Source organism: Electrophorus electricus, chromosome 7 (assembly GCF_013358815.1).
Source record: "Electrophorus electricus isolate fEleEle1 chromosome 7, fEleEle1.pri, whole genome shotgun sequence".
NCBI classification, from domain to species: domain Eukaryota; kingdom Metazoa; phylum Chordata; class Actinopteri; order Gymnotiformes; family Gymnotidae; genus Electrophorus; species Electrophorus electricus.
In genome coordinates, this window is record NC_049541.1 from 16381017 (window position 1) to 16452928 (window position 71912).

The following is a 71912-nucleotide window of genomic DNA, read 5'->3' on the forward strand; positions in this document are numbered from 1 at the left end:
CCTGTACAGCTTTGTCTATGGGGGTGAAATGTCCAAGAGGTTGTCTGAATGTTGCTATAACAAGTACCATTCTATGTAATGATAGTATGCTGATGTATATACAATAAACAGTCCAACTATTCAAAAGATCTGTATATAAAAAAGACTGAAGTTACACCCACATCATTGAATACATTACAAAAAAATAGCCATATAATAAAAGTGTAAGCCTAATAAACTTCTAGCTTGAAATTCTAGCAGATTTAGTGTGTAGAAATAGATGAAGATGCTATTTTATTGTGTTTTGAAAGTAAAAGAAAACACAGCTTTCACTGTAAATTTTAAGTGTCCTATATAACATTGTAAAATGCATGGTATATTTGCAACTTCAGTAAGATTTCAATAAAATCTGCATCTTTATACAACAATTATACAGATGTAATCAACTGTATATATTTGAGATGTTTTATGTCATATATATTCATTTTACCGGTATTAAAAAGTACTATACTTTGTGCTAAAGCCTACAAGTTATTACTATAAGTTTTACTGAAATGTATATTGCAATGTAATTTTTAATCTGTCTATTTAACCTTCATATACATTACAATGACATGAGAGGTGGAATAAATTTATTTTTTAAATTATTACAAAATCTAACATTAGGTAGAAAAGGCCGGTACTTGTATTTAGTGACACTATTTTGAGTGTACCTTTTTAGATTTAATACAGTCAACAGACTTTCAGTAGCACAGTAATGTAGTAGTATGTAGCAGTATTAAGAGGATCTACATTCAGTAGATTAATTGAGACTTTTATATAACTGTATAAATAATATTTATTTATATTCTGATGAATTAATTGTTTTTCACTTTATTTGGAGTGTCCAAGTTCATGTTGTAGATGCTAACCTCAGAATTCAATGAACATGCTACAAGTATAATACATAGCATTGTAGCATATACAACACACTGTTATAGATATTCTTTTGAGCACATTCTGTAAATGGATTTTAATTTGTGTTTGGTTATGGTTAGGGTCGGGGTTGGTTAGGATAAGGGTTGGTTAGGATAAGCGTTGGGGTTAGGATTAGGTTTTGGGTTAAGGTTAAGGTGAGTTGGGTTGGTTTGAGGTCTGATTGCTGGTGTCTGACCCTTGAAATGTTCCACTTGTGAGTAAACTTGACTGACTGTATTCAAACTTTCCACTAATTCATTTATGAAAATGTTACTGATACTCTGTTAAGAGTTTACTAATCATCTATAAAGGACCACTCAAAATAGTGTTACCCAACAGGTTTACTACACTGTCCTGTGTAATGTTAGGTATTTTTGGTGATGTTCAGGATGATGTATTGTGAAGTGTAGGTACAGGAACTGGGGAATGGTTAAGTTTGACTCCTATCTGTGGTTAGAAGCCCTGTGTTCCTATTGATAGATGCAGCTGTCCCTTGCTGATTGTCTCCAATCAGAGCCATGATTTACATAGAAGTACCACCTGTCACTCTCAAATTACAAGCTGACGTGCCGAGTCTGAACTACCTGAACCACACACACACACACACACACACACACACACACACACACACACACACACACATACATACATACATACATACATACATATATATATATATATATATATATATACACACACACACACACACACACACACACACACACACACACACACACACACACACACACACACATATATATATATATATATATATATATATATTTCGAGGTAATATATATAATATATATATTTCGAGTAACTGCAGTGTACCGTAGTAAGAGCTGTTTTGGAGGTCCTTCACCAACTGTGCAAACAAAGTTAAGAGAGCAAGCTATCTTAATGTAGACCCCAGAGTCTCTTCAACTTCACAATTAAATGCATTCATACCATGTATCTCAGGGACTTCCTAACTGTTCCCACAACAGCCACATCTTTTCCACAACTCATTAAAATTGATATTGTATGCAAAGGTCAGTGCTACATAGTGAGAAATCTTTTGTTTCTGTTATGTGGACAGGCCTTAAAATTTGCATAGGCTCATAATTTTTTCTATAAACCCGTGCTTATCTATTTGATATAGACACTAACAATATCATATAGTCTATTGTTTTAGGACCCTTGTTTCACTTCAAAGTCGATCTTGCTTGTGGAAAGCTTCATGTGAATATTTAGTACACAACCATGACCTGGTCAGATACCATGTGGCACACCTGCCTGTCTTTGTCACCAACTGTCTGAATCCCTCTCTGCCATAATAGTATCAAGAATCATCTGCATAACATCTCAATGGCTAGATATTTATGGTCTTTCTGATTTGTGTTGTATTCCCAGTATCACTCTGTAAAATTCAGTTAATCCTTAAGGGATTTTGTTTTGGGACTGTAGGATTATTAAATAAGAAGCAACATTGCATAATGTAAATTAGATAATATATTATTTGAGTTTCTTTTATATTGTAACCTGTCAAACATTTATTGAACATTATTAAACATTTAGTGTGCATCTATAATTTATCGTTGTTGTGATCCTAGGTGGATGTTCAAATTAGTTGCACAAAATGCCATCTGAAGTGAAGGCAATACAGTCAGTAAGAAGCTCAATGTCTCACAATATCATCTTTTCCGAAAATTAAAACAGACTTAACAGAAGACCACTTATTCAAGAGGTTGTGCATCTATTTTGTGTCAGAAAAAACAAACACTCTTGGAATCCTTACAAAGACTTAAGAGGAGGAGATGTCAGAGGTCAGGGTTTTGGTCTGGGTCCTTTAGGGACTGAAAAAGATCAGGGGAAGAAAATAGCACCCAGTGCATCTGTCCAAAAACATCCCTCCACAGTCCAGGGACTGAGAAGTTTCATTCAACAGAGGTCGCATGGGTGGGCCCTTTAAAAACCACATGGCTTCAGCTCACTGTTCAGTCTCCTGCTCTCCAGCTGGAGTGATCAAGTGTTCTTCAGCTCCCATTCATTCTCTCAAAGGCAGGGCACAGCACTAGCACCATGTCTGACACTGAGGAGATTGTGGAGTATGAGGAAGAAGAGGAGGAAGAAGTGGTTGAGGAAGAGGAGAACATAGAGGAGGACCCTCAAGTGGAAGCAGAAGACGAGGAACAAACACAAGAGGCAGGAGAGCGAGACCAAGAGGACTACAAACCCAAGCTAAAGATGTACATGCCAAACTTGGTTCCACCCAAGATGCCTGATGGTGAGAAGGTGGATTTTGATGACCTCCATCGCAAGCGTGTAGAGAAGGATTACAATGAGCTGCAGAGCCTCATCGAGATGCATTTCAGCACCAGGCAGAAGGAGGAGGAGGATTTGGTTGCCCTGAAGCAGCGTATCGAGCGGCGGCGTGCGGACAGGGCCGAGCAGCAGCGCGTCCGGACAGAGCAGGAGAGAGAGCGGCAGGTCCGACAGGCTGAGGAGAGGGCACGGCGTGAGGAGGAGGCAGCCAAGTTACGCGCTGAGGAGGATGCCAAGAAGAAGAAGCTCCTCAACAACAAGTCTTACGGTGGCTACCTCCAGAAGGTGGACCAGAAGAAGGGTAAAAAGCTGACGGAGCGGGAAAAGAAGACGAAGGCCCTCATGGAGCGGCGCAAGCCGCTCAACATCGACCACCTCAACCAGGAGAAGCTGGCAGAAAAAGCCCGGGACCTCTGGCAGTGGCTATGGCAGCTTCACAGTGAGAAGTTCGACCTGACTGAGAAACTCAAGATGCAGAAGTACGAGGTGAACGTGTTGCGCAACCGCGTCAGTGATCACCAGAGGTTCTCCAAGACAACCAAGACCTCCAGGAAGTCCCGGAAGTAAATGTTAGGATAACAAGTGGGAGGATATTCCATATGTGGAATGTGGTGGCATTTGAAGAAGCTCAGCCTGTCTTCAATTTTCACTGAATTAGTTAGGGAAGAACAGTACTGTCCAATTCAGTGTTCTTGTTATAGCTGATAGTTTGCCTCAATTTCCACAGTCTTCCTGTTTTAATTTGTATCATATGTAAAATGGATTTTATTGGCTGTTGTGTTTTGATCCATATGTCTAGATTATTTTTGTGGTTATTAAGTGGCAGTAGATAATTGATTTATGGTGACCGCAAAGTTATCCACTAAACATTTAATTTACATCTATAGGGTGGAATGTGAGGCAAGCCTACATGGACAGTTATAACTCATCACATCGAACAGCTCAATTCAAAACAAATGTTGTTACGTACAAGCTAGGAACACTTTTTAAATGTCTTTACCAATAAATAAATTCTAATAAAAAGATGTACATACATGTTTGATTGTGTGTCTTGTGTATTTGTGCAACCTGTTAAGTCAATACAAGTTGTATAGGACAGTGTAGTTGTGCAAGTTATTTTAGTTCATGTACTTAAGTACCTTTCTATTTGATCTACTTTATTACTGTCCCCTCTCGTGTATAGATCTTTTTTTCTAAACTTTTGTTTTTCCTTTTATTATACTAACATGGCAGCTGGCTAGGTTATTTACATTCTCGCCCTTAATTTCCATGTCTGCAAGTAGTTGATGGTGATGACTGCCCACATGCCACATGTACAGTTACTGACTGACATGTCTATGACTGGCCATATAAGGCATCTTAGGTGACAATATGTATAGCACACGTGCAAAATATTTTACATACTCAGGAGAACAAGTATTTCCTACTGGAATTTACACATAGGAACTGTGCAGATTAATGCAATACAAATGATTACAAACACTGAAAACTTCAGAATCTCTGAAGAGCTAGTTAAAAGCTCATATTACATAGAGAGGGAAAACCTCAGTAGTGCTATAATTTTGGTAAACACTTGTATTCAAATTGCATTTATACTTAATGCTATTAACAGATCCATGTATGTTTATTTTTACTAGTTTCTAAAGCGTTTGAGAAGATTTAGCCATGTAATGAGAGAATAAAATCCTGATTTGATGTAAAAGTGAGTCTCCATAGTTGAGATCTTTTCACAAATTTGTTATACCAACAAAACAGTATTTAGGAAGTAATCCACAGGTGTAAAAGCAGTACAGATTAAATTTATTTTGTCTCAAATAAAGTGTATAATAGCAAAAGTATCATTTTTTCCACTAAATTAATAAAGATGGCTCAACAAGACCAAAACAGCAATTCTTTTGAGCTTGATTTACTAGGTATTACTTATAATACACTGTATGTTCAAATTAACATCACAGTGAACAGAAAAAATATATATTTGGTATCACTTTTACAGTAGGTTTACCCTTACAACAGGTTTTAAAATTATGTGCGGTTATTAATTAGGGTATAAATACCTTTGAAACATTTACCTGTTGACGCATGAATTGAATTGGTTATTTCATATGTTAATTTAGGTAAAATTATAATTTCTGACTAATAACACAACCATATTAACAAATGTCTGATGAAGCTGACAGTTATAATGCTGGATGATAGAGAAAAGTAAGATACCGAACCGGCAAGATCAGAGGTATAACCAGGAAGATCTGAGCTTTAATCAAGAAGATCTGAGCTTTAAAAGTACAAATAAATGTGGACTATTTGGCCAACAAAAAGACTGCCATTTCCCTCTTAAAATGTTATAAATGCTTTTTAAATTATTTCTAACATGTTTAAGAGCTAACCCTTAATTTAGCATTAGATCAGAGATTGCAGACCACCCCTTCCATTAATAATCTACGTTTTGATAAGTGCAAACAGAGCTGTAGAAAGGGTAAAGAACTATTAGAATCAAAGTTGTTGAAATTAGAGCTGCGGGTATTGCAGTAGAATGCCAAACATCCCCACCCCCTCGCTAAAAATCCAACAGTGGCATAGGCAGCTAGCAGCTGCCAGACACTGTTAAAGAAAGCTAGTAGCCAGGAGGATGGTCTTTCTCCTTAATTTCAGTTTCATATATCAACTTTAGTCCACTGGTCTGCAACAGAAAAGTTTATATTTTAATCATTTTGAATTTAAATCAATAATCAGTTTGTATCAGAAAAGATGAACAGTGAGGCACTTTTGAAAACGTGTCTTAAAAACAGGAAATGCTACTATGATAAATGGCCATCAGTGACCAGCATGTAAACAACTTTAAAGTTATATGTAATGACTTATTTATCAACTATCCTTTTGGAACCATCAGTTTTTATGGCTTCTGAGAGGAACCTCATTTCCTCTAGACATCCCTGGGATGTCCACGTCCTTTCTTGGGGATCTACATGTCCCTGTTGCTGCTGCTGAGCATTTTGGGATAGGACGTTCCAATGGAGTGTCCGTGTCTGCACACCACAATCTCCAGCAGGTACTCATCTACCTTCACCACGGTTTTGGTCATGTGCTCATTACTCTTGAGGAAGATGATGGTAAAGAGCGCCACTTCAAACTCGGGGCTGACACCAATGAAGGAGCTGCCCAGGGGCTTCACCAGGCCCTTCCAGCTAAACTGCAGGTTCAGAACATGGTCATCCTCATCCGGCTGAGAGGTTCCAGCACAGTGATATGTAAAAAACCAATAAATGCCATTTTAGGTATAAGACACCTTGGGTATGAAAATGGCACTACGCAAATTGAACTTATTATTAGGTATAAATACTAACATCAAAAATATCATCTTTTTTTTAGAGGTTGCATTTCAAAATATATGAAGATTTTGCATGTAATTTCAGAGTTATACTGTACATGCTCTGATATACTGCATTATTATATACTGAAAAACATACATATACTTGCAAATAAATTAACTAGGTAGTAGGTAGCTTATTAACATGCAAAAAATGCTACTTAACGTCAGCATATCATTAGATTAGCTTCCCCTTAAACCAAAAATTATGTTTAAATTTAAAATAAAACCTGAACCCACTACCCATTTGCTTCAACACTGTGAGATATTACCATGACAGTGATATGTAACATTACAGTGATATGTAACATTACAGTGATATGTAACATGCTAATATACCGTGTCTTTATTTCTGGCCTTGTAGCCCTTGTAATCCACAACATTCAGATTCTCTTGCAGGTAAAACTGGACCCAGTTATGAAGGCCCATGATCTCTTTACCATACTTGGTCTCTCCAACAAACACATGCTCAAACCCACATGAGTCTGCCCTATATAAAGAGAGAAAGCAATGATGTCAAAGAGATTATTTTGAGACATAGCGAACATAATCACAAGTGAATTAAACTGTAAACATATTAACAGCCAATCTTGAATTGGAATGTACCCTCCAAAGGAACCACAACAGTGGTCATAAACATAAAGAAGACATTTACTTAAATAGGGCACATGAAAGGTTTAGAGTTAGACCCAGATTACAATCAAATTTACTCTCTGCAGTTTTGTTTCTAAATGTGGTATGATTCAGTCAGAAATTTTATGAACACCTTATATGCTAGCTATGATGTTTACAGATAAACAAAAGGGGTTATTAAAACTTAAAATCTGAAAGTGTTTTTTTTTTAAATCAATTTAATTTAATAAAATGCACATTTTTTTCTGAACTGTTGATGATGTTACAAAAGTTCTGATTGTGGCCTTAATTTAAAGTCTGATGCCATCTAGTGGATATTTCACATCCATGCCCACCATAGCAATTCAAAATACTGGTCATTATGTGTTATGTGGTCTTGTAGACTCACCCTCCACGTCTGTCTCTGTTATAGAGCTTGAACCAGATGTCGTAGAGCTGTTTTTTAAATGTGGCTATGTCAGAGGAAGCTTGTCCTTTACTCACTAAATACTTGTGAGTATGCTGTAAGATAAATAGATGAACAATAACTATACAAGTATATAAAAACTCAGAGTGCCAAAATCAGTAAGTAATATGTATGCATATGTGACAAAATAAGCTTGTAAGAGTACCTTCATGACCTCTGTCTTTAGAATGGCATCGAGAAAGAGGTGATTCTCCTGGAGCTCTTCGCTTGTCACTTTCTCAGCCACACCTGTAGACATCTCATAGTTGTCCAGAAGTTTTATAAAGCCTGAAGAAACACAGTGGAATAAATACAAAAATGTGTATCTTTCAACAAAATAAGAGGAATTGGTATAGTGCTATATATAAATTTCATTTTCAAACTGCTATTAAATTTATTTTTTGAAGTATATAACTTTCATGATGAGAGAGATGCAATGCTTACAGGCATAACTGGCAATGCTTTTGAGCTTGTCCTCATTGACGTAAGAGAAGAGTGGAGCACTCGCTTTGTCTCTAGCAGAATTAGTGCCCTGGGACACAAAATCAGCCTTCCCCTGGAAAACAAAAAACTGTACACGTCAGTTGACTATTCAGTTGACTATTCAGTTGACTTTAAACAATATTTTTTTAAATTTATGTAAAGATTTTGGGGCCTCTGCTGATAATAATTTCCACTTGCAATTTCCTTTTCTTCACCAAGATATGCCTGGTATTTTTTTGGATCTACTTTTACTTTTTTCTGTGTTCTCTACAACTCTCTGCTTATGAAATTAGTTTTAGGAAGTAATGCATTTCACATGAATTTCATTATAAAGTTATACTATTATGCTCATTAAGCTTTATTTCTAAACAGTTAAAAAGATTTTCAGTTTCACCATAAGTATCTATCATTACCATCATCCAGTGTTTTACCATCACAACAAGTTAAGTGTTGGTAGTGACATGTTGCAGTAATGATTTTATGTCATGGATATGCTAACATTACTCAACAGCTAATATAAGATGCACTTTAAATACAATAAATAATGTGAACTTTCTTTTTCTAAAATAATGTAATATTTTATAAAATCATGGAATACTCCATGATTAGGAGGAATACATGATTAAATTACTCACATTTCCATTATAATGTCACTCTTCTTTCATAACTGACGTGTTCCCCTGTCTTCATCTCCATGATTACATCATAAATAAAAGTTACCCCCAAAAAGATACTTAGTAATTATGGGCTGTTGTGGTAATGACAGTAATGTTGGGCACGGTAATATATTGTCCAAAAACATACACAAGTTATATAGATATGAACACAAATAATATATTTTGTGTCTTTTTAAAGTTACTATAAAACCATATACTAAGAATTTTAATGAACTCATCACTTTGTCATTTTTTCGGTGCAGAGAATTTTTAAAATCTAGGTTGCGGATGAAGCAAAAGTAGCAAAGTACTGATGTTTAAAACATTTTAAAAATGGAAATCACATTTTGATGTGCAAGTTTTGTTGGTGGTGCAATAAATAATATTTAATAACTAATCTATTTATGTTGAGATAAGGTACTTCTAACATTAATTTATAACCTGGGGACATAAAGGTTTCCCTAATTGAAGAATGACCCTCATATCAACTTTGATTATTGCTGTTGAAGTATACACAACTGTAAACGATGTAGCCTAACACTTGAGAGTAACTGAAAGACAGGAAGGTTTTCATCCAAAAGATAACTATGCTATTTGAAATATTTTGTTGCTAGATGATCTCTGCACATCTTCACCTGTAGATTTATTTTGTAGTCTTTTCCAGGCTTCAAGCGGTTCACATCCAGCTTCCACAGCTCATTCAGGACTGCTGAAAGCTCCTGGTCAACAACAGGACTGCAACAATATTCACACGTAACCAAACAACCCAAACAAATCCATGCATTAACATAAAACAATGACACAAGCATGTGGAATCCGTCCCTGTTTTGGGACTCTTCTAACCTGTGGTTTAGTGACTTCCCTTAAATAGCTCCTTTATCATCAGCACATTATAATGCCCATTAAGAGCTAAATATTGCATAGAAACAAACAAAATAGGAATGCTTCTTCAGGGTAAGAGCTAAAGACATTTAAAGTGTTACAAAACAACTAGGCCCTTACTCTTACTCTAACAAAAGCAAATACTCAATTTACTCAATTTGCCAGTAGCATCAGTTATAATGTAATAATAAGACAATATGAAAACACCTCCAAGTGCAAGCATTGAAAACTCTGGTGCTATAAAAAAAGGTTTTTATGTACAGTACGATAATGATTTATATATGTGTGATATATATATATATATATATATATATATATATATATATATATATATATATATATATATTTATTTATTTACAGTTGCATGTAGCTGTTCTGTTATCATTATTGTTGTTGTTAATGATGATAATGTGGTTATTATTATGTTATTAAACTCCGAAATAAAATTGCTTTGAATAATCAATTACAGTAAATAAATAACTTTTGCACAACCAATTGTGACATGCAAAATAAGAACGCCTATGTGGTTTAGGATCTGATGTGACAGCTTGTGATGCTACGTATTCTTATGCTGTCAAAAGGAGTTGTACTGAGCAACATTTGACCACTAGATGTCGGTGTCACGGCAAGTTTCGAATCAATCTTTCCAAAAGCCTAATTAATCCTACTAAACATGAAACGTATTCTAGGGCTCTATGAAGACAGTTAAGTCAGTTTATTAATTGTATATCTTAATACATGTCACTTCACAAAGCTTATACTTTATGTGCGACATACTAAGCCAAAACAATTTCCAAAATATGTCCAAGTAATTTGTGTACTAGCAGTAGGCCACATATTGGCTAGCTAATAAAACGGAAACGCAATGATTTGTAGTAACCTATGGTTTCTTTAGCGGCAGCCATAGTCTTTTGGCGACATGTGCGAAATAATTCATGGAAATTACATAATTCATTTAAATTGCACAATAGCTGTGACACCTGTTTGTTTGTTTGTTTATTTATTTATTTAAGTAACGACACCGACACTCTACTTAGGTAATACATATGCAACTTCACCCCACCCAGACACGTTACAGAAAACTAAACAAATTTACCTGCCTTAGGGGAAGGATGTGAACCAGGCACTTTTTGTTCGTATAAAATAATACTCAACATTTTAGTTAAATAACCTTTTAACGTAAACAAAAACGTTTTCGACTAATTTTAAGCTATTTTAATTTACAGGTGCACGTGGAAGCCTAGCTATATTCATGAAAAAAAAAAACACGCACCAAGAAACTGTCGCAACATAAAAACCCAAAAGCTGTATCCGTATTATGTCATAAACTGAAGTCGCGCTAATTATATGACTCACCTTTTTGCCATTATTACGAAGCTGTCCTCTTTCGTGAGTAGACTACAGCGTTTGTATTCAACCAGTTAATGCCCAGTTAATGCAGGAAGTTACTTCAAGCAATTTTATTAGCTACAAATCCTGGACTGAATCGTTCTCCTAAATCCGCCCAGTAAAGCACGTAAAATTGCATCATTGTCTAAGAGTGAATGGAAGAAGTAGGTGTGGCCAAGAGTGAATGGAAGGAGTAGGTGTGACTTTAAGTGAGTGTATAAATATTGGGCGTGGCTTTACGTGCGTGGGCGTAGATTTAAGGGAACCCGGATGTATAGGGAGGGTGGAGAGATGCGACAGTTTATCAGTTTACAAAGTTTACTGAGTAGTGTCTGGTAGACTTAGCTAACGGTAGCTGTCGAATAAGAGTATCGATTGTTCAACCGCGGTCATTTTTTTTAACTTTTTTGTATACGGCAGATAGGATGCTGTCTTACGTTATTGGTGTATGTAGCTACTATTTTATACGGGGCGAATTTTCATAACGTTAGCTAGCTAGCTGTTTTTAGCTAGTTAATGACGTTAGCTATGTAGCTAGCTGTTTGTAGCTAGTTAATGCTAGCTAGCTACATAGCTAACGTCATAGTGATATAAACATTGGAATTAGCGTATCCGTACCTGTTATCGTCAGGGTTAAATATAATAAAGTCATATCTAACGGCACGCAGCCATCTAACTATGATATCTTATTCTTCAGTGTTTAACAATATATTTGAGTAAAGAAATGTTGGTGGGTGCTGTGATTTTAGTTAACCTACTGTCTTTGACCCGCTTGTAATCTGTCTTGAGGCTAGCATCTTCACTTTATCTAAAGCACTAGCTAGCTAACTAGCTAATTAAATTATGGATAGATATATCCTATAGTTTAACGGGTAGCGTAAGCATATATCAGTCATAACACAGGCGATGCAGTGGTTTAAGTTTCTACTATAACCATAGCTATTTACCTAGAGGCAATGCTAGTAGCAGCAATACCCATGGTGTGCTACTCCTGTGATGGAGGAGTTCTGCACAGTTCAGTGTTTTCCCAGCTCACACGTCATTTATCAGTGTACATTTAACAATGTTTTGAATAGAATTCTGTACTTTTTGTGAATGCTGAAATAGGTGGGGAGCCCATATTGCTACTACACAGTAACAAACTTTGTTCTCATGTCTGCAGCTCATTCGTACTGGGCTTGAAGGTATCTTTGGCCTAATCATGAGACTCTTGGGCATAAAGAGAAGGCCTGCTATAACACTTGAGGACCCCAACATCAAGTATGCTTTGCGGCTGATAGATAAAGAGGTAAGCATTGTGTCCTCCTTGAAGCAGAAATTGTTAATAGTTATGTCCAAATTGCTGACCTTTTGTACTTGGCTGTGTTTCTAACCAACATGCAATTTGACATGCTCTATTTTTAGGTTATTAGTCATGACACTAGGAAGTTTCGGTTTGCCCTGAAGTCTCCGGAACATGTTTTGGGGCTTCCTATTGGTAGGTTTAGTGTAAATTTAACTACAGTTCAAGTTGAAATTATGCCATGCAGCTATTGGTCTGTATGAGTTAATCTTTATTGTTATGTCTACAGGTCAGCACATATACCTCTCTGCAAAAATAGATGGTAGTCTTGTGGTGAGGCCCTATACTCCTGTATCCAGCAATGATGATAAGGGGTTTGTGGACCTGGTTGTTAAGGTAGCTATTCTTTGAAAAGGTATAGAATGTTAATGTCTTGTCTTGCCAGACATTACCAGAACAATGCTACATGCGACCCAGGGCTTTGTGATTTCATAGCTGGGTATGTGAATTTGGAAATGAGCTTGATCCGTCTCAAAAATATGGTTATAAAAGTATACAAAACTGAGTTAAGGATTGTCTGAGTTTGCTGGGTTTGTATTTAAAGTGTTTTTATACAGTAGTGAATACAGTTTTGTTGTGCTATGTAACCAATTTATTAATAAAGCTCATAACTAAATGGTGTGCTGCATTTTGTGGATTGTGAAAATATTCTCCAGTATCATGTCAAGAATAATGTTATTGGCTTTGAATGTTTTATACCATATTCTCTTAATTATTACAACATTCCTTCTGGTTTCTTTTTGTAGATATACTACAGAAATATTCATCCAAAATTCCCTGAAGGTGGCAAAATGTCTCAGTACTTGGAGAGTCTTCGGATTGGGGACACAATAGATTTCAGAGGGCCAAGTGGACTGCTGGTTTACAAAGGCAAAGGTAAATACGAAAGAAATGTTTGATATGTTTGGCTTCCATTAATAGTTTCAACATATTTCTAAATTTAAAATTATGTTTAGTATGGGGTTAATGTGTAAGTTAATTGAGTTTTTTTTAAATGGTGCTCCTTATTTTTGTGACTGTTCATTCTATTCAGTTTAGTAGTTTGTCTTAGAAGAAAATAGGAATAGTCTAGTCTTATTTTTGTGTGGCCTTAATTGTTTACTGTCACCTCTCAGGGGTATTTGAAGTCAGACCAGATAAGAAGTCAATCCCAGTTATTAAGACTGCAAGACATATCGGTATGATCGCTGGAGGCACAGGTAATCCAGTCACCACACTGATTTGTCATTGCAGTGTTCTTTGATCTTGCATAGAAGGTTATGCTCCCTGCTGTTCTATAAGACATGTGATTTAAGTTTAATGCATGAAATTGTGGTTATCAGCAAATTTGCATCTGCTTTCGCAGTCACAGTCTAAGGATTATGGGTATTTCTTATTTGGTTGATCTGTATCACAGGTATTACTCCCATGCTGCAGATCATTCGTGCAATAATGAAAGATCCTAAGGACCATACCATTTGTTACTTGTTATTTGCTAACCAGGTAAGCTGTTTTTGCAAGCTTTTGGACAGTGGTAGGCAGGAGTGAGCGCAGCTGATGTGTTGTTTGAAGGCTGAGACCAACTGATTAAACAAGTGGAGTGGGTACTCCAGCTCAATTAGAGCAGGAGTTAAAGACCCACGCAGGCCTTTTGCAGAAAAGACTTAGAATTTCCAGTCAGGTGTGAAATAATGTGGGGAACTAGGGACCTCCGGTGGCTACTTGATGATAAATAGTAGTTAATTCTATAATTGTAATCTAGTAAATCACTTTTCCTATACTTTCAAACAGTCAGAGAAAGATATTCTTCTACGCCCAGAACTGGAGGAAATTCATGCCAACAACCCAGACCGTTTCAACCTTTGGTTCACCCTTGACAACGTTCCTGAGGGTAAACAGAACTTCAAAAATGTTTTTAACATATTGATATTTCTGCAAATATCCAGATATCGACCTATGGTGTCTGTCCAGCACAGCTTAGCTATGAAGTAGGAAAATTAAACTGCTTTAACATCTAGCTTCAAACATTGAACTAGTTGACGGCTATAGTTCTTAGAAATAATTTATAATCCGTTATTCTCATTCATGTGCATGTGACAGGCTGGGAGTACAGCCAAGGTTTCATCAGTGAGCAAATGGTGAGAAGCCATCTTCCTCCCCCTGGTGACGACACGTTCATCCTCATGTGCGGCCCTCCTCCTATGATCCAGTTTGCCTGCAACCCCAACCTGGACAAAGTGGGCCATTCCTCCAGCAGGCGTTTTGCATTCTAAAGCAGAAGCTATACTAGTGCTGGGAGCCATTGGCTTAGGTGCAGCAAAAATCCAGGTGTGCCTAGCTTTGTGGAACAGTGTTGCCATTGTTGGTATGGAAGAATATGCAATCAAGGATTCTTTTGCCATGGAGAGATTAATGTCGGACAGCAGTGTCAGGTGGGAGAGGGTCCTCTGATTATTTATGCTTACAAATATTTGTTTTAGGGTTTGCTTAGAAGGCTTTCTCACATGCTAAATCAAATACATTTGCATGGTTGGTCAGGTAATGCAGGTTACTTTTTTATGCAAACAACATTTGGTATATGATTTGAAGAACATTAGTGAATCAATGCATTGATGTATGTAGCATGTCATTCATTTTACAGGTTTCTTGATTCTAATAATAGTTTTTTACAGGCATTTAATACGACACCCACTGCGCAAGTTTCTCAGTTTTTTTGTAAAGCCTTAGCACTTTAGTGTATAAAACAATTGCAGTATATTTGCTTTAATGCTTCCAAAGTGAAATTTAAATAACTTAAAACACAAGGCTGGGCTCACATTAAATAATATCCATACGCTCTGTATACAACACCCAGAAAATATCATGGGTTGTTTGCTTTCATTGCACTCTAGCAGTGTTTGTCAAGAGATTTGCTTCTTTATGCTGATGTAACCTAGTTTACTCTTTTAAAACTGCCAGATTAAAATTGAATTATGTATGTAAAATAAGCTTTTGCACCTTTTTAAGATGTCACTTACAAAACATATATTCTGTTGTGTTGAGTATTGCAAATAAATATATATTCATTGTTGGGGCACTGTATGAAGTAGTTTCCCTACAGTAATCTTTCTGTGTGTGTTTTCACCAGTCATTTTTTTTTTTCCCTCTCAGAACTGTAATGACAGTCCTTATTTGTGCAGGGTGAAGATGTAAAAACATCAGTCTTTTTGACAATGACCTTACTTTTAATAATTGTGTAAGTAATTTATAAAAATTTTTATCTAAGAAATATCCCATAGTGTTACCATCTTTCTTATATTCTTTTACATTTGGCATACACCCTTGTCCAGAGAATGCTTTATAGTCTCAATTAAATACATATCCTCAATAACAGTAGATACATCAGTGTTAACAGTATTTTGAAGCTAAGTTCTGGCATTGCCAGAGTGGAAGGAAAACACAAAAATACAAGATTTTTTATTTATTTATTTTTTTTTAAATAATAAGACATTAGTGCTTTTAAGTGCCTGGAGACTGCATGAGGAGGTGAGTCTTTAGTCTTCATTTGAAGACATACGGTAAAAGTCAACCTGATGTTTGTTTTATAAAACACTTAAGAGTTGGACCGGTGTGAGCAGTGTGCCCTCGTGCCCCCAAATTTCACCTGTTGTAACACTTGTATTGGCTGTTGATGTCTTTTAGAATTGACTATAATACTCCTATTGACCTTAAAATGCCTTAATAGTCTCTTCCCATTGTACCACAGTAACATGCCATACTGTGGCACCAAGCTCTGAATTCCCCTTTTTAGCAATCTGAGGGCTCTTTAAAATCCAAGCATTATTAAGAGGAAGGATGCATGTATATTGTTTATTTTATTTTAAGTCAAGTAAGCCTGCGTCTTCTGCTGGATTTGTTCTTATTTTATCTTATTTTGCTCTTTGCTTTCCCTTTTAGCCTCCAACTTTTTCTTTAATTTTATTTGAACTCTAAAGCACTTTGTACACCTTGTTTTAATAAAGTACTATATAAAAAGCATTTTTTTTGTCTCCAAACCTTGTTTCCACTACTAAAGAGAAATATTAATATATATTTTTTTCCATACTTGCCATGTAAAAATGTGATATCTTTATGCATTCATAAAAAAAATTCTCATTGTAACTAAATAATTCTCATTGTTACCTGCATCTTCACAGAGCCATAAATCCAGTTAAACACAATCCAGAACAACAGTTGGGGAGGGGGTGATGATGCATACTGAAGAACACATGACATCTTAATGGATGAATTACAATATGCACTTTTTGAGGAGTTGAAAAGACACCTCTGCTAATGACAAAATTCAAATTTGGAATTGGAATAATTTCTGGGTTTTCATTCATCTCCTGATCATTACCATGTTGCTTTGATGAAGGGAGTAAAAAGACTACAAGAATTAGCGATTAAGAATATTGGAGTACACAGCTTTATTGATTTAATAAATTCCTAAAACCACACACAGCAAGGGGACATTCACTGATGTAATTGTAGCATAAATTACTGATCCACAGGCTAAATGCTTGCCCTGAGGATATTATCCCCCTCCCGATACACCTGCCAATTGTCCACATTGCATCAATAACACAGCAGACAAAACACATGCTAAAAGTATAATGGCGACATAAGCCGCAAGTTACCATAAGATTAAAAATAATTTAAAAAGTGTTTTCTGATCATCATTTGTACTCTTCAGTGTTTGTTTGGCACAATTTCTTATAAACACTGTATATACTGCAGATGTGCAAATAAATAAGACATTGAAGGTATTCCACTACAGTATGTTTATAGATCTGTGATATGTAGACAGTGCCATTGGAGCATATCTCCAATGGTAGAAGTCACAGTACTGGCAGTGGAACAGGCTGGGAAGGTTTTGGTGCGAATCGGTGGCCCTGCAGGAGACAGCTTCCTTCCTCATGCACTGGACTCATCTGCAGTGTTGGCGTTGGGAGAATGAGAAGGCATTTCCCTGAAGAGTTCATCCTCGGTCAGCATACTCTAGATAAAGCAAAAGTCCAAAGCAGCAGCCAGCAGGGAGTTGGACACCTAACATTAGTGCATCCAAGACAACTTATATTAAAGGCTGTATTTAATGATCTGCGACTTCTGCTCATTTTCAGAATAGAATACAGCAACATTAACCTCAAGTAGTACTAACATAGTATGTAAAGCAATTATTTGGTAATATTTTAGGGGAGTTATAATGTGTGTGCGCGCGCATCATTGTCTGGCATCTCACTGTCAGGTTGCTGATCCCTTCTGAGAAGGCTCCTATCTGTCTCACTGTGCCCTCAGAATCTTCCATCTATAAGCAGACCGATGGTCACAAGAAAACAGCAGTTTTGCAGCAATTTTACCAACTCACAAGAAAACAGCATTTGTGCACTGAACTCTAAATACTACGAAACTGGATACCCCAGTTGGCCCCATGGTCATACTTGTACTTATGTAGGGGCAGGTTTGACTGCTCTGAAGTACTGGCACCTGCTTCAGCTGGTCCAGGTCATTCCTGTAGATGTGCTGGCGTGTGTGGAAGCTGCTGCCCTGGGGCATCTGCACGTCCATGGGGCACACATACTCCTCGATCTCCTCCTGACGCTTCCGCCGCAGTGTCCCAAATCCCCCGAATGACAAGCGCCTTGGCTGGGGCAGGTGGAGGAATGGTGCTTATCAGAAGAGATTAGCAACTCCCTTATCTTTGCATTTCAGGAATTTGTATTGGCTTCATTTGCTCACTGCAACATTACCATGTTACCCAAATCAAACCTGAAATGCCTCTGTAATACTCACTTTTGTAAGTCAATAGGAGACATAGGGTAGACCTGAGAGATTTAATTGTTGATTAACACTGAATTTATATATAGTTTTTTTCTCCAACCACAAAGCCTGGCCTTAGTTTAAACTTTAGGGAGACATCACCTTTTGCTCTGCTGTGATCTGTCAAAGATGCTAAGCAATGCTAAGGCCCAGGTGCATAAAAAGCAGTCTGTACCTTCACTCTGGCTGTGGCAGTGAGGGGCATGTAGTCAGGGTTCTCCAGACACTCCTGCTTCAGTCCCTGCTCCTCAGCACCAATCAGGAGGTGAAAGTGGGTTGCCAGGTGACGTCTCAGTAGAGTCTTGCTGGGCGGAATGTTCAGGAGCAGGGCCATGGTCTCCACGTTGAATCGTGGCTCCAAAACCTGAGGCACGAGAATCTAATTTCCACATCTGATCACCCCCCCAATCCCTCTCCCATCTTCCTCTCATAGTTCCCATTTAACTGTGCCTGATTCCTTTCCTTCCCTCACCATCAGGCCTCCATGCACACCACTTCCTCTGAGGTTGGGTGCGTACTCCGCGAGGTCCACCGAGCGCAACCACTCCATCACTCTGTGATTGGTCCACTGGCACACCTCTGCCGGAGTGATGTTACTCTGTTTGCACAGGACCAGGTGCAGGTTTAGCTTTCCAGAAATACAAAGAGCAGCATGCATCACTACATGAATAACAGTGTTTATGGGGGTAGGTCTGGAACCTCATCAGAAGGCCTGCGGCGGAGGCAGCTGGGATCATAGCGGTTGATCCGCAAGACCTGGATGGCCCTCTTGATGCTGAAATGGTGAAGCACACTGCCCACCTTCAGAGCCAGCAAGTTATCCTGCCCAAAGGTTGTTAAAACATTACCACTGGTTTAAATAGGATTGCACATAATGGGACACAAAAAACAAGACCTACTACAGTCATGTAGTGAAGCATGCGTCCATCCACCCGACCTTCCTCAAACTGGGACTTGTATTGGGGCAGGCCAATGTCATCTAGCCACCCTGGTGAGAAAGGGACACTTATTTACAAAGCCTCTTGGTCCCTTAACCTTGTGCCATATTCGCCTGGTAAGCTTTACTGTGTCAGCAATTTATTATTACACCATCACTTTACAATGTGTTGCAATGGTTACTCACGAGTGACCCAGTTGAAGTCCAGCTTGCCCATTGTGTCATCCTCCTCTGAGCCCAGGGTCTGAAGGGCCAGCTGCAGTTTCTTTCTGTGGAGAGGGTGCCTGATGCCCAGCTCCTATAGTGCATGCAGAAGACAAAGGAATCATTACTACCTTTGCAGACGCATCATCACCCCAGCAGTGGAGGGTTGGCAATTTGGTTGGCAAGATGGTTGGATATTTGATGCCCTGACCTTTTCAAGGTCATGTGGTGAAGCATTTAGGTGCATGCTCCCAGAGCTGATCCACTGCTGAACCTGGCTCACATACAGGCCCAAGCCCTGTTCCTGGAGCCACACACACACCTGATCTTTAGACCAATGTGTGAGTGGGAAGTCCAGCTCACTGGACCAAAAAAAAAAAAAGGGGGGGGGGGTGCAAGTACGTAAATAAAGGCTGTAATAAGACTCATGACAGAGCCCCTGGAGAGGCATTTCTTTAAAAAAAAAAACAACAAAAAAAAACACCACACGATGCACTACTTCCACTTACTTTTTGGTGCGGCATTGCAAGTCATGTGACCAGCCCAGCCTGGGCCCAGCTGTGGCTCTGACTCCTCCCCTCCTGAACTCTGACTCAGGAGCATCTTCCAGGTTGAAGGAGGTGGACTGGCTCTTCCTCATCCTGTGAGAAGAGAAGGAAGGGTACTCTTCCACTTCAAAGTGTTTTTTTTTTTATTTTTTTTTTTAAAAGAACTGTACAAGAATTAAGTGCAAAATGAATGCTTGCCACTGGAGGAAATTAAACATTAAAATTTAACCCTACAACAGGAACAGAAATTCAGCTACATTTACAACAAGCATTAGAGCACTTGAGTAACTCCAGTTCTCACACAGGCAGGCAGGACCAACAACAGAAGTATGGACAAATGTTTTTACGGAGTTCTACAGATAAAACTTGACAAATTCCTTACATTCCTAAAAACCTTCGGATCCCTTTTGCTTTCTTCTTGCCTTCAGGTGATGTGGTTTCCTCCTCTTTGGGTTTGGGAGACAGGGCTCCTGCAAGATCCAGGTGCTCATTCCTCTTCTGCTCAGCTTCAGCTGCTAAAAGATTACCCAATAGGCCATGTTTGTACTGGAGACTACTCTTCCTATGAGATGCCACAGAGATTACTACTGCTCCTATAATTGCTCATGCAAAGTGAGTAAGACTCAAACCCCAGTTGAGCCTGCAAGCCACTGACTGTTCCATCCTGACCCATCCTGAGCTGAAACATGGGGGGGAAAAAAAAGAAAAACAAACCACCTAAAATGCATGCAGTCTGGCCGGAGTGCATAGGGCTTGAACTAGAATGGCTTTCCTCATAACCTTTTTCTTTTTTAATCCCGCATTTGGACAAAGGCATTTGCAGTTTGCAAAACTGTACTGGAAACGCCTGCAAGGAAAAGTAAAAGAAATGTGCAATGCAGCTGAGGCAAAAATGATCGTTAATGATGGGCCATAACCCTGTACAGCTACAGTGTGCAGGCCGCACGTGCAGAAAATGCTGTTTCATCACTTCATCTCAGCTTTTCAAGTTGAAAGTGGGTATTAAATGCAGCTGCCAACTTGTATGGCTCAACAGCATCATTACAGTTGGTGTCAGAATTGGACAGGGGTAAAAGATAGCGGTTTAAGCTCTTTAAGGACAACTGTGAGGATGCGATGATGTGATGCAGTTCAAAGTGCGCATTTGGCCCAGGCCTTGCCTCAGTTTGAGACACTTCTAATGGCAGACTTACTGCATGCATTAAGAAGAATGAGCCAAATCACTACTGTACTTTTTGCAAACACTGTATCCCATCCTTTTACATAAACAACAAACAGGATGGCCAATTACTGTTGATCCAAGATCTGGTTCTGCCACAAGCTTCCACTCTTACCCATGTGAAAGCACATCAGTGACCACGTTCAATATCTGAGCCACCATCCTGCAGGCCAGCTTTGTGCTGTACCTAACATGGGTGCACTTGCACTCCAGCTGTGGTCTTCACATCATATAGAGGACAGAAAAGACGCACACAGAATGAACAGAGAAACTAGACCAACTCAGTCAAACTAACATCCCAGTATATACCTGCTTACTCGCGGCACACAGACTGACCCACACACACAGTTCATATAAATACTCAGACATAATACAGAAACACAAAGCTGGATGATGCATGAACAGAGGCCAAATGTACTTCTTTATACAGAACCTTCCTTGGCCAACTAACTAGTGGATAGATAGAGACCCAATGCATGGTGGCTCACCCAGGTTTGGAGTGCTGGATGAACTCTTCCCGCCCCGGATCTTAAAGAAGCCCCGGCTAAAAGAGGAGCGGTTTTTCCTGGTGCCGAAGCGGTCGCTCTCCCCTGGGTGGGGTGGAGAAGGCGAGGGTCCTGGGAAGCTACCATTTTTCCCAGACTGAAGCTGAGGAGAGAACAGATAAACAGAGTTAGGGTTACTGACCTGAGTTTAGAAATTACCACCACCAAGCCTCTGGACTGCATGTGACATTGGAATTATTTTTGCCTTGAAATGTGATCAATTTACAACTATAAAAATGGTTTAGGAATCTTTGTCATTATGATTCTTTAAACATGACTCATCTTTTACGATGGTGACATTACAAAACAAAAGCTCTAATTCAGTATGGTTTGTTTACTCTAAACACACACTCACAGCAGATTCTTTGTATTATTAGCTCTTCTCCCAGCGCATTGTGTGTCAGTTAGGCTCTACAGGAGATCTAGTTAAATGGATCAACTGGTATGACTGAATGGAAAGCCAGCAATCCAAGATAAAGTCAGAACAACGTTTCTAAATTGTAGGACCATTTACAAACAACAGAGGGCTCTAAAGGCCTTAATTGCTTAGTATTAGAAAAACCTCAGACTCAAATTGTCCCCTTTGTTAAAATAAATGCATATTTAGAGTCAGTACCTCCTCCCTGTTGACAGGAGAGGATGAACCTTCCCACCCGAGCCCCTCAAAGGAACTGCAATCAGAAAAATTCCAAAAATAACTATACAATTACATGCCATTTGCAGACTCAAATGTATGCCATTTAATTAAAACATTTTTGTGAATTCAGCATCAAATTCCCGCTGATTCTGCTTTGGCACTGGAATCCAGACAGGATTCTGGAAAGATGACAGACCTGTGTGGAGCAGGGTTTGGCACATGCTCTCCCTCACGTTTGGTTGGGAGCTCAAACTCGGGGACAAGTTCAGCGCATGGAATCACCTGAGGCTGTGCAGAGCAGTAGAGGAAAAGGACAGACAGACAGAGAGAGAGAGAGAATTAATTAATGGCTCTCAATCACAGGCCCTCAGGGAAGATGTGTTTAAAAAGGGAGAGAGACATGAAGAGGCTCAGGGTAATTGTAGGGGAAAAAGATCCTGGGTATATGTAACCATATGCATGTTTAGGTGTGTACTTCACAATCTCAAAATAAAAAAAAATCCCAGAATAAAACAAGAATGCCCACAGTTAACATGAGAGCACCATGAGAACACCCCAGTGCAAAAGTCTAGTTGGAGTCCCATGGGAGTTTAAAACAATGCAAAATACTCCCAAGGCATGAAGACAAAGGAGTATTAAAGTCTTAAAGGAATTCAGGAAAACATCCTGTGTTTTGATCCTGGATCAACAGTGCATGTGTGCGCATGTATGCATATTGGAGATGGTGGGGGCCAGACCTCATCAGTCTCTAATGTCTCTTCCAGGGAGGGGGCTTCCGTCAGTACAGTAGCCATGGCTGACCCTCCACACAGCCCTGCTGCCTCTTTGGCCTTGTCTGACAGTGGAGCAGACATGCTAGTAAGACAGGGCAGGTCACACACAGCTGCACAAGGAGGTACATGGGAAATCATGTTAAAGGAATGATTAAAATAATTTTCTGCTCAAATTTAATTTAGGCAGGCAGAGAAAATCTATTTTTACAAGAAACCTAACAAATTTGTTCACTCTGAGTAACGAATCAGTAACATTGTCTTGCCATGCCTTACTGTATGAGTATAAGGGTTTGGACTGGACTGTGTAAAGTAAAAACCATGCACCAGAGTATATGCAGACATGGAAAGTATTTTTGTGTTTTACACCCCAATATTAGCCTTTTGTGAGTAGAAGATTTATGCAGTGCTAGGTCTTCAGCCATACTGAGGTGTTTGCAGAATAGAAGCAGCTGTGTGCAAGTGCTCACCTTTCTGTCTCTGTCCTGAGCCTGCCATGTCCAGCACTGGCTTGTAGTTCATCAGGGACTGCTGAAGCTCTTCAATCTTATGATCCTGAGGAAAACAAGCAACTGGCATTTAGGCAAAGGACCCCAGTGGTCATCAGTACACAGAGCAGAGTGTTGGTGCCTGCACATCACCACAAGTGTTATTTAAATGGTGCGAGGGCTAACATGAGTTGAGCATATTGGGAGATTACCTTCTCAACATTAGTGGCCATTAAAGACTTGACTGTCTGCTTCATCCTCTGCACCTCTGTGTCTGAAGCACAGCACATGGCATAGAAAACAGGCAGAACACTAAGAATTAAGCAAATGCATGTGGTTTGTTGTTCTTAAGGATGGAAAAATGTAGAGAACCATTTGTTGCAGTAACCAAAACTACTGAGTAGAACTGAGGTTTTATATCAACTCAGTCTGGATGTGGCCAATTATGGACACTCAAGTCAGTTTAAGCCTCTGTTCAGTTGTGTTGTACATGCCACTAGCTGTTAAGGTGGTTGGTCCATGGTAATAAGTTACAAAGTTGTGATGTGCATGGTGCAAGAATGTTGCCAGCTTCAGAATCTCATGCCTGAACATGCAAGATATGAAGGGAGTACAGAGAGAATGCACATGTATACATCGTCTGAAATGTTTTGCATGAGGGGCCAATGGACTGAGAAGGCCAGGATGAGCCATTGTTGGAGCCATGCTCATCATAATGTTAAAACAAACACAGACATGCTACCTTTCTCTCCGAGATGGGCTGTGTCTGAGGTCATGACCTCAGGTACTGTCCAATCCTTCAGTCTCCTTAGCTCTTGTTCCCTCTCTTCCAGCAGCCTCTGCAATGCCATCAGCTCATCCTGATCAACAAAGAGCCTCATGAAAACTTGATATCTAACTGTATCAACACAGCAAGGTTGCTGGCAATCACATGCGTGTAATCTGCTTTAGCATTGCGTTCGGATGGAAGCCCTAGAAATGTTAAACATCCCAAAAAAAATTGTTAGAACAATCAAATCAAAAACAAAACTCTAAAAAAAACAGCAGAGACTAGTAGAGGCCCATATACAGAATTGACGCACTTTGAAATCAGGAAGCAAAGAGATATACATAAGGACAAAATGCAGATAAGAAGGGTGATGGGCAGAAAAATCCAAACTACCTGCACTCCGTTATTCCAATGACAGTCTGATTTACCAGTACTGATGAACATGGAGCATCAAGTCTTTACAGCACTCAGGAAACAGAGGAAAAGAAGAGTTGCGAAGGAAACACATGGAAGACTCTGACAGCACTGCGACAAGTGTTAGGTAAAGGTTCTGAGACAATCCATGAATGCTCTCTCCAGTCTGCACGCTATAGACCATTCTCCAGTGTGCTTCACAGGCCCCCAGCACAGTTACCCATATGTGTAAATTAGCACCAGAACACAAAGCACTCTTACTCTGGTCAAGTTCAGGCTTCTTTCCTGCTGTGCTTTCTCGGCTTCCATAGCAGCAATCCTAAGGTGCATGTCGCTGAGCTCCTGATATAGGCCCTGGAGCAACAGAGACAGCTGTGAGTTAAAGGGTCAAGAATGCAGAGGATATAAGGAGGATGCAAATGCACTGGTATTTGGTAAACTGTGGCATAAACTATAACCATCATACAGAATTGTTTTTGGCAACACCACTTGGCTGGTGTACAATATGACTTGAAGAGCATTGTGTAATTGCTGGCTTCAGACATGTATACTGATGAAAGCAAGACACAAATGTAAAGAACTGTTGAAGCAGGCTCTGAAAAACAATTTTTAAATGCAGTTTGCAGCTTATAGGACATTCATAATAAAGCACATAGAAACAAACTTTCAACTCAGTGTTTCATATAGCACACCTCCACATGTATCTTGTCTGGCACTTAGAAACCTACCCCATCCCTCTTGCCCTTGGTCGATTTGTGGTTTCTTAAGCTACACTCTTGGGCTAAAATCCCACGTCTAGTACGCGTCAGCAGTGAAGAGGTGAATAGTGGTAGTGTAGTCTTGGTTAGAGTGAGGTGAAATGACTGACAGGAAATGGATTGAGACCTCGACACCTTGCTCAGACTCTTGCTTCAACAGAGTCAAAAGGTTTTAAGTGGCTACACACATCACTAGTAACAGGATAATGGCCAGGCTTATCTGGCAGCAATGATTTCTTAGTAGGTGTTACTGTACCTCACTCTCCCTGTTCTCTCGGTCTACAGTTGCCAGCTTCAGTTTCAGACTGGACACCTCCGTCAACAACTCCAGTTTTTGGGTCTCCAATGAACTTCTGCTAAGGAGCTCCTATTGAGGGTTCGATCACCATGAAGTGTAAATATTACATACAATAATGCACAAGGTTGAGTATACAGACTTAAAATAATCAGAATTAATAATATATTTTTAGAATACACACACAAAGTTACTACATGAGCAGCAGCTATTCATAAGTGACCTACGTGCAAATTATCGTTTTCATGCCTGAAGTTAAGGCAAAAGGTAGCTATCCAAGAGACAATTTTCAATCATCCTGAACAATGATTTTGGTATTCCTTATTTTGTGTGGTGTCATGTTATGTATATACTTGAAATAATTTTATTAGTCATCACAAAACATTTACATGAAAGTTCCCACACCTGCTGTAGTAATTCTTCAGTGGCAATAAGCTTCATCCGGTGTTCCTCAAGACACATCTCTAGGTCTTTTATCTTTTCTCCCTGGACCTCCACCTGGTCCGTAAGAACACTCACCTAAGGACAGGGGGCATAACATGTAGGTGCAATAAGACTTAAACAAGGACACATAGCATCAATGCAAAGCACCAAAGCTATTTGGTATGAGAATTTTGTTTTGATTCATTTTTATTTTATATTTTGGACACGAATTACAAATGAGGTCCATTATTTGCTTCTCATCTATAAAGACTGGAGTACATTACATGAGGTACACAGGGAGCGACAGTTTGGTTATTTTTCTGCACACACTTCCCCCCCCCCCCCAAACAAGCCAATTAGTCCAAGGCTATATACATGCATCTTTTCTCTACCCACCTGAAGCACTAGACATTCCTTTTCACTCTCTAGACGGGAAAGTTGTTCCTGGTAGACCCCATCCCCTGCTCCAGATCCATGACCATTAGTCTGCAAAGACGAATGCAATTTGAAACCATACAAAAGTTCCATAGCAATACAGCCTTTGGAAGGATCAGATAACAGGAACAAGGAAAAGGGGATTCTAACAGTTATGGATTACCACAGTAGGGTGATTTACGCTGTATGTCAAATTGAAGCCAGGAGACATTAAACGCAAGGACAGGAAAGCCTCTTTAAAGAACATGTGGGTTTTATTGTAAATTCTGCTGCTGCTGAAAAATGGTCAGAAGCCAAATCCCAATGACTCATGTTATCTCCAACTGATATTTTAATATAGACCTATTTTGCTGCTATCGAACAGTGTGCCAAGAGATTAGATGAGTTATTTGTCACATACTCTGAGTCTGCATACTTGATTAGCCATCCTGATCTCTTTCAAAACTTTCAAAGCCCACCAATACTCAGCAAGATGACCTAGCAAGGATTAAATGACCATATAGGTGCAAGAATCAAATTGGCCTGACAAAGAAATAACATCAAATCAAATATCAGAGTCAAAAGGGAGTCCAAGAGTGTAATGGGATGTGGGCCTTTAAATGATTTTTTCACAGGATTTCTATATGCAAATGGTGAAAATTTAAACCAATGACCTTGACTTAGTTACACATGGAAAAACAGGCACAGGAAACTTTATACAGCATATACAAAGCATGCACATGCTCACAAACTGGATTCAGAAAGGCATGCAGACAGACAGTCACACCTAATAAGAAGCGATGTTAAGGCTCTAATTAGATAAGTCTGAAAAGACTATAAAATTGCATTGAACCACAAAGGATCCAAGAAAGAAGTTAAATAGTTAACAGACATCAGCACTGGTTTGGCTACTGAAGCAATGTTGGAAGGTTACATTTAGGTCAGACTGCAAAAGTCTCTTTCTGGCCAAAATCGAAAGTCTTGTAGGTGAACAGCCAACATCCATGATTCCTAATAACAGCATAATGCTCTTCAGCGTGAATCATGGAACAAATATGTGAAATACTGTAATTCAAAGCAAATACAATGAATTTCCAAAAGACAGTAACTATTAAAAACAACCACATGTTAAATATGTAATCCAAGCACTTAGTATGTCTTGGCCAAGTAATTTCTTGGAGTTGTATTAAGAATCTTGAGTATGCATGGTGATGACCAGTGCTTGGGTTAATGTAACCTAACTGCTGGGAAAGCGTTTATCCAATCACAACTCTGATTTTAGTCTTGGTGATGCACATGTGGAGGAAAAATACCTAGCTATTTAGGAAAGTTAAAATCACTTAATGTAATATGTAAAATGTTTTCCTTTTTTTGCAGAAAAAACACAATTGATATATGCAACTGCATTGTCTTAGTGTAAAGTAATAAAAGAAAAAAAAGACTCAATTATTTGAAATTTACAGCAGTTGTACTTTTGGAACCAAATTGCAACACATCCATACTTTTCTATGCTGAGCTAGTCTATAATTGTATAAAATGCCCATATAAGAAAGGTATAACTAATAAAGTGTCCAGTAAGTGCCAGTGTCGTGGGCTATGGATGGATATTTCTCAGGTAATGTGTTTTAGCATATTCTCCATTTCTTTTTCTAGTCTCCTTATTTCCTTCTCCGTCTCTAAACCTAAACTCAACAAAACCAATAGAACAGGAAAGAAACTGATGCACGCCAACTTAGGATATTTGAAGTCCAGCAAATTCTGTCACAACAACTTGTCTCAAGTTCCATCATAAATGAATTATCCATACTAATGGTAAAATAGTACATGCTATTTAGCAAAGAACTAATTTGTGAGAATCAAAAAAGTTTATTTTATTTTTTTTAAAAATTCTGGATAGAACAAATGTGTATAATATTTATTTATATTTATTTATATTTATATATATATATATATATATATATATATATATATATATTTATATATATATATATATTTATATATATATATATATATATATATATATATATATATATATATATATATATATATATATATATATATATATATATATATATATATATATACACACACACACACACACACACACACACCTTATAGAAATGGTGCAAAAAAAAAAAAGCATATACACAACCATCATGACCTCACTGGTTCAAATCATAATCATGACACCGCCATTCAATGGTTGGCATCCAGGATGGCATTACTCTATCCTCCGTTAATAACAGTGACCCAATCCAATTATGGCTGCCTGTGTGCTCATGCTTGCTGACCAGGGCAGTGGTTCCTTCAAATGTGTTCAGCTGCCCCATGTTGCATGTGCAACAGATTTTGTTTATAAAAAAAAAAAAAAAGTGGTATCCTGAAGGAATCATGTGATCCCCTGAACTGTACATGGTTGATAGCTGTCCTATGACAAGGGAAGGCTAGCTAGCTAGCTAGCTAATGGGTGATAATAGGCATAAATAAAATTGGGAGAAATATGGGGTAAAAAAAATAATAAACACAGTCTAAAAAATAGGGTAAGGCTAAAAACTGATTTTTCATTGGAAAAATCATGACCAACACTGTAAAATAATACTGCACTCCAGCATTCCTGGGAATTTGACATTTCCAGTTTGCCAAACATTAGCATGATATTAAATACTTCACTACATCCATCTAGTTGATCTCCTGCCCACTCACCAGTCTGCTCTGTAGCCACTCAACCAGACATTCAGCTGTAGTGGCAGGCACCTGGCCCCGCAGACTCTCCCGCTCCTCCACATCCATCAGGTCCAGCGCCCCCCGCAGGTCCTCCAGCAGGTGCAGGGCTCGCAGGCTACCCAGGAAGGGTGAAGTAGGTGACTGACAGTCAAATAGGCCATTGGAGTAGTCCATGGCTTTTGAGCCTAGGGTGGCCAAAACAGGAGTACAAGTGTTCACAAAGACACAATGTTTAATCTCCATTTAACTGGACTGAACTTTATGGTATTACATAATTTTTTTTTAATTCTTTGGGTTTTTGTAAGCCATTACAGTAAATACAGCAAAAGGGAGGAGAAACGCCATGTCTATGGTCACTATGGTTGTTAAGGTCAGATGACAAACATTGGCATGTGCAGTTCTGCAATTACAGAAGTCAGTGGAAAAGCACAAGCCCTGCGAAGCTCCAAATCATGCAGCAAATACTTTAATTCTTTCTGCTGCCTTGCTAATGTTCCCAGGGATGGACAGTATTGTGTAGGCAGACTGAATAAGCATTAGACTTGCTCAGTGCTGAGCCAGTGGAAAAATCTACATAATGTCTTAGAGTGAAGCTTTAAAGCCTGGGCAGGAGGCTTTAGCACACAACCATGCAGAGAGCGGCCATTTCATCGAAGTGCCACTGAGGTGATAAGTGATTTGAAAGGCATATTCCTTTGGCCTATCCCTGTACGTTAGGCCGTGATGTGAAGTGCTTTCATGTGGAGATTTTTCCCCCACTGGTGTGCTGTGCACACCAATCTATTTCTGGTATTACAAGTCTCTCACAGTAATCCATTTGGCTGATTTTGAATCTGATGAATGTGTGCATAAATCATTCCTCATAATGCTGAGTTAACACTTTAATAACTGTATCTATCCAAGCACATGTAACTAAGTACTTCCATTTTATTGCATATAATGTAATCTTACCTGCGATGATCCCATCCATCTGCTCCAAGGCTGCTGCCAACATCTCACTGGCATCTGAAATCATTTTACAAATCTGCAAATGACAGAAAACAAATGTATCAGTGGTGAGAATTGACGAAGGAAGTGAAAGATCTCTTACTCAACATTAAACATGTTCCCAGCACCTGTAAACCCCTTTTAAAACAAAAATGTCCACTTAATGTCATCCTGAAACAAAACTGTGGAATAAAAACAAAATATATATCACACCACACAGAAAGAAACAGAACTGCTTTGCAGTATAATAGACACTCCTCACAGGACATTCTTTATGCCAATTTGCTGGAATGATTGGAATTCCAGACTTCCAAAGAAAGCCCAGAGGTAGTATTCCCAGCCACCTAACCCTAAAGGCTTTCTACTGCATGGAAGCCCTGATGCTTCCCAGTCCAGTCTAAGGGGTCAGATGAGGGATAAAAACATTCTGTTATTCTAATTTAAAATATGTGGGGTAGGACAGAAATTGCAAACCAAAACGCACAACTAAAAGCAAATTTTAGCAAATGAGTAGCTTGCCCTAACTAGGTTGTCTTAACTAATGACTACAGATGTGTGAAAATACCTCCCCCCCCATGGTTATTTCTTTTAAAAATCTTGAAATTATTCTATTATACAGTTTAAACAAGTAAATGAGAATGCATTACACAGATAAATAAGCTCTCATGCAAAGAGGGTATGGAAAAAGTATAATTTTGGTAATAGCATCAAATTCAAGACAGAAACAGAGGATGGGGGTGGGGGTCCAATCAATCTACATTGGAAGTCCTTAAAATACACACCACCAGATCATGTGTACCAACAATCAATCACTTTTGACCAAGCACCTAACATTTTAAATATGGTCCTGTTGTTAAATTTGTGGGCAAGTCAAAGAAAAAAAATTTTGGCTAAAATTCCTGTATTGTATGCCTAGAAGTAGGATAAATGCCCTGAATTAAACCATTTAACAGGCTGAGTGGAGAAGCTAAAGAAAATCTCTTCATATAACACAGAACACTGTGTGTCCCATTACCCAACAACCCCCAGGGGCAAACATTGAGACATGGTTCATTTACTCTCCAAAGAACAGCCGCTCTAACTTGCAATTTCACTGATCAACAAAATGTTATGTAGGAGCTGAAAGCAGACATAAGAATCATTGGGTATATGCTTTTAAAGAGTCGACCCAAACACTTCACCTCCAATAAACAGAGAAAATCAACAGGATCTTTGAGCAACACTATGAACAAGTATCAAAACTATATTCATCACATTGTAACTAAAAAAGTGCCGATTTACATATGTAAAAAAAAACAAAAAAAAAAACAAAAAAAAAACACACCACCACAGTAACCAAGGTAAAGACTTCTTTCTGAATTTCTTGTCGGGGTGGAGGTTTGCCCCCTCCTGCTGGCACCATGGCTTTCCTTCATTTCTCCGGTTGTACTGGCAAATGTTCTCCCAGGGGCCAAGCTTTATTTGGTCAGCTGCTGGCATCATATCCTTAAGGAAAGCCCTGAACTTAACGTTTTTTCCCTTCCAACAAGTACAGCCCATTTTTGAAACTGAATAGCTTCATTTTGTTTCGACAATGTCAAGTCAAATGAAGATTATATAAAAGCTATGACAAAAAGAATGCTCTTGATTGTAGCCATTTTGTCCTTCCCTGAAGCTACCATAAAGTCTACTGTCAAGCTATTTCACTTTGTTATTTTAAGATGAGTACTTTGCACAGAGTAAACTGTGAAAGACTGATATAAAGCATGATAAAAGTGGGAAGTGTAATGTCACCAGAAGCTCTGGAACACAAGAAGCCTTTGGGCTATCTAAGAAATGCTGGAACGGAAAATGATTTGAACGAAAGAAAACTTTGTGGAGTAAACGCTGAACTTGAAGACTTGATCAACACTTTCTTGCAGTGAATGCAAGGCACATCAATAAAGCACAAACAAGGACATGTTTCCAAGGAGGGAATGACACTATAGGGCCTTTCAGAATCCATTTTTGTCAGTGCAGTCTGAATCCCTTTGTGAGATCAGACTGCTCTTAGGTCAGTACCACAATGCACCAGTTACTCCATAACCCATATGACCTGCTCTGCTAAAAGCAACAGCCCCAATACCACCCGGACATTCCTGAAAACCTCCTCCAGATGTGCTGCTTCTCACATACCTTGCAATCATACACTAACAGCAGGCCCCTCAACCTCACAAACACAGATACCACACAAAGTTTCCTCCTACATGAGCCTCATTTTCCCCTTCATAATGTTTTTAACTCAGCAGAAGTACAATAGCATATCGCATCTTCTCTCAAAGGATTTCTTAAATTCCTTCAGAAGGTGCTGTCCCAGCTGGCAGAGCTCCTGTGGTGCCCAAACAGTACAAAAGGTAGAAGTAATTTCATCTTATTTACATAGTTTGACACTGGCCAGATGTGGAGATAGGGGGAGGGTGGTTTGAAAGAAAAACAATCCACTGCCTATGCCATTATCCAGACTGTTCCTCTTCCCACACATACAGCCCTAAATTGCATGTGTTCCTGATGCATACCTTACAGAAACTAAAGACGTGACACACGTGGCCGTTAACACAGAAATAGTTCATACTTTTGAGCCTCCATCTCAGTTAATAAGCTGCTTAGCATAGAGATTCCTATTCACACTTCCACTTGCCACTGTGTTCCAACTATAATGTCTGGATCCATCAAAACTTCACAGCACAATTGCTGTGAATTCTTGATGAGCATCTAGGAAGCAAAACTTTGTAGTAGGTGTTTCATCCAAAAGATGTTAAAAAGAAAGCATATGGATGAGAGAGGTGAAAAAGCAATGCTTGCCTGAAACATTGTCCTATCCACATACCTCAAACTGAGTATCACAAGACACTAAGCACAACCCCCCTTTGTTCTCCAGTGACATGTAGAAAGAGGGAGCTACACACATCCTTTCTCAAAAGAACAACAAAGAGTTTGGAAAACACATGATCCCTAACAGAAACAGTCAAACAGGATGAACCTGGCCAAGAGACGTATTCATCACTGTCCCCATGTCTGTATTTCCTATTATGGTTGCGCTACATAGTCACACTCATATAGGCTCTGAATGCAGCACTCAAATTGACAAGTCAACAAAGAAATATTACAACAGCCTTTTGTGGACAGCACAGAACGTCCAGCTAGTCCAGTAGACCAACTAACAAGATGAGCATTTGCACTGATCTGAATCATTCATACAAGCTAACAATCTGGAGAAGAGACAGGAAATAGCTGACCCTTGGTTTGTGACCCCACACCATTTGAATCAAAAGAAATTGAATCCATGGTACAACATCTTGCTACTAGACAAGAGAGATGATTGTGCACTTCTGATTACTCCAAAAGATAAAACAGCATTTAATCAACTTCAGGATTAAGTGTTCATGGGGCCTGTTTTTTTAAAGACTGGGTAAGATATTTATATTGCCATTTATATGGAGTAGTCGGTCAACCCGTGCACTAAAGTCAAGCCCTATCTTTCCCTTGGAGTGCGTTATGCAAATAACAGAACGCGACGGGTAAACCTGGTACCCATAAACTGGAATTAGACACGTTTTAGTTTACTTGAATCTTAAACTTTGCGTGTTTCCGTATGTACTTAAATAATTATTGCCTAGAGACGTCAACTCAGTAGGACTGTTTAGACAATGTGTAAGGATATCGAGGAAAAATAACTCACGTCGAAGTCAGCCGATTTCCTTCCCGTTAAGTTTGTGTGAATGAATGCAGTTCTGCTCAATTAACAATGCATGGATATAACACCAACATGTGAAGTCAATATCCTTTTTTATAAGATCGGCGTTTAAATTACCTATAGACTACTAGACCCGAAACAGCTGTTTACGATTACTGATCAATTTAGGGGTTAGCGATTATTTTTAGTTAACAAAGACTCGTCTATATTTACTCAGCGTTTTTACTTCATTCAGATGCATTTTTAGTTTTGTAGTGAACTTGATCTTATATGTCTGTATCTAACCAAATAACGATTAATGAATGGCATGCAATAACACTTAGGGAAAATTCTACACAAGCAACGCTTACAGAACAACCACAAAAAAAAGCAAACCCTAATTTGGTTAGTTATCACAGAACTGCTTCGCGTGTCTTCAATCACAGGAAATGACTCACCCCTTTGTTTCTAAGTTGAAATGCTGCTAATTCATTTAGATTACTAAAACGTTGTCTTGTTTGTCTTATCCAGCGTGTCTTTCCAAGTTCATTACATTATCCTCTATACCCTTCATATTCAATTAAAGTTTCTTGGGAGTTGGAAGAGCAGCCCACTAGAGTCAATACACTCCTTCGAACCTTTGGAAGTTGTTGACCGCTCTTATGTCTACGTCGTAAGAGTGTCTGTACAACCGAAACGTCCGACTGAACTCTTTCCCGTTGTTAATTGACACCTGAGCATGCGCAGTTTACCAGCATATATTTTGACGCTCTACACTTTTTACATGTTTTATTAAGAATAAAAGAATGTTGTAGGGCTCCGTATCATAAACTGTGGAGTTTCGAACTGGGAAGACCACAACGTTTGTAGAAAACAAGTATATCCCAAAAACCGGTTTAACAAACATTAACCTTACATTGAACTCTGATTTGACTAACGGAGAGCTCTCGGAGTTACCAAAAACCATGATTAGAATTTCGCGATCGAGGTCAAAGAACTCTGATTAGGGCGCTCCTTACTTAAGTGCGTTAAACTTTAAAAGCTGTCATCAAGTGAAAGCTGATCATAGGATTGACGATAAAGGTGAGCGACAATAAAGCAGAGCTTTTATTCAGCGTTATTATTTATTTTTATTTAGAATTATACAGAGGAAGATGAAACAGCCATGACAGCAAATCAAGTATAAAAACATTTTAATGGCTACTTAAATATTTGTAGCCTAGCCGTAGGCCAGGACATACAACACATTTTCTCAGCATAGAGAACTAAAAGTAGGCTGGGGCCTAAACTGATTTGGAGAGGCCACCAGCACCACCTCTCACACCTGTGCCACCTATCACACAAGCAAAGAGATGGAGAGGCCACCAGCACCACCTCTCACACATGCAAAGGAGTAGACCTTCACTGATCAGTGGGCACTATATAACTGATGGTGTCTCTTGAGGTAGCCAACTACTTCTGGAGTCACAAACACCTACATAAAGGATAGGGTTATCACATTCTAACACTTACCCCTTCGCCAGTGTGAGGCTGTGAGGGCTTTTTGTCATGATGGTGCCATTACATGAATGAAGCACTGAACCACATCAGAACATCCTGCAGTTGTAGGTGATCTTATTTTCCACAGAGTTTGCCTGATGCTTTCAAGAAGAGGTTGGAGATAAGGAGACAATGACAGTTAATTCAAAGAGGAAAGATTCAAGAATGTCTGTTTTGAATATTACATGTAACAACTGCTTTTTAAACTATTTTATTTTTTATACATGTATTTGACATTGGCCTCTAACTCTGTTGCTGGCCATTTCCATGTAAAGGGCCCATGCACTACCAGAACACAACTTGGAACAGTAAGAAATTAGTACATAGTTGTCCTGAGCCCTTATAACCATCCAAAAAGTTGAAGTATAGAACCATTTTTAACATTTCCTATATGCCTATAAAGAGCTGTACAGGGACAATCGGAAGAAGCAAATCACTAAATGGACCACAGTGAGCGCCAAATGGAGAAGACAAGACTACAAAGTTAATTACTTGAACAACAGTTGAAGGTAGGTGAGTGATGGCACTTAATTGCTGTTTAATGATGACCATGGAAATTGTGATACTTTGTCTACTTGCAGAAGATTAAAGAAAAATTAAGCATAATTGAAATTAAAGTGTCATTTGAAACTTGAGTGCAGGGGGGTGGTGCCAGTTTTAAGTACTTAAAACTGGCATTATCCCCCCTGCAGTCAGGTTATATAAATTCTGAGTTAACTGATCTGGGTTAGTCACCCGCTTTCTAGAATCACCCCTTGTAACGTGTGAAGGTAGGTTATAACAATTTGAAATCAATGGTTCCCTCTTGTGGTCACATCATACATGTTCTTTTGCAGCATGCATATCTATGTGCAGTGAGTAAAAATAGTGTTATTACATATCTGTGTAGAGATGGCATTGCTTGAAATAGTTCCTGGAGTTTGTGCTCATCTGTGCACTTTCAACACTTGATACAGTTCTCATGTAACAAAACACCAACAAAACAACTAATTAGTTATTGCAGGATTCAAAAGATTAAAACCACGGTGTGGACACGGTGTGGATGGTTCATCACTTGAAGAACATATGCACATTTTTAATGCTTGATTATACTTGTTTCATTACAAAATGCTACATATTTTGATCTAGACATGTTTCATTTTAATCCATGTACACAGTGTTAGCAATGGATTAGTGTTCAGCTACAAACCATGCAATTATGCATTAAAAACAACCCAACTTGCAACCCATCACTGGATTGCCTGTACAATATTACAAAGCCAATGTTTGGTCATACTCTCAAGCAAAATATTGGGTTATGTGAAGAAGACTATATAAATAAAGGTAGACTTCTTTGTGCTAGCACAACTGTACACTAGATGGCACACATACACAATTATTTTATTGAAAGCCATCTTACTACATATGTCTGCATAGTAAACAACTAGTTAAATGCATTACTTCTCCAGTTCAATTTCCTTTTCCAATTCATGCACAATATCAAACTATTGATGGATGTATTAGGAAAACAAAGAAAAAGGTTTAGCTGAAATTAAACAGTATGTTTTTTTTTCCCCACTGTAGCCATATGGTTGTAATGCCTGGAATGTTTAGAGCTGCATGCTTTGATATAACCTGTTCTTAAATGCTTTAATAATTTCACTTGACAAAAAACAACATTCTTTTGCAATTTGGGTTTTGAATTGAATTTTTAAATAATGAAACTACAAGGAATTGATGGAAATTTCATTGTGTCTGTGGTTTGTCAGCTTAGACTCTGAACATATTTTTGTGTCCATGGAAACCTGGCTCACCAATTGCCATTTTGTGTGCATGTTCCACTTGAAGGGCAAATAAACCCATTTGAAGTACAACAGCCAAAGACTGTTATCTGTCTGGGTCATGGGCCAGACAGCAACAGGAAGGTGTGGTAATACTCAAGCCACATGCTGGAAAGCAGTCTGGTTTGGAAAGTACTCAGAAATATTAGATGCTTACCAACTTTGAACATCCTTCAGTGGTCCTTCAAATTGAGGAACAAGTTCAACTTTACAGTACTGAAATGAATCCACCAGTAGGAAAAGAAATTGGCTTTGAAAAGGCTGCTTTCTAAATTGATATGTCTCAGTAATAAACTAAATCATGTAGGCAGTGTAAGATACAATGGAAGATAATAGAGGTAGAATGGAATAGACTGATAAAGGGTAATGTATAGTTGTTTGGGAAAATACATGAAAGTCACTGAAACGAAATGGATGAAAGAATGAAAAAATTAGGTGATGTCCTACCATGAGAGATGAGTATGAAGTCTGGCTGTGTTACCATGAAAGTGACAGAGCTGTCAAAAGTCAAGAGTGATCAGAAGGCACTATCAGTGATCAGAAGTAAATCAGAAAAAGGAAGCGATGAAGAAAAAAGATAGTGGGCATATGAAAGAATGTAGAGACAGTTAATAAATTGTAGTGTTCGTTATTGTAGAAGAGAGTGTATTTATGAAGGCCTACGTGTGTGGCAGTCTGCATGAAAGTAAAGAAAGAAAGTGGGAAGAGTAAGAGATAAGGACAACCAGCATGCTTCAATGAGTGCTCTGCGCTAGGTATTAAAACAGTATATCAAAGTTAAATTAAATGTGAGTCAATAGGAGAAGTCATAATGGGTTACATAATAAATGGAAAAATAGAAAAGGAAGAAATAGTGGAAGGTAGAATGTGCACAGGTGTGGTGGAAAGGAGTGATGCAGATTAACACATGAGTGTGGCTGCACAGATCAATTTTAAGATGTAAGTGCACTTTGGTATTTGCAGCAGTCAGAATGTCCAGTAAAAAAGTTGTCTAAAAGTTATTTTAGCTAACTAGAAAAGGAGGTTCAAGACAAACTCTTTCAGGTTTTGGAAAGCATTTTTAAAAATGTTTTTATCAGGCAGAATTAAATGGAGTGATAAAATGTGACACATAGTTGTTTGGAAAAATATCTAGAAGTCAGTGTTTCAGAGAGAGAGAGCAAGCAAAAGATGTGAATATGTATATAGCATAATATATATAATATATTAAAAATTCTGAGAGCCATTGTAAATCAAAAATGATGGGAATAAATGAAGAAAAGGGAATGAACGTTTTATGGTGGGAACACGAAAGAATTCAGAGAGATAGGTGGTAGTATTAGTGCTAGTTATTAAAAAGAGCAGAGATGGAACAGTTCAGTCTGTTCCTTTTGTAGCTCCTTGGGGCTTGGACTGTGTGTGTGTGTGTGTGTGTGTGTGTGTGTGTGTGTGTGTGAGAGAGAGAGAGAGAGAGAGAGAGAGAGAGAGAGAGAGAGAGAGAGAGAGAGAGAGAGAGAGAGAGAGAGAGAGAGAGAGCGAACGAGCACATGAAGTATGATGTATGTTGCCTATAAATAAATAATTGAGTGTTTGGAGTTGGAATTAAATAAGAGGAAAGATGGATGAAATATGATGAAAAATTAGTGTGGGTTATTCAGTGAGTATTAGTAGTGTGAGAAATGTGATGGCATTTGGTTTTAGGTGAAAAGTAAAAGAGTAAATGGAGTTCATAAAAGTAAGGAAGGAGAGATGACTAAAGAATGCCAGAAAGAGGGACTTGGTTGCCTTACCTTGTTAGTTATGAGAAATGGTCTTAAATCGGTTGTAATCAATCTTAGGATAGAAAAAAAAAATAGTATGACTAAAGACTAAGATTAAAGCATGTAAAAAATTAAGCAATTAAAATTAAGCAATATGAAGTTGTGTCACAATGTTCGCCTCCCGTGAGTCACGGGGTTTGGCCCGCCACGTGACTTGGGAGGATATGTTTGTGGCCACGCCTGCACACACTTGTACCTCGTCTTGCTTGTGTATTTAAACTCTTGTTAGTGTGTGCAGTATCGTTGGTCATTGTTGGTGTAGCGTGTGGATATCAAGATTAGTCTCGTTATTGTTGAACGTATTCATGTTATATGTGAGTGCCGTTATGTTGTATGTAATAAATGTTCGTCCATGTCGATTGAGGCTGTGCATCCTGCTCCACTCCCTTCGGCACTCGGGCCACCTTGTTATAGAAGTATAATGGCTGTTGGCTGAAATGTTAAATAAATGGGGGAGTTTGAAGAATATATGAAATTGAATTAATTAATAAAATTAAGAATAAATAATGAGAAAATGTATTAAACTAACTTTAAAAAAACAGTAAAGAACTTCTAACAAAGTTGTATGTGTGGCAGACCTCTAATTAACAGTTGCAATTGCAGTACACCTGGTGATTTTCTTGTTGTATTCTGTGTTTATTTATTACAAAATCAACACATTTTGTGGACATAGACAGGCATGAGCAAATGAAAATTAAAAGTGCTGGTGTCATTTAACATATTTGAATTATCAAACTTCAGTAATGGGTGATTTAAGGAAGAACTCATTGTATCTAGTTTAGAGAAGGTACTGAACACTCATTAGAGTGCACTGTCCAGGCTTTGCACCGTAGACCTTTAATTTAATCATTTTCTGTCTGGTGCCACTGCCCCTGAGATCACTGCCCTTTACAGCGTCTGTTGCCTAATATAATTGACAGCAGGTTAATTAAAAGCCATCCAGTCATCATACTTTAAACCATGCTTTGTTGTAGTGGGACTCCTAACCTATAGTGCTGCTGAATTATCACCTGGGTTCCATTTACTTCTGTACTGCAAATAATGGGAGTTTTTACTTGCAATATGGTTCTACTATTGTTCTATTATTATTGTTCTAATAGTGTTATTGCATTTTATTCTATAAATACAAGAGTATTCTTATTTTGCTCTTCAGAATGTTCCATGTGAAAGTAAAATGTTGCTACAAATACATTTATTGTAATTTCACTTATTGAATTTTTGCCTGGCCCTAACCACAGACAAGCAGACTCATTAATGTTACTTAGTGAACAAGCAGTGCGCATTGCAGTTCATTTTGGATATGACCAGCTGCCTAATGTCCCTCTAAGAAAACAAATCAAGCTGACATTCTAGGAATCATGCTTAATGCTTCTGGAAAGGAGTAGCTTTAAAAGCCTGCTGACAAAAGAAACATCGCAAGCCCCACATACAGGCCATTTGGCATCTAACAATTCCCACTGCTGGCTGTTGTGCTTGTAACAAGAACAGTAGGAAAGCAGGAGAGGCACTTAGAGACACCCACTACAGAGAGCCATGCATAGGTCTCATGAGAAGCACTTATCCATAAAGCTGGGCTGGACCTTGAGAGAAATGCAGTAACATTTTCAGTCAATGTTTTTCAGTCATTGTATGCATATCTTCTGGCTTTTTTTTTTTTTTTTTTGACATGTACTAAAGTTGCATTTAACTTTCATTTTCATACACACGTCAAGTGGATGTATTCAAGCTCTCGGATATAGTCAAGAGGCATAGTATATGAGCCCAGAACAGAGAAGAGCATTGTAGTCATGCTGACGTACAGTCATGACATGTATACATAGCGTCACTGGTCTGACATGTAGGAGTAATTATAAATCAAGCAACTTACAGTGAGCAGTTCTTCTAGAGGGCCATTCGGATAGAGACAGATACAGTGCGACTTCAATGACAAGCACTCACTCATGTGGTTTCATTTGCCCAGGATGCCAGTGGCTGCTTTCGAGCCTCATTATCCTTTCTTCCTTTTTAGATTTTTCACCTTGAGATGCAGTATAGTGCACAATTCCCTGAAGTCCTTAAAGTTAAGTCATTTTGTTCATTATTTGTTCTTTATTTGCTTTCTGACTAAGCACACTACATTTGATGAAAGAAGTGTTTTCTTATAATTAAATTAAATTACTATTTAAAATGAGATTATTACACTTCTAAATCATTACTTAAACTGAAATCATTCCATAAACCACTACAGAATATTAATAAAGGGAAAAATTAAATGAGTGTAACAATTTATAGAATTTGATTGTTAAAACTTTAGGAATAATTACAATATAAGAGATTGTCCACCTGTAAATTTCACTCACTCACTCACTCACTCACTCACATGCATGCATGCATACATGCATACACGCACACATGCACACACACAAGCAAAACAAAGAACCTTTAGATTCTCTACTCATGAGATGTAATAGGAGGATGGGTTGGTTGTATTCTGTGGGTCTCTTATGATTTGTAGACACTTGTGATCTCCAATATTAGTTATGTTGTTAGAAACCTAGCAAGGAGTGTGTAAGAAATAATGGAAAATACACCCATTATATTATGGTATGGCTCTTTTGACATTTTCACCTCTTGTGGTAAGTAATCAGACATGGACAGACAAGTTACACATGCAGCCTTAATCAAAAGGACATCATTGTCTGTTTCTCAGGTGTGCCTGGCAACAGATATTTCCAGAAACTATTTGTGGCTGTTCATTCACATACACACACACACACACACACACACACACACACACACACACACACACATACACACACACACACACACACACACACACACACACACACACACACACACACACACACACACACACACACACACAGAGAGAGACACAGAGACAGACACACACACACAAAAATATGTAATGGGGAAAATTTATAGCTGGACTCTATGTGTGTGGTGCTTGTTTTTTTTCATGAAAATTCTTTAAAATTCTTTCTAAAATTCTATAATTTATTTATTTTTTTGCTAGATTATTGCCTACTTTCACAAACTTTAATAAATACAAGTATAAAAACACATACATCTCTGTCACCTTTAGTTTCAAAGTCAGTGTGTGAGTAGGTGAAACAGTGAAAAAGAGTCAAAGAACCAAGAAATGGGTTTGTAAATAAATATTTAGTAACTGGAAGGAAACGAAAGCAGAAAGTATATTCAAATCAATGAATGTAGAGGCCTACATGCTTAGTTAGACAAAGAAGACATTTTAATTTTTCAGAAAGAGTAGATAACCATTCTTTTAAAATACATTTTCTGTCAGTGACTTTATTAGTTCAAAACATAATAAAATGACAATAAAAATAAAAGGTGCTTATTTTTACAACATAGCAGATATTCCCTAGATTTTAACATTGACATAATTACACAGCCAGCTATGATCAATGAAATAAATTATGATGCCTGTTAAATAAATCCATGCTTACTAATAGCTTAACAAGGACTTATTTAGAAAATACATTGAAAATCTTTTTGTTTACTGAATATTTTGAATATTTTGTATTTTGGTTCCCTTATTTTAATTTGTGGTAATATCTAGTGGAATTAGATGTTACACTACCTCTTTTGTTAACTTCAGTAAATAACGACGAATCCAAATAACTTTCAGTTTGGCTTATCTTCAATTTTGACAGTAATTACATTAGAGAAATGCATCCAGCTCCCCAGTGAAAAGAACATATGAAATGAATCCTTTCCCTTAGAGCTTACAATGCACCATCTCAGTTATCTAAGTTATTTGACATAAATGGAAAATGTCATGCAAATTATATTTGCATCTGTTATTTAAAAAAAGGTTTATATCATACTGTATCATTGAGTCTTGTCATGGGACCTCATTACTGATTGGGCATTTGAAGGGCAGTAATGGAGAAATAAATTTCCATTTCTCTTAGTCTGCACAAGTCAAAATGAGTTAGGTTAAATTACCATCTAGCATGAATTATGCAATCTTATGTAACTGCATAATGAATCTAATTATGTATTAGAATACAGATTAGACCACCTGTTCAGATATTCTTTTACCTGCTTGTTCAAATGAAGTTATCTTTGGCCAATTAAGATTCAAAGGATATTTGAAAATCATATCATAATATTTCTATAGGGACATCAGAAGAAATTATTCTGAAGGAAGCTGTATCGGTTACTGTTTGACTTCATTTTGACATTGTTTTGTCAGTGCAAAGTTTTCAAAGAAATATCTTAATATTATCTTTACAAATCCTCTATGGACAGCTTGGTGCTCTCCAGTTAGGGCATTTGCTTAGTTACAAAATGCTATCACAACTATAACTGGAATTACTAAGAATGATTTAGGATATTTATATATTAGGATTGTTATATGTTATATATTAGCAGCTACTCAGGTGACTCAGGCATCCTACCCAGGCGTCCTACCCAGGCCCCCTACTTAGGCATCATATGTATACCTATGCATACTAACCATGTGCCCTACCCTGGTGGCTCCCGACAATGGCCTGACGGTTACCTGCTTTGTATTCCTTTTCCCATCATGGCAGCACTGTTTAGGGTACACTGTCTTCTAGCATCTCTTCATGGTAGCTAGGCATGGAGCACAGCTCAGCAGCCAAAATTCATCATTTCTCCTGAATTTTCATTGATCCATTGATGGATTTGGATGGATTGTTCATTATGTCCTGATAGAAGCTTGTAAATGGCTAATAAGATCAAAACCATTAATTATTGTAAAGGTTTTGATGTATTTGGTATGTAATAAGCGGGATAAAGCACATCCAGCTGGCCATTATTGCAAAATAAACGCTGACAGTGTGATAAGGGCTACAGTGTGAATGACCAGCTGGAAAACTCACTATTTGATACTAAAACCAGTTACATGCAGTGCATAAATTGGCTACCCCTTCTGATCACCAAACCCCCACCACCCACCACCACCATAAAAAAAACCCAAATAAATACAAATTACAAGCAACCTTTGGATTCCAAAATACAGCACAAGATTTCTTGAAATACAACTACAGTTGACAAAACAAAAGTGGCGTGTATGCTGCAGGCTAGTTGTTAGGCAGGCATAACTCTCATGGTTTGTCTATAGAAACTGCTTACATATCTTTTTCTTTTCTGGCTAAAATTTTGTGGAGTTCATAGAGCTTGTTGACTTATTGTAAGACTTCATTGAAGGGTAGCCTTAAAAAAAGCTTTTTTATTAGATATGTCTGTCACTTGTAGTAGTCATTTGAAATTAGCTGGCTAAGGGAGCATGTACATAGTGTACATAGTGATATTTTACTAATTATGCCATAGATCCTTCTTCAGAATGCAAAGAATGGCCAGGCTGCTATAGGCCAGCCTCTTAAATCTTAAATTTCATTGGTCAGATTTCCTGTAATTTTGCTAATAGATTTCAAAATATCAACACAGTCCCTGAAGTCATAGTAATGAGCAGTTTTTATTAGGCCACCCTCAGATAGAAATCCTATAGGAACCAAGAATATCTATATGAATAGGTTGATGGTTTTTTTAAAATGTTTTTATTTTACGTTATTTATGAAATATGTTTATTTTTTTCTGTCCTCTTTATTATATGGTTAGAAGGGCCAGATTACACACTACTACAGTAGACTTGACTACCATAGTCCCCTTTTTATTGATGTACCAATGAAAAATTAAAATGAACATTTAGTTACTGTGTTTACTCCCTTAGCATACATAATATATTATGCATTGTGGACTTTACATACAGAATATTTAAAGCAGGAGCAGCTATTGCAAATTGTAGATATAGTAAAGGTTTCTTTTCATATTTTCTATTCTCACAATACTCACAATAAACTGACAAAGTTTACTACTTATCTAGAAAAGAATAATTTCACATACATGTAAACAAGCTGTAACCCCAGATAATCAATGGGCCAGACATGGTCTTAAACAGAAAGGAGACATGACAACATTTCTTGTTTGATGTTTCAAATCTTTGCCAAATTCTCTAAAATCTTAAGAGTCTCATAAATGTCAAACATATTTAGGTCTCAGCATCCTTGGTTTGTTCTTTTTAATCTGTTGCAACATGCAAATCAAAAGGCATTTTGTGATCATGAGAACATTTTTAAATCAGAGAGATGGAAATAAACCTTGCCCGTTAAGATGTGGGAATGGAGTAGTATGCATTCATTTCAGCTTGTGGAGTCACCAGGAATTCAAGTCACTTTTTACTGCAAGATAAATTTGAGAAAGACTACAAGAAAATAACATTTTTAATTATGGAAGTTTTTTTTTTTGATGTTTTAGACAATATGTCAGCTGTGAATGTAGTCAGAATTATTGATGAGTACCAGATGGTAGTGATTTAGCACTGGAGGTACTCTTGTGACCCTGAACACAGGTCAGGATGAAGAATAATAAAACAGAATGAGCCTCTGGAATTCATAGACATAAATTTGTCACATGCTGTATTATTAATAACTAGAGGACTAATTGTGTGATTCCCTTGGCCACAGTACAGTCTTTCAAAATTATACTCTAAAGGTCTGATGTGCAGAAGTGATAAATGGTTTGTGGTAGTAACTGCTGTGATTAGGTAATCTACGTTTTTTGTAACAATTGCCTATAAGGTTTTATTTAGCTCTTGAATATTTATTTAACTAAAAATAATTAAAGAAGAAACTTCCCTTGGCTGCAAGGATCTCTTTTATAATTCCATTGATGGACCCATTTAGTCTCGATCCACCGAGTTATTTTGTAAAACTGCCGGCCCACAGGGGATGAACTCATTGAGATATACTGTTTTAACAGTGGGAGCATTTTGATGGATATTTTAACTGAGCCACCTCCGTCTTCCACCCACTACATATAGAGGTCAGAGTGAAATAGTGAATACTCTTAAGCAACCAAAAAAATTGGGTTATATAAGAGGCACCTCTTTCATAAGATCACTGGATAAACCAAGTGAAAGCCTCAAGCACAGACAATATTTCTCTAAATGATGGCATTGGATTGGACCTACTCATTCGTTTAGTCACTAAAAGGAGGAGACAATGACTTGAACAGATGACTGGTGTTTGGTAAGAATCCAAAAGCCAATCATTTTCAAGGCTGTTAAAATCCCAATTCATCTGACAAAGTCTTACATAAAGATTTTTTTTCTTACTTCACTGAGAGATACTGAATAGTATCCTATGAAACTTACAGTGCCCTTCAGATCATACTTTTGCAACATTGCGCACGCACACACACACACACACACACACACACACACACACACACACACACACACACACACACACACACACACACACACAACAAAGTTTACAATACTGTTTTTAGTTAAGTTTGCTGCCTATATGATGGTATCGCTGGGAACATGTGCTCTGTGACTACAATATCCCCCAGATAGCAATACATGATTCTACTGTAGCTCTGTCTGTCTACTCTGTCCCCTATTGAATGGATCTGTCAGTGTTATCTGATTAACTTCCACCTGTTGCATTGGAAAGAAAAGCATGTTACACTTGAGGCCATGGTATATTAGAAAAGAAAAGATTTGGCAATTCGGTCTATCCTTGTTTAACTTTATCTGTTTTTTCACTTGAGTTTATCAGCACAGCTTTTTGTACTGAGATGGTTTCCAAAACAATCAGTGGATGTGGAAGACAAATGTTTGCTTGCCTGAGAGGCTCAGTTTACTTTATATTCATTTTAATGTTATGGACCCGAGATGCCTTAGTAAATTGTGATTAAAATCACAATAAATCTAATCAATTTAGTGTTAAATATACATTACATAATCCAGTGTCAAAGATTCTTATTTAGCTAAACTGTCTGTCATGCTGATACAAAGCTGAAAGAATATGTATGTGCAGGCATAATACAGCTGAATACACAAGTAAATCTGATATTTCACAAAGTGTAACCTCAAGTCAAGGCAAACAGACAATTTGAGCTGAAAGAATGTGGTAGCAAGAGATAAAGGAAACAGGTTCTTCACAGGCAGGATCAACGAGACAAAATGCTGGGGACAGGTCACAGTCTCCTCCGGCTTCTGCATTTACCATCACCATTCACAGAGCAGCAGGCAAGCAGGGTATCACCCATGTCCCATGAGCAGCCCATTGTCAGCTGAGATGGTGCGCTGTGAGCTGAAAGAACTGCACTTTGTGGGAGCCTGGCAAACACAAGAAGAAATTTATGCACACGTTCAAGGAGCAAAAAAAAATTAGATGGATTCTTTTGCGAGCATTGTTGACAAGCTTCGGTGAATGTGGTTCTGTTGTGAATTTGCAGGCACATTCTAGCTAGCACTACAAAAGAAAAAAAATTACATCTGAACTCTGTGTTATTGCATTCTTTTCATAATGCCTTACTTTACGCACAGTGAATGCAATCAATTATCTTCTTTGTATATATACCCATACTATGCTTGGGGAACAGTGTAGGGACAGAAATTGCACTTACAAAATAAAAAGAACACAGTTATAACATGCTCTGATAAACACTTAAGTCTTCATGGAACATGGAGTATGTGCTTGTTCCATTCAATGAAGTTTCTGTGAGTAGAGTATAAGAACAGAGAGAGTGGTTCAGATCTTAGTTCAGATCGCAGTGAAAGAGATAAAAAACAGTGCCCACAGTGTTTTACAAAAGCTTTAGTCTGAGGTGATTGTGCATGGCCCTGGGGTCTAAGATTATAAAGAGCTTTAATTGGCTCTTTGAATGGATAAGTGCACCAGTCAAGTGTCTCTCTCTTTTGTACAGATACAGAATACTGATTAATAACCATCTGAGAATCTTAATTAATTAATTAAATCAATGAGTGAAACCAGCCATCATTGTGTATTTTATTTGGACTAAATTATGGAATAGAATGATTCTAAAACATGAATCAAGTAGATTATCGTTGAGCCAGTATGAATAATGGGGATCATTCACTTTGAATTTCCTCCCCTTTCCTCCTCTGAGATTTGTGAATCACTCTAGTTGATATTGCAGTGATGTTATCTGGAAATAGGCCCTGTTTAAAATGGCACACAGATTATGAATCATACCAGCCTGTATGGTGTTCTGAGTCGGTGCATTATAATAAGGCCACGCATATGGAGACTGACCGTGTTTCTGAGCATATCCTGCAAGTGCATTCATATTAATATTTATATGAGAGTTAAATGCCAGAGAGTAGGATCATATTAAAAAAAATTTCTCAGGTCCTTGACAGGAAAGTGATTGATAAAGTTAAATCTGGGCCTCTAACCAGCTCTCTATCTTTGTGTCTCTCTCAATAAATTAATGTAGCATTCTCATTAGGACCACAATTTTGTGCTCTGTATTTCATGACAGATGTTTTTTTTATGTTGAATAACTAACTTGCTAATAGGAAAAGCACGTTCCGAACTTAAACTGGCTTATGCTGAAAACATCTCAAATTAATTCACGGATACATCTCAGGCTCTGCAAATGGTGCTCAAATTCTATGCCACTACAATACCTGTGTCATCGATTACATTTTCCATTAATTATACCAGGGTGTGCCAAGAGAAGTGAAGGCTTACCCATTACCTTTCCAAATCAAGCTGAGAATCACATTAGGAGTTGGCCTGTGATGTGTTACTCATGCTTACCTGTAGGTCTTTATTCTCCTCTCCCCTCTGTAGCTCCGAGTGCAATCCTAAGAACACCAAAAATACTGTACCATAGTAGGCTGAGTGCGAGGGAAAAGATATACAGGAAATTAAAATATAGGCCAATTATAACAATGTAATTAGTCATCTGTGCCAATTTATGCTAAAAATCTACAACTGATCAAACCCATTTCCAGTTAACCCAGTGTATAAGCTGCATGTATCAGTCATTTAAAGTTAGACACACAACAGGATGCATAGTGGTATGCAACCTGTGCAGAGTAACTGATTTGCATCTCTTCATACCCTGACCTTTATATACTATCCTTTACCAGAAAGCCCTTGCTGAGTGTCACAGTTAACATAAAATGCCTTTTGTTTTGGCAGTCTATTTTTAGTTGTTAGCTATTGTCTATTAGCACAAACAGCAATGTACAAACCAACATTGTACATTGATGCCAAACAAAAAAATGGGTCTTGTGCAAGCTCATTTAATTACTGACTTCAGTAAATGTTAGCTTTCTAAGTAAATTCTGTAACCAAAGGTTATAACAAATAAATATCAACAGCTTAGACAAATATTTCTCCCATATTATTGTAGTATTGTCTACATATTTGGTGATATTAGGTTTACATTGTCACCTTTATCACTCAGATACATGCTTGAAAGTACAAAAATGAGAGTGTGGACGTGAATATCCTGACCTAACCTTTTCATTCACCCATGTTTCCTGGTGTCACCCATATCACCCAGCCTAAAGGTTAATTCGTTTCCAGACTTACTTGTGGAACACACTGGAACACTAACATGAATAAGGGAAAGAGGACTGCAGTCAGTTAGGGTACATACTGAGGGATTCTCACTGGGCACAATTCATAAAACATATCTCCAGATTTAATGTGACATTAACAACAAATAGACCCATGTTTTCTCATTCACAAATGTGGAGTGCTTGCTTATTTTCATGTGTTTGTGTGGTATATGGTTTTACTGCATTTTGTTTTAAATTTGAACCTAATATTAGCAATTCATAATAAAATGCCTCTCTGCAAAAAAATACCACCTGAATCTGCCAAGAGTAAATTTCCTAGCAAGAAGACAATTTGGATACATTTTTTAAATCATCTTTTCTCTAACAACTTTTGGTCACAAATGCAAGTCAACAAATTTCTGCACACACCCCCATTTAACTAATTGGCAATTTTATATAAAAGGCATATTCTTGGTGTGTTTGGTGTGAGCATGATGGCAAACTTTGCAACTGTAATAGTAGGAGTACATAAAGAGGGTGGTGACTTTGTGGAGCTAATTATCACCATGGTGACTTGATGAATTTTGTGTGGTGTAACATGATTACCATCTAGAATTATGAATCTGCACCACTCAGATTACTTCAAACAAACTTCTCCACTCCAATAAATCCAGATTATTTTGATGAATACACTTCTATTCACTGATTTCGGTCACCTTTACCTCAGCAGATATATGTTAGTGTAGAAATACCAGATTGTTTTAGTAGATTTTTTATAGTATACTGTAGATGACGCACAAGGTGAGATTTTTGGTTACAAGAAACACCTTTGAAAAAGCTTTAAAATATTTTCATATAAATCTTTACATATTTTCTTCCTGGTAACAACTATTTCCAGGCAATCTGAAGAAAACAATAGCCATGGAAGCAAATTAAAGCTAAACATAGTTTTACACACTGGTGCCCAAATCATAGAGGAGACTGTATATAATAAAAAAAAAAAAGAAATTCTTGCCCTTCTGGCCACAAACTAAAGGTCAGCACAGCCAGTAATACTCCTTTGCAAAATAAATGTCACAACACTCTAAGACTGAACTCAAACATGGTGTCATGTTCCTGCATCTGATCTTCTCACCTGCTTTGAGCTAGGTGCCTGAATCCATGGCACCAAACTGGGTAGTCCAGTCAGATCGATTAGCTTGTTTGTTTTTTCTATTGCCTTTGGCAACAACTCTCATACTGAATGTCTAACACTGAACACCCAAGGAAAACACTTTTTTTTTCTTTTTTTTTTTTTACTGCAAATCACATATATTTAGGATTATATGTTAAACACTGATGGTCTGCAAAGGCGCAACACTGATTACATTCTAAAAACCAAAACATAAGAAGCCAGACATGATGCAAATTGATTTCCTGACAACTACAGTATGATTGTTGACAAAGGCTACCTAAAACATCTGCTGTAGTGATCTAGCATGGTGGGAGGAAGCATGCCAGCACTCCAGAGGCAAGGCTGACAGTGACCGGGTCTGTAAAGTGGCTTAGTGTAACCTAGCAGGAAATGTTACATCTAAATTGGCCAGGGAGAGAATCTTTACACTTTGCAATGTGTTTGTCAAAAGATGTGAAAAATAAATGGGTAATAAAATAAGGTAACAGTAAAGAAATGCTTAATTCAGGGTACAATAAAAGGCTAAAAAGTTGTGTTTTTTAATAATGGTTTATTCCTACTGTGATGAAAGTGATCAAGCAGACAACTGGTGGTACTGAGTGAGATCTATATTGTGCATTCCAATTATCAGAGTTTGGGGGGGGGGGGTGAAATCCATCTGTTATTCACCAGTCTTATTTTATTTTCTCCAAGAATAAAGTCTAAAATTGCCACCATTCTATATCCACTGATACCTATGTAGCACAGGAAAAAAAAGGATAGAAATGTAACTAGCCATCACAGGGTCAGAGGTCAATGAAATAAGTATACAGCAAAAACATGTCACATGCTGGCAAGTAATATGTCTAAGGAAGCTGGGACCTCAGGATTGGGTGAAGAGCCACCAGAAACTGCAATCAGATGTTAATGTTCAGCTTGACAGACACCTGGCAAGGAAGGATGTCAGTACCTTTCAATGCTCTTATAGCGCTTTAACATGGAGTGACAAACACTGCTGTCCCCAACTACCCCGAAAAATGAAGGCATCAGGATAAAGACCGATGTGCTTGATCAGTGCACACATGACCATACATTTTCACATCCCTCAATTGACAGATGTTCTCTGAAACACCTATTCAATATTACATATTCAGAATACATTCAATAGGGAAAAGGGAATCTTCACCATGCAGTTCTTTGCATGGGTCATTGCAAATCAATCTTCAGCCCTGGTTACACCAAATAAAAGGAATTTTGGCAGACAAACATCATGTTTGGAAATATGGCAGTTATGGAGAAGGAGATTTAAAATGTCAAAATCAGTAGTAATGTAGGCATCAGGTTGAGCTGCACCTGTTATGCATTACTTTGCCAAATGATAATTCTAATCTATCATCAATAAGATAGATTGTCCTAGTAAGAGACATGCATCCGCCCACACAAACATGCACGTGCACACACACACATTTTAACAAAAAGGATTTTGAGGAACTACATTAAGACTTACACTTTGAAGCCTGCACTGTTTAGTTTAGCCATGCACACTAATATTTTAGTTGCATCTCAGGTAACCTGTGTGTTTGAGGAATATTAAAGAAAGCTTGGAAATTAAAAGTATTTATATTTGAGTACTGCATCCCATCACCCCACTATTGCTCCTCCCCCTATACAAACCTTTGGCTGTTGAGAGTATTGGCAGCATAATTACAAAGACACACAAACACTGGCTGACTCTTAATTAACCTCCAGACACTAGCCCATGGCCCATAAATTCATGTAACCACCAGGGAATCAGTAAAGGGATAACCTATGGGTCCAACAAACCTCAAAGATTTGCTGTTTTGTGCTTCTTTTATATTTAACGTCTCTTCAAATGTTAAAGGCAACTGCTTTAGAAGCCATGGGCCCAGGGGATGTTCTGATTATAGCCTTGTACATGTGATGCCATTGCCGCAAGAATCCATGCAGTGTACTGTCATGAACGTCACGTGAGTCTGCCGAGGTCTGCAAGTCAGCAGTTTGTTCTCCAAGCTACAAAGGAAGGGATTCTTATAATTCATTATAGATTTTGACTAAAGTCCATTAATTCTGCTAACAGTAATTCATTCTACCTTTTATTGTCCAGTTTTAACAGTCCAGTTTCCAGTGCATAGATTACATCAAATAGATATTAGAGTTGATTGGGATGAGAGGCTAATTGCTGAGATAGGTCTCAGGAGTATAAGGACTGTTTCTAATCCCCATCACCCCAGCTGTAATCTACATCAATGTGTCAATATACACAAATGCAGTGAGGATGACCTTTGGTGTAGCAATTAAATGTATCACAAATTCCAAGCCTACTGTTTCTGCTGCTCTGGTGTGAATACCATTTTCTCTAATTTAATGAAGCAGCTTTGTTGACATTTTAACATTTTCATTATTTGACGAACGAATGAACATTATTTCTAAAAACGTATTCCATTAAAGATCACTGATTATCTGTTAGAAATCATCCATGACCTAATTCAAAGAATTACTATACTTAAGATCCTTTTCTCTGTGCAGGTTAGTGAACAAGTCAAGATTGTTTGCAATTTATCAACTAAACTCAAGAGAAATAACTTAATGTACAGTATGTAAAGATATATGAAGGAAATTCATGTCCATTTCCAGTCCTCCTGATGCCAGCCCCCTCTCTCCACAGTGGATGTGCATTTAGTACTGACGGCACCCCGAGCATGTGCTGGTCATTTACCTCAAGTCATCATTGACATCTTCAAGGCATCACTGGCACAGACAACCAGCATCATACAGGTGCCAAAGCATTCTGCTGCAAGGTGTCCAAAGTCTAAAAGTCAGAGTCATTGTAGCAGTCTAGGATCATAGAACCAACACGGAGATTACGGGGATACATTACAAACAAACAAAAACACACGAAGGCAAACAGGGGAAGCAGGATATAACAAAGGCTAGAATAACAAAACAGGTTAACAAACGGAGGCTTTGAAACAGACAGGCTTTCAAACATCCAGACATTAAACCAAACACAAACGCACGGATTATAAACTTAAATACATACATATACGGGCTTTCAAACACATAAACACATGGATACAAAGAAACATTGAACAGGCAAGAGCAAGGCCACAAGGCAGGGTTTAAATACATGAACTAAACGAGGGGCAAGTGTGAAAAAACAAATGAGGTGCGGAGAAACCAAAACTATGGCATGGTGCTAAAATACACAAGACTGGGAAAATGCGGAACATGCAAGCTGGGAGGGACTAATCGTGACACTCTCTCCCAACTGGACAATAAGACAACCTATACTCCTGCTCAAAAATGGGCCAAACCCAAAATTAAATGTAATTATATTAACAACAAATAATTGGTAAGAAAATTAATGACAACAAAAAATGAATGTACTCCTCTGCCACCATTTGGTCATCACTGCCCATCACTGCTCTAGTCAACTATTATGGGAAAAAGTTGGAAACAGGGAAATACACACAAAAAGATTTTGCATATACAATTTAAACTAATATGTCTAGGTGTTCAGAATTGTCTAATTATTTGCTGTTGGGAGCATTGAATATTATGCAGTTTTGGGTTTGGCCCTTTTTTTTGCCATGGAGTGTATATTCATTTGCTGTGTGGCAACATGCAGCATTGCGTAGCCTCAGGAATGGTGTGTACCCAGTCCATTACACCTCATCAGCTGCCAGCAGAGGCAGTGGAACCCCTGCCTGTCCCTCAGCTCCCCTGGTCCTACTTCCCAGTGAACTTTGTCATTGACCTCCTAGTCTTGAAGGGTAACACCACCATCCTAAGCATAGTAAATCAGTTTTCTAAAGCCTGTTGTCCCTGTTCCAAGCCTCCCCACTGACTGACAGATGGCAGAAGCATTTTTTTTTTCCCTGTTTCAGGCTGCTCAAGGATGTCACGTCAGTGAGCATCTGGATATCATTGTCAGCTTCATATCTGGTCTCTATTCCATTTGGAGAGGCTTAACCAGAAACTCAACTCCTTTTGTAGTGACAGCTTGGGGCCCAATTTTTCCCCTGTGCCTACTACACCCAAAACTCATGTGGCTCACACATCCTCTGGGCTGACTCCATTCCTGTGCTACCTTATCTTCCAGCCACCTCTCATTCCCTGGATGCACAGAGAAGAAGATGTCCCAGCAGTTGATAAATGGTTCAAGAGAAGTGATGTCCAGGCTTCTGCTCACGTTCACCTGGAAAGGGCCATTCTGAAACAAGTCACAGTCTCATCACTGCAGAGGTGATTGTATTTATATTAACAATGCTTGGTGCACTACAACCAATATTACAGGGCAGGTCTTCTTTCTAGATTTGGAAACTTATAATGTTGAAATGAAGACTTTTCAATTTACAGAGAGAATTTACTTCTCACTACAATCTGTATCCTACCCAAAGCTTAATGCTCAGCTAGCACTGGCTGATCTGTTATAAAGGTACAGCATAGCTTTCATCCATACGCATTTTTATAGTAGCCATGGATTTTAATCACACCAACCTTCAACCCCAATTCGAGCAGTTTATGGATTTCTCAACTAGGGAAATAATATATAATAAATATATAATATATTAATATATATAAAATATTACACTAATGTAATACATTTTTACGAAGTCAGTGTAACGTAGGAGGGGTGATGTGCAAACACACTTGCAAAGTGCCGACGATCTGAATGGTATGTGAAACGGAACTAATGAGTGATGCCACAATAAATGTGCCTAAGAATATAATTAATAATAGATTTAATAACAGAAACGTGCAAACAAAAGCAGAATAAAGGACAGGGAGAACAGGCTAACAAGGTGAGTAAGGGAACCGGGAAAAAGGGGCGTACACTTAGGGAAGACTAACGGAGAACAACAATGATAAATATAACGATGAGCGTACGATAAACAATATTTAGGACGAAAATACAGGTAATAGAACTATACAAGGAAAGTAACATGCAGCAAGGGTAATTAAACACAGTCAACAAACGAGAACTGACCAGAAATCATGAAAAACCTCTGTGATAAAGACAATGACCGACAAACACGATACGTAGGGACGGTTTTATTTATTTATTTATTTATTTATTTATTTATTTATTTGTAATAAGACTACAATCAGGGATAAACTCAGAACAGCTGGAGACTAAGTTGCGGAGACAGGGAACCATAGAGACGGACGTAAACCTGGAAGTAACTAAGTTGCCCGGGAAACGGGGAACGCTCCGGTCTGTGGACGTGACAGTCAGATTTATTTCTACTGTTTACAGCACGTTGCCACATAGAAGCTTTACAAATGTTTGGGTCCAGATCCCTTAAGAGCAAGCCAGAGGAATGAGCCCTTAAATTATACATATATCCAAAGTGATTTACAATTATGACTGAATAGAATTTGGTTAAGGGTCTTACTCAGGGGCCCAACAGTAGTAACAGAGAAGTGTCAGGGCTTGAACTGGTAACCTTTTGATTACTAGGTGAGCACCTTACCCACTGAGCAACAACACCCACCCACCCAAGACCACAAGCAGCACAACTTTCCTTGATGAACCAAACTACTTGTTTGCACAACTTGACAGTGTCAACAACCAGTGCGCCACTGAGCTGACACTTGAGGGGGAGACACAGACACTTGTGCTGAGTTCCCATGAAGTGAGACATCAACTAAAACAAAGATACTGGACCAGATGGGGTTCTTGAATGGATTCTAAAGTCCGGCACTGAACAGCTGACAGCAGTTTTCACTAAGTTGCTCAACATCTCAGTTGCAAAGATTATTGTACTTACCTGCTTCAAGTCAGCAATTATCATCTCTGTTCCTAAATAAACAGGTGTGAAACATCAGAATGCCTATCACCTAATGGCATTGACCCTCATAATGATAAAGTTCGTTGAGCAACCTGTCGTAGCACACAATCATTTCTGCTTCCTTCATGGACCAACATCAGCTTGCCTAAGAGCCATGAGGCTGCATGCTGAGTGCCCTATACTCCCTCTTCACACACAAATGCAAATGCTTTCACAAATCTAACATTACAATAATGTGTGCAGATGATGCAATAATTTGTATCACACCAACATTTACACTTGTGTACATCTTTCAATTCTATCACCTTTCTACTACTGCTGTGAATACTAGTTCAACTACTACCACTTAATCATAAAGACAGGTAGCAGCAACCAGCTATTCTAATTTAGTTCCCTGTACCTTGCATCTTAATTTTAATGCATCTATGCACTTGCTCCAAAACATCTGTCATACTTGTACAGTGAAAAAAATGACATTTTTGTACAGTGATAAAAATCTTACAGTTATGATTAGATTATCCAAAAACAACTCCAAAATGTTTCTAACCACCCAGGTTCTTGAGGTAGGTGCTAAATTAATCAAAGACACAGGTAGAAAACATGCAGAAAGAGAAAGCTTGTCTGTTTTTGTTCATATTCCACAATGATGTCAACAACAATACACATTTCCTTACAGTACAAAGTGAAATTAGTTAAAATCACTATAATATTATTGACAATTTCAACACATAGGGTTTAAGTGATGGGTGTAAACTTTTATAATTAATCATTGAAATGAGACATAATTAATGAATTTGAAACATCATTAGTCGTAGTATCCAAATGTGCACAATACAAGTCCCAGGACCCAGAGATGACCCTCCACTAATTCACAAACTAAATCTGACCTTTAAAAGAGAATTGCCTCTCCAGGTAGGAATGAGAGACACTTCACCAGTAGCATTTCATCCACATGATAAATGCCTTTTCAAAAACACAGAACCACTGGACATGAAGGTTGGATGTTGTATGGCTATTTATCTAATGAGATATGATGAAATGAGCTCCTCTCATTGTAGGTAACGAAATGTGTAGCCCTTCACACAGTGTGACAGCTGGATAGGACAGCTCTAGTGTTGCTCCATTCACTGTGGAAAATTATCGTTTTCCTTGCACAATCATATTTTCTTTATTCTTATGATGTACTGCTAATACTGCCAATACAGTACTAACAATCATCTTTCCTCATAACTCATCAATATTCAGTTTTACTAATTCAATTCAGTATGTGTGAAAATACTCTGGGCCTTTTATTTAGCAAACAAAGGCTAAAACTGCAAAACTCCACACACCCCCACCTTTTGACATTGTTATGAAACCTTGTGTCTGAGTCACAGTTTTAATTCAAACCCTTCATAGCAGTGTTATTCCAGAGTACAGCTCTGTCAACATTCTCACGTCTGCTGGCACAGTGGCCATGAGGTCATTAGTACATTTCAAGCTCACTCTTTGGTACTGAACATATTTAACAAGCATCGTAGTGAGTGCATCTCTAAACGACAAAGGACATCTATCATATGTGCAGCTTTAGCCACAGTAGACTGTTTTGCTAAAAGTGTTTTATGGGCATTATCAACCTATGCAGAAATATACATACAAAAGTATACAAGTATATCATTATCATTCTTAATGTTTAATGAGGCTATTAGTGACTATTTACATGCATTTTATGACCCAAATGCAGTAAGCACTGATATAGAAAACATGACTTGATAGGCAACATTATTCTTATTCTGCCAAAGGCCTGAAAAAAGGCATAGGAATTTTGCCTTACTTGATTGTTGGGAAATTCATATATTTATGAAAAACATTTCTGATCAGATAGACACTTTGGTAACTTGCCTTCTATATCCAGTGTGAAACTATAAAGAAGCCAACAATAGACCCTAAACATACCACAGTTTGCCAATCAGCTAGATTTGGGATAAAAGGAAAATTATATATACTATTTTAATGCTTCTGTGATGATTGGTTTTGATTGTTTTCTACCAATGCAGCATTTACTAATGGCTCATGCATAGTAATGTTTTTTTTCTTAATATAAATCTGTTGTTCCTGAATGTTCCTATGCTGTCATCTGTTTAGTTCACAATTGCATTGTGACTCAGTGGGCACTGTAATTCAGACTGGTACAACCCCCTTTTCATACTGAAGTGGGAGCTCTTTTCATATGGTCTTTAAGATCATATTTTTCTTTCCAAAATGAGGACACAGGGTTCTTATTCCATAGGTGCTACTGCATTGTTCACATAATGTATTGTGAGTGCATTGTATATGTGTGTGTGTGTGTGGGTGTGTTTGAGAGAGAGAGAGAGAGAGAGAGAGAGAGATAGAGAGAGAGAGATAGATAGATAGATAGATAGATAGATAGATAGATAGATAGATAGATAGATAGATAGATAGATAGATAGATAGATAGATAGATAGAGATGCAATATAAAGTGCAATATGGTGCATCAACATCCATTATTTACATCAGGTGGTAGATGTGTTTGCTGCAAGGTTTTTCCTTTTGCCACTGCCTGCCATTCAAAAATGTGTCTTTCTGGTAGTCAGTGGCAGAGAATGGTGGTGGACACCAGCTCTAATTGGAGTTTAATTATAGCCAAGTGAGGCAGTAGGGAAGACCTTCACTGGCACCTACTCTCCCTCCCAGCACTGACTGGTGACAAGGTTGCCGTGGTAACAGAGCAATCAAAGAGCAAGTCTGATGAATGGTGAGTACCTGTCTAAGTCTCACATACCCAGCCTGTTGCACAGACATAGCTGATACCACAGTTAAGAATATGCAAGAAGATAGGAATAGCTTTGCAGCAAGTTTAAGAAGACAAATTATAAAAATTATAATCTGGTTATTAACATGATTATTTAACATGGCATGAAACCAAATTTATGTTCTTTTGGTTTTGCATGTTTAATTGTGCACTGACATTTGTGTGGTTGAAACAAAGAGTGCACTCTGTCTCGCTTCCTACTGTGATCTAAAGAAGGTGGGAGCCATGGAGACGTACATTATCGATTAGGATGTCTTCAGAGAGAATACATTAGGATGGTGTTCACTGCTTCACAGACCTGGCTGAGAGTAGATACTGGCAGGAATTTCCTGTGATTGGTTTCACCTGGCCCTTTTATCCAACCTGGTCAAATCACTCCACTTATCTTGGCCTGTATTATGAATCTTAGAGTGCAGGCTTCTATTAAACTCTCAAATAAGTAGTGGCTCAATGTAACTGTTATTCTCAGAATTAATACATGTGGGCACTAACACTGTAATTTTCTGTTAAAGGCACTGTTAGAAAAAAAAGATTACAAATTATAATGTAAAGCTACTGAATTGAACTTTTAATAAAATAACAGAAAGATAGCCACAGTTTATATATTAATTGACAGTTTAATAATATACTTCCTACTTTTGTTTTACCCTATTTTTTACATTTTAATTCCATTTTTACCATGGTGATCCTTGAAATAATTGCATAGAGAAGAAAATGTGACAATTGATTTTTGTAGATGCATTTTCTGATATATTTATTTTTTAAGATAGAGTGAAATTTTAATAATTGAATATTTCAATATTTGTGCTTGAAGCAGACACACTGCACAGTGTGTCTCTTTCAGGCATTAAATAAGAAGTATGCAATCATGAAAGTTGCAATCATGTGCAAATGTGCAAGTCATGATACTTGGTTCTCTTTAACAGACGCAATGTTAGGGAGTATATCTGATTCTAGGCATTTTCTTCAATGAAAAACTATTAAACAATTTGCCTTTACAATTTAATTAATGAAGAGATATGTTTTCTTTGCTCCAGGCACCTGGAGCACAAAGCTGAAAAAAAGTACAAAATGTAGTGCCTGAGTCTCAGTGCCATGCATGGTTTCTGTGAACTAACCAGATGATTGGCAGTGGTTCTTCACGAATTCTGCTACCATCCTTTTTTTTTCCCCCATCAGTGCCTCTTATAATTGTATGGTCAGCCATGTGATAGAGTTTGTCTGGTATTTAATCATTTGAGTAATGTATCTCCCACCAAATTGGTGGTGTTGAGCATGTAGTTTATGGAAGCATATGAATATGTGTAATTTGCCTGTAAATAGTGCGTAAATTTCTTGTGTAGTTACAAGCAGTAGATGCTGCCCTCAGGTTCATGTACACCTCAAATTTGTGTATTTAATCCTTGACAGGGAAATCATTGTGCTTTATATCCATACTCACATTCAAATTAAAATGTTCAGGTCAGAACTTTCACACTGTGTCTGTCTTTGGTTTCGACTGATTTCTGTAGAAATAATTTCATCTTCTATGCTGCTATTTATTGTTTCATCCATTTTTGATAGCGTGCAAGCCTCTTTACCCTTTATACTCCAAGGACACGCTGTTAAATCCGGACTCTCATTCCCCCCCTCATAATGACAAATATTTCACATTAAATACAAAACTGATACTGAATAATTTACAGTAGTTACTGCAAAATGTTTCTTAAGATAAATAAGCCTTGAGTTTAAGAGGTGTTCTCTATACTTATATCTCTATATATTGTTTATAAAGACAAATGGTAAATAAATGATATTGATGGTATTCCTATATCATCTTTTTAAAATGCCAAAACCTCTGATTCAGCTTGAAAACCTTCACCCACTCATGCTAATTCCTGACTAGAGCTAATTTAGTGCATATTACAGCCCCCACCCCAACTACAATCTAGTAGTTTTATAAATGCTATCATTCACTTTCACCTTATCTAATTTGTCTGGCTATATCTGGTCTTTACATATACATAGAAGAACAAATTATCTCTTAATTTCTGAATTTCACAACATTAATACTTACAGTCTTGTGCAATTTGTGCAAAGCTATAGAAGGTACTGTATGTCCTTATGTTGGATGTAACCAGTATGGGGCAATCAAAGGGAGTGGCTGGATAGTTGGCTGCTTCTGCAGACTTGCTCTTTTTTCCCAATGGCAAGTGACTGAAGACCTGGGGTTTTTCTTGAACCTGTCAGAAGACCATGTCATTTGAAAGTTATGAATGATTAAGGTTAAGGCTAGGGGAAACACATTCAATATTACACTTTCTGATAGAACTTTCTTTGAGTTTCATTTTGGAGGTTGTAGCTCAGTGGTTAAGGTACTTGGCTAGTAATCAGAATGTAGCTGGTTCAAGCCCCACTGCAGCCAAGTTGTCACCATTGGGCCCCTGACCACATCCCTCAATTGCTCAGGTTGTGTTCAAACATAATTGCAAGTTGCTTTGGATAAAAGCATGAAATCAATATAACCAGTAAAGTCGTTAATTAGCAGTCTAGAAAAACATATCAACTAAAAGTAAGTAGTTTAAATTCCACTCAAGTTTTTTTAAACATGTATCTGTGAAGAAAGTTGCCTCTAGCCAGAATGTACTTTTTTTTTTTAAAAAACTCTTGCAGTTATGTACACACTTTGGCTGAAAATTGACTTTTACCCTTGGAACCTATTGGCCATGTTCTTTTATTATTTTATTGTGTTTGGGGGGGAAAAATTAACCAAAGGTGCTTTTATTTACACACCTGAATATATTCAAATAAAAGAGCTGAGAAATATCCTGCTATAAATATATAAACCTCATCATGCTGTTTAGGCTTTTACCGCCATCAGTCTGCACTCAGACAGCAATAACGCCTTATTGTGTCCCAGTTAGAGTGACATGCTCTCTATAAATACAGAATAATTTGAGACAAAAGCACTTTTAGCTTTTGTGTAGAGCAGAAGCTCACTTTGCCTTTGAACCTTTTACTAATGTTTCTTGCGAACTAACATACAATTATACTGTTTAGCAAACACATGCAGGTAACCTTGCTTTAGAACTTATTTGCTTCCTACAGTTCTGTGGCTTCTAGTAGGGCAAGATTAAGTGATAATGTCTCAAAACATTCATCTGTAATAAAGGTCACATCTCAGTGTAGAATCATTAGTCTCATGGCTTCTGTAGCTTGTTCAGAGTAGAACACAGCATACTCATCTACCTTATGACATGTTCATGGCAGGATCATTCTAAGAAGTTAATGTGTATTATTATTATTATTACTATTGTTGTTGTTGTTGTTGTTGTTGTTGTTGTTGTTGTTGTTGTTGTACATTTCCAATATTTCCAATGCAGTCAGTAGTCCTCTTTGATCAGTGGTCATTTGCTTATATCTTGGCATGATTTGAGATTCACTATTTTAATCTAAATTATACAAATTTCATTTGTGACTATAATTACACTATCAGGTGTGGCCTTTCAACTGTGACCATTTGCTCATTAGGATTCTAGTTTTAATTTATGTAAAACTGCTTTATAAGAATATCGATTGAAAAAGATGCTATACAAATGAACTGACTTTTTCTTAATAACTTAAAATGCAATTGCCATATCATGAAAATGCTCTGTTGAGGCTTTTCGCCTTATGAATGAAGTTGTGAGAGCCAGACTACTCATTTTTGCACAATGTTCACAGCTGGTCATTACTAGTTATGATCTTATCGAAAGGCCTTGCTATTCTGTGAACCAAATAGTCAACTTCTATCTGCAAATTTCCTTGAGTTTTAACTCAATTATGTTGTCTAAGGTAGCTTTCACATCCTAGTCCTAAAATGTGGCTTGTGGCAAACATTATGAAAAGCTTTTCTTTTTTACTTGGGAGCAGTTCCAATCAAAATGTGACAGGCCTGTGGTTTGAATGCAACCGTCACCATGTCCATTAATTATTCAAGAAATAAATGAGCACATGTACTACTGGCAATTTTGATGCAGTGGTGACGTTATTGATATACACATCACTAACGTTGGGATAATGTTGGTAGAATATTGGATAGATTATTACTGATGACAGAAGCTGCTTAAAACATGGCTGAATTGTACCCAGCAACAATGCACATCATACTCTATGTAAACATCATGGTCTAATTGTCATAGATTGACTAAATAAATATTATTGCAAATAATTGCAAATAAAAGAGTGTACAGCAGGAAAAGGGTTTTTAAAGGAAGTGTATTTTTTAGAAAAGGAGAGAAACCTGTGTATATATGTATAGGTACATTACAAATGGTCTGTAACACACTTATACAATGACTTATATTCATCTTAGATGGACTAAGAGGCAGCTTGGGAACAATTAAACTTGAACTCAGACTGGGGCAAACATCTTCGTCCTGGGTGTCCTGGGTCTGCAGAATCCATGCACTGCACATTTTGTGATTACCTTGCTCTAACACATTTTAAGATGATGAAGAGTTTATTAATTGACTGATGATTTAATTGAGGTGTGTTAGAAGCAGGGGAAACACCAAAAATGTGCATTAATACAGAACCAGGAGTGAAAAACACATATCTGAGGTATATTTTTCAAGTATTATTCTCTGTGAACCCCAGATACTGTGTAAACATGTCAATGTTATGAATATGAAATGACATATTTCATAAAAATGTTCTTAGCTGTAAAGCCAATAAAACATTGTGAATCTATTAAGCACAGTCACATAACTAGAAATTAGCAAAAGTTTACTAAATTGCTCAGTGGGCCAGGTTTCCCACAGAATAGGTACTAAAATGTCCAGTTAAACGTACTTGATTTGTGTTTGCAGTACATTGATGGCTTTGGATATTGGATATTTTCGTATTATTTAAAATACTATATACTAAAACAGCACATTAGATATTCTAATACTTTCTTCAATTATCTCTAACAAAGGCTAAAAAGCCATGTGATGATTGAAAAATATTTTTAGAAACACTGTAAACATACTTACACAAGTGCAGATGCTTTCCCAGTTAGACAGTGAGACATGCAGAATTGTGATTTTTTATACAGTGGGTGAAATAAGTATTGAACAAGCCACCAATTTTCTAAGTAAATATATTTCTAAAAGTGCTAATGACATGAAATTCTTACCAGATGTCGATAACAACCCATCCAATCCACACATGCAAAGAAATCAAACCATAGGTGTCCATAAATTAAGTTATGTGTAATAATGAGAAATTACACAGGAAAAAAGTATTGAACACACGAAGAAAGAGAGGTGCAAAAAGCCATGGAAAGTCATGACACCATCTGAAATCTATCAGTAATTAGAAAACAATCCTGCCACTTAGTGCAAATTAATATCAGTTGGTTCAACTGATGGCCTATAAAAAAGGTATCTCATTACCAAGGTGCCACACAAGAAACATCTCATGATGGGTAAAACCTGTAAGCTCTTGCAAGACCCTCGCAACATTATTGTTGCAAAACATACTGATGGCATTGGTAACAAAAGAATTTATAAACTACTGAAGGCTCCAGTGAGCACTGTTGGGGCCATAATCCGCAAGTGGAAAGAACATCATTTCATCATAAACCGGCCACAACCAGGTGCTTCCCGCAAGATTTCAGACAGAGGAGTGAAAAAAATTCAGAAGAGTTGTCCAAGAGCCAAGGACCACCTGTGGAGAGCTACAGAAAGACCTGGAACCAGCAGGTCCAATTGTTTCAAAGAAAACAATAAGTAATACACTCAAGCTCCATGGCCTGTATGCACGCTCACCACGCAAGACTCCATTGCTGAAGAAAAAGCATGTTGAAACATGTTTAAAGTTTGCTCAACAACATTTAGACAAGCCTGTGAAATACTAGGAGAATATAGTCTGGTCAGATGTGACCAAAATTTAACTCTTTGGATGCCATAACACACACCATGTTTGGAGGTCAAAAGGCACTACATATCACCCCAAAAACACTATACCAACAGTGAAGTTTGGAGGTGGGAACATCATGATGTGGGGCTGTTTTTCACCATACAGCATTGGCGCGCTTCATATAATTGAAGGAAGGATGAATGGACAAATGTACTGAGACATTCTTAATAAAAACCTGCTGCCATCTACCAGGATGATGAAGATGAAACGAGGGTGGACATTTCAGCAAGACAATGATCCCAAACACACAGCCAAGGAAACTCTCAATTGAAAACCTATGTAAGGAACTAAAGCTCAGAGCTCATAGAAGGAGCCATGAAACCTTTAGGATTTGAAGAGTGTTTGTGTGGAAGAATGGGCCAAACTCACACCTGAGCAATGCATGTATAGTTTGGTAGCTCAGTGGTTGAGGTACTTTACTTGTAATCGGTACTTATACTGATTACAAAGTACTTGTAACGCTTACAAAGTACTTCTAATCGGTACTTTACTTGTAACCTACTTGTAATTACAAGGTTGCTGGTTCAAGCCCCACCACTGCCAAGTTGCCACTGTTGGGCCCCTGAGCAAGGCCCTTAACCCTCAATTGCCCATAATTGTAAGTCGCTTTGGATAAAAGTGTCAGCTAAATACCGTAAATGTACTTTCTCCATACAGGAGGTGTCTTGAAGCTGCCATCACCAACAAAGGCTTTTGTATGAAGTATTAAATAAATTTTAGTAAGCGTGTTTAATACCTTTTGGCTGTGTGATTTCTCATTATTACACATGATCTATGGTCATCTATGGTTTGATTTCTTTGCATGTGTGGATTGGATGGGTTGTTACTGACATCTTGTGAGAATTTCATAACAATAGCACCTTTATAAATATATTTACTTAGAACATTGGTGACGTATTTGATACTTATTTCACCCACTGTAATTTTGTGCATAGTAATAATTAAATAGTTATGTTGCCCAAGGCCTAACTCCCTTATAATTACTCGAGTTTGATCTCGTCGTAAATAAAAGTAAATGGCCTGAGATGTCAAAAGCATCATATAACTAAATTAGACTTTGACTTTTCATTCAAGTGGGTCCAGAAAATTCTTATTGATTTTCACCCGTGAAATGTTCACTTACATGTTCACTTTCTTTTTACTAAGAAAGTTGTTTTCGACGAGCAATCTGCTTACAGCAGACAGCATAGTCTTGTAGTATTGCTGTAGTTATCACTTTACATTTTTGTCTTTAGTTTTGCTCCTACAAATGACTAACAAGTAATGTGTTAAATATACATATCTTAGGTCTAATAACTTTCTGCTTTACAGCAGACAACCACATTCATTGTGAATTTCATATAAAAAAACATCTGGACTGGAATGCATTAGTTTTAATATTAAGATGTATTACTTGTGGCATATGCGTAATACAGTGGTTCTTAATTTCATTAAATATATAAAATATTTTTAGTAGTTCATGTCTTCTTCCCCATACACCGTTTTTATTGGTCTGTGTATACCACTACCACGCGCCCACTGCGCCAAATCATTCACAACTCTAGTGCGCCAGTAGCGCGTCAGTTAGCGCAGATGAGACAGACTTGGACGCGACAGACATTTACCTTTTTTTTACTCACAAGCTGCAGTCGGCCCGCACGTGGTGTATCAATGAATCGCCGTTCCCACGAATCGTCGAATATACAATGGATTAAAAGGAAAGACATGAATGTCCGAACGGAGGACAGCATTAGCCTGTGCCAAAGGGCTCTACAAATTGTCACGGACCTGTGCCTGGCTGGGCATGTCGACCGGGAGAAATGCTCGGATATCTTTCCCATGGAGAGCACCATACCAGGTAAAGGGAATTCAGGTAAATTTACTTAACATATTTATCTTTATGCCCTTTCTCTCTGGCAACCTTTCAGTTTGTGCACTATGCATTGTGTTAAAATGATACCTGTCAAGCATTTCAACAACTCATGCATGCCAGAAAGTTCTTTCCATGACATTAAAAGTCTAGACCGATTGTCCATTAGCTTTGTGAAGCAGGTTTGTAGTATATTATTTGTCACATTATTTGTTCCTTAAACTTTTTACGAAACAAAGTACAATCCGTTAGGACAGTTGTGGCAACTGTGTCTTGCAGCCAGAGCGCAACAGGTTGCAGCTGACGGTCTCTTCTTTTTGGTATATCATGAGAGTTGTGAATGAGAATAATTCAATGCTTTTTTTCCCGTGTGGGTGTTAAAGATTACGGGTTGCTCTTGTGCATAGACTATATGTGTAGTCTAAATCGTAAATAAATTCAGTAGCCTGTTTTCCGATTTTTGTTCCTTACTTGTACGCAGATGTGAAGCATTGAGCAGAGCGCAAATATCGAGAATACTTATTCTCAGCCACGGTTGTGGGAGGGTAAAAGGTATAGAATATTTCTGCCAGAAGGGTTATTAAACATAAATTTAGTACCTACAAATATGATGACACCACTGTTGCAGAAACGTGTATAGCATAACAAAGCTCCTTCATCATGGAGATCCCCCCTCATTCCACGCACAATGGAGACATACTTTTTGTGAAATGTTTATTTATGTGATTGGACTGTTGTAATATGTTGCTAATACTTGTCCCTTAAACCTGAGTCATTAACACAGTGCTGGTTGAACATGATTAATGAATATAAAATTTAAAATTTGTTATTTCTTTGCAAATTATTCCTGCATTTTATACTGAATATTTGGCTGCAGATGATTTTCGGTTCCCCTCTCTGCTACATAAGATCTTTAGTCTTCTCTTTCTTATGCTTTGCCTTTTCTCTTTTCTTTCTTTCCGTTTCTCTTGTGTGTGTCTGTTATGCACTTTTCACTGCTATTGGCTGATTTTGTCTACCCCATCTGTCTGTCTTTCAATTCTCATTCATCCCCACTGTTCCTCCCATTTTTGTCCTTTTTCCTGCTTCTTCTGTTCTTTCTCGCTCTACCACACCAATCTTCTGCTTCTCTTCTCTTTACCCTATATACCCCCCTTCATACATCTGTCTTGTTGTTTGTAGACATCTCTGTAAGTCTTCTAGCTGTGGTCGTGGGTTTCTGTGCGCTTGCCCTGTTGGTAGTCTCTCTCTTTGTGTTTTGGAAGCTGTGCTGGCCCATCTGGAGAAGCAAGGCCCTCTCTTCCCATGGTGACATCACCTCCCAGGGAATGCTCCCTGAAGCACCACCAGCCCACCCATTGCCTTCCTCGCCTCAGCCTCAGCCCCAGCCCCCATCCCAGTCTCAGCTACCCCTCGCAGAGAACAAGTCTGTGGTGGTGATAGGGCGCCAGCCCTCACAGCTGCAGCGCAATGAGGAGGAAGAGGAGTGGAAGAAAAAGGTGCCTGAGGTGAAGGTGAATGGCCGCAGTTCAGTGAAGATGCTTGAGGCAGCCATGAAAATAAGCCAGACGTCGCCGGACATTCCGGCTGAGGTGCAGCAGGCCCTGCGTGAGCGATTGGGAAAGCAGGCAAAGATCCAGAGACAAACCACAGAGCCAACCTCCTCTTCCAGGTACCTGTTTCCCCCCAACCTCCTCCAGCCTGCCCCCAGCCTGCCACCAGCTCTCCACAGCTCACTACAGCTCCCTACAACTTCCCACAACTCCCCACAGCTGCTTACAACTCCCCCACAGCGCCCTACAGCTCCCCACAGTCCCTCACTGTTCTGCACAGCTTCCTACAGCTCTCCACAATTCCCTACTGCTTCCTACAGCTACACTGTTCCATGGCTGATGTGGTTTTCAATGTCATGTTACAGAAGCTCTTCTCTAACACCCTCACAGTTCTTGTAACATTTCTTGAATTAGTATCTTATTACATAAAAGCTCTCTCCCAATTAAGATTATTTTGTATTTTTTTAATTCAGGGGAATTTTTTTGTGATGTGATCTGTTGAAATTTGCCAGTATAATATCATAAAACATTTGCCATTAGCCAATATAGTCTTAAACATTCAACCTCTTTTTACCAGGTAATTTAATTTTCATGCCAAAGATGAAGACAACAGCTGATATTTGAGGTTAGGCTGATATTAGAACACAATGTGATCAGACAGTTTATATTTATATGCTCCTTAGGCAGCAGCAATTGCTTGATTATGCATCTCTTGGCTTATTTCCAAATTAAAATAGAAACCAATACATATGCTAAGTGCATGTCCGGGAAACATGTTCACAAGCACCTTTGTATGTAAATGTTTTTTATATAAGTTAAAATATGCACAGGCATATTTCACCACGTACTATAAAGAGACAAGGGCTTCATTACACATACAGTGAAGTCAGTTGTCAGTGTTAATCAGTTTAAAGCCTCAGCATGTCCAGTAATGTCAGTAGTGATTAAGGTTATACTAAATGAGGGAAGAAATCAGGATCCATCAAATCAGAATTGTTAACTAATCAGTAATATTCACATCAAAATTAAAAGCTTCAATTGTTAGGATTTGCATTTTTACTCTCTGGACTAATATAAGTGGTTCACAGGACTGTGGCCTGCCGCCTAGCTTCAGCACTAGCCCTGTAATCACTGCAGTCCCCCAATCTGAGCAATACAGTCCTGCTGCCATGACAACGGCAATTAAACAATCATTCCTTTTTCTCTTTGTTTCATTTGCGGCACCATGTTTAAAGTGAGCAAGGTTGTAATTAGTGTTGCCATGCATTGGAACTGACATGCCAACAGCACTTGTCCTACGGGGGACCCGACGAGCAGCTGCACTCCTCTCCTTATAGTGGCCATTAATGAGTTGCCACAGAGCTGTCATTAAAAAAAACTGTGGTGCACAGTAATGAATAGCATGTCCTCGTAAATTAAATATTGATAGGATACAGTGAAAGGGCAAATGAGGGAGTTTAAAGGTCTGAATTAAGGAGGGGATAGGGTGCAGGAGTGATACCTATATTCCCTTCATGCTTCCTTCATTTGCACATGGCACTATCTCTCTGCCCCCACACCTACCCCCATTCCCATATGGTTTCCTGCCTTATATGGGATATCTTTTCATTTTGTTTATTATTTGCAAGATCAGTCCACCTGCTCTACTTCATCAGACATAATCTAACACAGATTTCATGTTTAGCTTTATTCCACAACCTCATCCAGATCTGCAGGCTCTGAATTCCTGATTAATCACTGCTCTCAATTGATCCTCTGTTAGCATCTCTTTTACAAGAAACACAGATTCCTACAAATTCATAAATTTCTGTGAAATGTAGTCATCAGTGTTCAATTTTCTACATTATCCTAGGAAGATGATATCTGGTTCCCTCTTTCCTCACCAAATAATGCCAGTTATTCTGGCCATGTCCATGGCCACATGGCACAATGGAGTGGCCTACAGTATTAGCCTACAAGCATCAAAAGTGTTGTATGACTGGTACTCTGAAAAAATTAGAAGCTAGCAGGTATATGCAGCCTCTATCCTATGGTGTCTGCCATGTAAACAATTACATAGACCTACTACATAGAAATCCTATGTGATTTCATTTCACAGGAGAATGCGGAAAGGAAGCACTCTATAGTAAAGATCATATTATTTACTTGGATATAAATGATGTAATACTATACTATTATTGTTTATGCTATAAATGGTAAATTTCCCCTCAAATTCTTAAAGTTTGGTTTGGCTGTGAGGATGTAATTGCTTAGAGCTCATCAGTTCCTGACCATCTGGATGCTAATGTGAACACACTTTCCCCTATTCTTTGTGACATGCTCAGCTGCATATGGTCCTGTTGGGCTGCTAATCACCAGTTGATGAGAAGAACATGGATAAATGAGAGGCTTAATATATGGCCAACTTTCGGGCTTTAACTTGTCTTTGGTTGGTGGGTATGTTATGAACAAAACAAATCATATTATCTCCAAACCACCTAAACAGCCATCAGAAACAATCTTTTTTTACCTTCTCTAAAATCTACCAAAAAAAAAAAGTTTAAAAAATCAACAAAAACAACATGACACATAATTGGATGTCTTACGAAGATTATACCTTTATCAAAAAAAAAAAAAAATCATACTTAGAGAATGTTGGTAATTAGAGCATTCTGATTTGTTGGATTTTACTGAAACTTTTTATCCCCCCAATCAAATAGCTCTCCTTGATTCTGCCTATAAATTACTCTCAATTAAGGTTTGCAGTCCACATGAGGTCAACATTATTAGTTATTTTAAAGAATGAATTCCCATGAACTATTTCCAGTTTGTTCAGTTACCATAACCAAGTTTTGTTGTATGAATGGATGAATCTAATAGCCTGCACGCATGGGCCCACCAACAAAAACTTGAGTGGCCTTCACCTTCACCTCACATCAGTAAAACCTGTATTTTTCACACTGACTCTTAAAATGCATTTAAGTTGAATTCTTTCTACATAGTGTGTTTTTATGTGTTTCTGCACTGGGTTTTATTATTTGCAATGTGGAGCATTGCAGTCATTTTATAGGAAATAGATACCAGTTGCTAGGAGACACCAAGGGGAAGTAAAAAACTAGGGCTTACATGAAGAATGGAAGTCATTATGCCTGTAAGGAAATGGGTTGAAGATCCAATCATACGTACCAGAGTGGGGTGAAGAGTCTGGTAATCCAGGTTC

At 38.0% G+C, this 71912-nt stretch overlaps 5 protein-coding genes across 20 annotated transcripts in view; 3 read left to right on the top strand and 2 right to left on the bottom strand.

The window, feature by feature from the left end:
* Window positions 1–2997: 2997 nt before the first annotated feature.
* tnnt2c (troponin T2c, cardiac) lies at window positions 2998–4143 on the top strand. Of its 12 annotated transcripts, none has more exons than XM_027002235.2 (2): window positions 2998–3240; window positions 3334–4143. In XM_027002235.2, exons 1-2 carry the CDS (start codon window positions 2998–3000, stop codon window positions 3805–3807), a joined length of 717 nt encoding a protein of 238 aa, XP_026858036.1. In that variant the 3' UTR covers window positions 3808–4143. The 12 variants fall into 12 exon arrangements, with proteins under 12 accessions (XP_026858036.1, XP_026858031.1, XP_035384305.1 ...); XM_027002230.2 differs by having other exon boundaries at window positions 2998–3087; window positions 3142–4143; XM_035528412.1 differs by having other exon boundaries at window positions 2998–3087; window positions 3163–4143.
* An 898-nt stretch (window positions 4144–5041) lies between these two features.
* On the bottom strand, window positions 5042–11273 carry si:dkey-222f8.3 (uncharacterized protein LOC561722 homolog). The gene is made up of 7 exons (XM_027002238.2): window positions 11060–11273; window positions 9457–9556; window positions 8127–8238; window positions 7849–7970; window positions 7626–7738; window positions 6944–7094; window positions 5042–6460 (listed from the first exon to the last, which is right to left on the bottom strand). Exons 1-7 carry the CDS (start codon window positions 11068–11070, stop codon window positions 6200–6202), a joined length of 870 nt encoding a protein of 289 aa, XP_026858039.2. The 5' UTR covers window positions 11071–11273; the 3' UTR covers window positions 5042–6199.
* A 96-nt stretch (window positions 11274–11369) lies between these two features.
* On the top strand, window positions 11370–15494 carry LOC113572561 (NADH-cytochrome b5 reductase 3). The gene is made up of 9 exons (XM_027002245.2): window positions 11370–11538; window positions 12255–12380; window positions 12497–12569; window positions 12664–12770; window positions 13181–13310; window positions 13550–13633; window positions 13831–13916; window positions 14205–14304; window positions 14514–15494. Exons 1-9 carry the CDS (start codon window positions 11518–11520, stop codon window positions 14684–14686), a joined length of 900 nt encoding a protein of 299 aa, XP_026858046.1. The 5' UTR covers window positions 11370–11517; the 3' UTR covers window positions 14687–15494.
* Window positions 15495–16827: 1333 nt separating this feature from the next.
* Window positions 16828–34768, bottom strand: ppfibp1a (PPFIA binding protein 1a). Of its 2 annotated transcripts, none has more exons than XM_035528588.1 (25): window positions 34530–34768; window positions 30345–30417; window positions 29373–29578; window positions 26652–26741; window positions 26238–26351; window positions 25794–25904; window positions 25041–25133; window positions 24339–24456; window positions 23809–23870; window positions 23579–23663; window positions 23076–23173; window positions 22535–22626; window positions 22318–22372; window positions 21645–21804; window positions 20320–20452; window positions 19899–20030; window positions 19601–19751; window positions 19372–19483; window positions 19148–19236; window positions 18948–19070; window positions 18721–18846; window positions 18424–18612; window positions 17916–18074; window positions 17671–17736; window positions 16828–17429 (listed from the first exon to the last, which is right to left on the bottom strand). In XM_035528588.1, the coding sequence occupies exons 2-25, from the start codon at window positions 30406–30408 to the stop codon at window positions 17346–17348; spliced, it is 2712 nt and encodes a 903-aa protein (XP_035384481.1). In that variant the 5' UTR covers window positions 30409–30417; window positions 34530–34768; the 3' UTR covers window positions 16828–17345. The 2 variants fall into 2 exon arrangements, with proteins under 2 accessions (XP_035384481.1, XP_035384480.1); XM_035528587.1 differs by having other exon boundaries at window positions 23076–23221.
* Window positions 34769–67000: 32232 nt separating this feature from the next.
* The window catches only part of syt10 (synaptotagmin X), a 12407-nt gene continuing 7495 nt past the window's right edge, over window positions 67001–71912 (top strand). The window contains exons 1-3 of one of the 4 annotated variants that reach the window (XM_027002242.2): window positions 67001–67163; window positions 68343–68590; window positions 68639–68832. In XM_027002242.2, coding sequence (XP_026858043.1) covers window positions 67016–67163; window positions 68343–68590; window positions 68639–68832 — 590 coding nt within the window. In that variant the 5' untranslated portion in view covers window positions 67001–67015. Of the gene's footprint in view, window positions 67164–68342; window positions 68833–71912 lie in introns of all 4 variants that reach the window. The other 3 variants (XM_027002243.2, XM_027002241.2, XM_027002244.2) reach the window with 3 other exon arrangements.

What these genes read in the sequence shown, in the direction of transcription:
- LOC113572561 (XM_027002245.2), top strand. Translation starts at nt 11,518, where the DNA reads ATGCTGTCTTACGTTATTGGT. An exon ending in TTGTGGACCTGGTTGTTAAG is followed by an intron (nt 12,771 to 13,180) that starts GTAGCTATTCTT and finishes TTCTTTTTGTAG; the next exon opens with ATATACTACAGAAATATTCA. An exon ending in CCTTGACAACGTTCCTGAGG is followed by an intron (nt 14,305 to 14,513) that starts GTAAACAGAACT and finishes TGCATGTGACAG; the next exon opens with GCTGGGAGTACAGCCAAGGT.
- ppfibp1a (XM_035528587.1), bottom strand. Translation starts at nt 30,408, where the DNA reads ATGATTTCAGATGCCAGTGAGATGTTGGCAGCAGCCTTGGAGCAGATG. An exon ending in AGCCCATCTCGGAGAGAAAG is followed by an intron (nt 23,871 to 24,338) that starts GTAGCATGTCTG and finishes GCTGTGCTTCAG; the next exon opens with ACACAGAGGTGCAGAGGATG. An exon ending in TGCTTCACTACATGACTGTA is followed by an intron (nt 19,071 to 19,147) that starts GTAGGTCTTGTT and finishes ACCTTTGGGCAG; the next exon opens with GATAACTTGCTGGCTCTGAA.
- tnnt2c (XM_027002228.2), top strand. Translation starts at nt 2,998, where the DNA reads ATGTCTGACACTGAGGAGATTGTGGAGTATGAGGAAGAAGAGGAGGAA.
- si:dkey-222f8.3 (XM_027002238.2), bottom strand. An exon ending in ACTACAAAATAAATCTACAG is followed by an intron (nt 8,239 to 9,456) that starts GTGAAGATGTGC and finishes TTTGTTTTCCAG; the next exon opens with GGGAAGGCTGATTTTGTGTC. An exon ending in TAAAGACAGAGGTCATGAAG is followed by an intron (nt 7,739 to 7,848) that starts GTACTCTTACAA and finishes TTTATCTTACAG; the next exon opens with CATACTCACAAGTATTTAGT.